This window comes from Ricinus communis, chromosome 7 (genome assembly GCF_019578655.1).
Source record: "Ricinus communis isolate WT05 ecotype wild-type chromosome 7, ASM1957865v1, whole genome shotgun sequence".
Lineage (NCBI taxonomy): Eukaryota > Viridiplantae > Streptophyta > Magnoliopsida > Malpighiales > Euphorbiaceae > Ricinus > Ricinus communis.
The window spans coordinates 5281856-5353944 of NC_063262.1; the positions used below are offsets into that span (position 1 = coordinate 5281856).

General features: G+C 30.3%; 3 protein-coding genes and 1 long non-coding RNA gene across 18 annotated transcripts in view; 2 read left to right on the forward strand and 2 right to left on the reverse strand.

Moving 5' to 3' along the window:
- Nucleotides 1–19387: 19387 nt before the first annotated feature.
- Nucleotides 19388–26813, forward strand: LOC107261900. 8 transcript variants are annotated; one of them, XR_007216702.1, is made up of 7 exons: nt 19388–19657; nt 22384–22482; nt 22631–22682; nt 22941–23128; nt 24096–24223; nt 24325–26374; nt 26599–26813. It is a non-coding gene; the product is annotated as an uncharacterized LOC107261900 (long non-coding RNA). The 8 variants fall into 8 exon arrangements; XR_007216701.1 differs by lacking the exon at nt 19388–19657 and adding an exon at nt 20636–20765; XR_007216699.1 differs by having other exon boundaries at nt 20609–22682.
- Nucleotides 20681–36149, reverse strand: LOC8270251 (MADS-box transcription factor 23). 7 transcript variants are annotated; one of them, XM_048377042.1, is made up of 11 exons: nt 35855–36149; nt 35660–35753; nt 35528–35585; nt 24508–24586; nt 24136–24197; nt 23518–23617; nt 23386–23427; nt 23216–23299; nt 22922–23079; nt 22783–22838; nt 20681–20814 (listed from the first exon to the last, which is right to left on the reverse strand). In XM_048377042.1, exons 3-9 carry the CDS (start codon nt 35572–35574, stop codon nt 22924–22926), a joined length of 570 nt encoding a protein of 189 aa, XP_048232999.1. In that variant the 5' UTR covers nt 35575–35585; nt 35660–35753; nt 35855–36149; the 3' UTR covers nt 20681–20814; nt 22783–22838; nt 22922–22923. The 7 variants fall into 7 exon arrangements, with proteins under 7 accessions (XP_048232999.1, XP_025014554.1, XP_025014549.1 ...); XM_025158786.2 differs by having other exon boundaries at nt 22783–22835; nt 35528–35753; nt 35855–36142; XM_025158781.2 differs by having other exon boundaries at nt 35528–35753; nt 35855–36138.
- A 23162-nt stretch (nt 36150–59311) lies between these two features.
- Nucleotides 59312–66568, reverse strand: LOC8270252 (rhamnogalacturonate lyase). 2 transcript variants are annotated; one of them, XM_015724205.2, is made up of 17 exons: nt 66336–66568; nt 65991–66092; nt 65416–65494; nt 64933–65054; nt 64779–64829; nt 64482–64601; nt 64282–64401; nt 63936–64071; nt 63621–63791; nt 63380–63535; nt 63118–63224; nt 62930–63020; nt 60872–61013; nt 60626–60782; nt 60351–60467; nt 60133–60259; nt 59312–60013 (listed from the first exon to the last, which is right to left on the reverse strand). In XM_015724205.2, exons 2-17 carry the CDS (start codon nt 66071–66073, stop codon nt 59759–59761), a joined length of 2034 nt encoding a protein of 677 aa, XP_015579691.1. In that variant the 5' UTR covers nt 66074–66092; nt 66336–66568; the 3' UTR covers nt 59312–59758. The 2 variants fall into 2 exon arrangements, with proteins under 2 accessions (XP_015579691.1, XP_048232283.1); XM_048376326.1 differs by lacking the exon at nt 66336–66568 and having other exon boundaries at nt 65416–65561.
- LOC8270253 (L-type lectin-domain containing receptor kinase IX.1) overlaps nt 66134–72089 on the forward strand; it is an 8151-nt gene continuing 2195 nt past the window's right edge. Inside the window, exons 1-2 of the mRNA XM_002527184.3 lie at nt 66134–66174; nt 71976–72089. The exon at nt 71976–72089 is cut by the window's right edge and continues 2195 nt beyond it. Of these exons, the coding sequence (XP_002527230.3) occupies nt 66134–66174; nt 71976–72089 (155 nt within the window). The remainder of the gene's footprint in view (nt 66175–71975) is intronic.

Sequence of the window (72089 nt, forward strand, 5' to 3'; positions counted from 1 at the left end):
CATTAATTAAATCTAGGGGGCATTTCTGAATCCAATTTGTTGGACATCAATTTGGGTTGTACATAATGATAATTGAGCAACTTTTTTTCTTTTTCTCTTTTTCGTTTTTTCTTAGGGAGATCTTTAATTTGGGTATAGTCTATAGAATATAATTAGTGAATCAAAATAAAGCAGCAGAAAAGGCTGTTTTATTCTGGCCATGTGAAGTCACCAACTTCGACCTAAGCACATATAATATTTAGGATCTCTATTCTATGAAAACTCACTGCCTTACCAAACATATGCTTCGGTTTGTCCATGACACACACACACACACAAACCCACATGGGTCACTACCAAATAATTAAAAAGTCCAATTACTAATAATTTTAACTTGTACATCAGAATGGTAAGAACATAAGCTGAATGAGGGACCATAGGTTATTATGTCTATTTGTTCTCTTTTGCTTTTTTTTTTTTTTTTTTTGGTTAACACATTTATTTTCACTCATTTGTATTGTAATGGGACCATCTATGTGACATAGTCATACCAAAAGAAGTTAGTTTATCCATATATGGGAGCTAATTTTCAAATTTAGTACTTAGTTCATGCAAGTAGTAGGCACATTAATGTTTGTATAATACCGATTTTGTAATTTAAATTCAGAAGTTTTAATTTAAAAGTTAAATAATTTAGTAGGACATGTGAAAGAATGCTAATTCTATTATTATTATTATTATTACTATTATTAAATATAAATATCATCAATCAATTAAGTAATGAATATTATTAGGTACAAGTATTTGCTTTAGAAAATAAATAATTTAAGTTTAAGTTTTTTGATATACTCTGAATAAGTTATCATGTTTTTTACGATAAGTATAAAATAATAATTAATATAATTTTAAATTATTTAATATTAAAATATTATATATATATATACACACAAAAAGTTGTTAATTAATTTGCATGTGAATTGGTGATAGTAGAAAATTGTAGGTAAGATTAGATAATTGATGCAAAGGAAGGAATCCAAAGAAGTTAGGAGATAAAGAAAGAGATGATAGAGAATCGGATGGAGATGAGAGCACCGAATCTTTGAGAGAATTGGAAATGTTATTTGGATTTTCAGAATGGAGAGAGAGTGTCTGTGTGTGTTTGTACTCTTTTGCTCTTATCTCTTCACACATACTTAGACATACACGACAAATTTGCCCCTAGTCCCCACCCACCTCTTGTTTTTGCTCGGCATCGGCATGGCTCTTCCTGGGTTTGCTTGTACCTAATATCACCCTTTTTCTTTTCCATCAATTTATTTGTCAGAATATATCCATTTCAGTGTATATACTGTAATAAATAATTTATTATTTATTTAATAAGTAATAAAACATACATCTTCAATGTAAAGAAAATAAAGAAAAGATAATATTTTCAGTGTATTTATCAATTATCTTCTCTCCTCATAATTTCTATTTTTACTTAATAATAGTTAAATAATGTAAAATAAAATATAATTTTAATGAATTTTTTTAACTAATTTAAAGATATATTTCTATTTATATACTAAATTAATCGATGATTAACATATTTACATTCATTTTAAGTAATTGAATATAGATCAATTATTAAATATTTGAGTGTAAAATATTTATTCAAACATGTGATTCTTTTACTCATTATAGTTTATATTTACTGTAAATAAAAAAAAATCATCTCAAATCTATAATATAATTGATTCTCATAATTAATATTCATATTCGTTACTCAATAGCGTATAAATGAGATGTCAAAGATTTCTCCTAACATAGCTAAGCTATTGAATTTAAACTTTGAGTATTAAAACTTTTCATATAATATTTTACCACCCACACAAAATTTATTAAACACGTTCTAAATTAGTTAAATTAAATTTAAATACTAAATTAAACAAAAAATATTCACATTCATTTAAAATCTAAATTTATAATTTAAATTTTTAAGATCCATATACAAAGTAGCAGGATCATTCATTACATCCAAGAAAAAGAAAATTCATTATAATTTCAAAAGGTCCTAAGAATTAGTTATTTAATTTCTCGAGGAACTTAACAAATAATTGGTTTTGGTATCCATGGTTATATATTTTTACTTTCAACTGAAAATTCATACTGTAAATATCATGAATGTATGTGAAATTACTCAGTCAAACTTTGCAATTATATTGTGTTGTGTTATGTCATTTTCTCAATGAAACGCCAAATATTATTCCATCACATGAAATTTCCTTATTTTTATCATTCTTTCTCCATGGTGCCACAACTTTATGCCCAATAATCATTTTCTGTAAAATTTGCTCTTTTCATGAAATAATTAATGTCGTTTAACTAAGATTTATAATTGGTTGCTTTCTTTTATTCATACATACACATTGGTAAAAGCTATAATTTATTATTATTTTTAAATGAGATGAGCAACATAATAAGAATATTTATAAGATTTAATTATAAAAAAATAGTTAAAATAGACTAAATTATTATTTTACAAATATTATAAAATTTTTATTACATTTATTTTAACATAATAATACAATAAAAAGGAAATCAATAATATTATATTAAATATAAAAAAAAATAGATAATATTGTTATCACAAAAATATCAATTTTTCAAAACAACTATCATTAATCGGCATAGTAGCAAAACTGCCCGCAATGTATGCCCAGTTATCAATCAATCAAAATGATAGTGATTTTTTTGCAACTTTATTGTCACGAGTCAGGTTATTACGATATGATGTTAGCAATCAGACATTAATTTAAACTCGAAAGTACGGAAAAGGATAAAAAAAAAACTCAGTTTAAAGAGAAAAAAGAATGACAGATTTAAAAAATTTGATCTAATGGGAAATTAAATATCATCTAAATTATTGATTAAGAGCTTATTTGTGGTCATACCAGGAGAAACTCTTTTTGCCTTAAAAAGGAATAGCTCTTCTTTGATGGAATTAGAGAGTAGGAAATTGGAAGTAATTATAAGTTAATAGCAGATGCAAACCCCACTTGCTCAACTAACAAAGTGGTTATATTGATGGTAACACAAGCAACAAAAGATATGAGACCATTTGGTGATTAATTACTTAAGAGAGAAATAAATAAATAAATCAACTGCAGAAGGTCTTTCATTATCAGCCAACTTAATTATTTGTTATTGACCATACATCACAACCAATTTTACTCATCTCATGTCTTCTATTCTTTTTTCCTTCCTTCCTTCCTTCTTCTTCTTCTTCTTCTAATTTTTTCTTTTTTCGCTTTTAACCGTCACTCTTGTATTCTATTGAAGACTAAGAAAAACAACTGCTAATTCTTTTAGGATTCCTAGTTTTGAACAAGAAAAGAGAGAAAATTAGGATTTTAAATGTTAATTTGTCATGACCGTAGTTTATGAAATTTCAAAAGAAAAAGAAAAAAGAAAGGAGGAAGAAGAATATAGAAGAAGAAGAATAAAAAGAAAGAATATTTGTCCATTCATAATTATAATAGAAATACAACCCTATTTATATACTATAGAATATAAAATTTCTAATACAAAGATGACAAGTGTAATATACAACTGTCCTCTCTTTCTTGCCGTTATTTCTGAATTTGTTGCTCCAAACTTTATGTTGATTCCTCTCAATTTTATTGCATAGCTATCCCATCCTATTGCACTTTTGTCAACTCATCGTTCTTATAATTTTATGCTAATTGAGCTACATTAATCAACATTAGGTTGTAGTTTTGATCTTCTGTATGGGCCACAATTTTAACGTTACCCTATTGTTGAAGATCTTCCTTGTCCTCAAAGAAGAATTCTGGAAATTGATTGGAAATGAATGACAAGTCTTCCTATGTAGCGTCTCATAGATCTAAGCTAGTCCATTGCACTAAAACTTGACGAACTGGTTGTCCTTTGCATTGAATGGTGCGATACTGCAATATAGTTGAAGGAAAAATCTTCCCTTGCCTTTGCTAGTCACATAAAGGAAGGTGTGGAGATATTGACGCATTGGGTTTGACAACTAACTTGAGCAGCGAAACATGGAAGACGGGGTGAATATGTGAGTCATTCAGAAGCTCCAATTTATAAGCTACTGTGCCCACCTTTCTCCAAGATTGGATATGGACCATAATACTTGGCAGTTAACTTTAATGATTTGCGAATAGTAACTGATGACTGTATGTACGGTTGCAGCTTGAGATAAACTAAATCACCCGGTGAAAATTCCTGCTCAGTTCGATATTTATCTACCTTTGCTTCATGTGATTCTATGCGAGTACTAGCTGGTCACGAAGGAGGCTGACCATATGTTGATGTTGAAATATAAATTCCTCCACAATTGGAACCACAATATATAAGTCCAAAATTTTTGAAAAATTGGGAGGAGGAAACCCATACAAAGCCTGAAATGGAGTAACACCTAAAGAAAAGTGAAAATTGGTGTTGTACCACCATTCAGCCAGCTTAGCCATTTATGCCAATTTCCAGGTTTATGAAAACACATGCAGCGTAAATATGTCTCCAGGCAGAGGTTGACATGCTCGGTTTGGCCGTTAGTTTGAGGGTGGTATGATGTGCTCCTATGCAGCTTGGTTCCTAAAAATCTGAATAATTCCTGCCAAAACACACTGATAAAAACTTTATCTTTATCAGAGACAATGTTGGTGGGCATTCCATGCAATCTGAAAATGTTATCAAGGAAGATTTTGGTTATTTTTAGTGCAGCGTAGGGGTGAGTAAGACCTATAACATGAGCTGTCTTGGTGAAGCGATCCACCACCACCACCAGTATTGCATCTTTATTTTATGATCGTTGTAATTGATAAATAAAATCCATGGTTATGTGAGTCCATGCTTGGTGCGGCACCAGAAGAGGCTGTAGTAACCTTGAATATGCAATTGATTCATTTTTGCACCTTTGAAAAGTATCACACTGTTTAACCCAATCTTCTACACTTTGTTTCATACCACTCTAATAAAAGTGAGCCTTTAGGCGTTGATAAGTGGCATGTATACCTGAATGCCCCCTGATAGATGAGTCATGCATCACTTGAAGGATTTTGATACGAAGTTCATGCCCTTGCCCAATCATAATCTTGCCCTTATATAGAATAACTCCCCCATGTAGAGAAAATGGTGGCTTAACATTGGAATTGACTGTAAGAATAGTGATAAGCTCTTGAGTCTTAGAATCACCTTTATAAGAATTTGCAATGTCCTGCAACCAATCTGGTACCACTACAGAAGTAATGCTATATGAAGAACATAAGGAATTCTCTCTTAGAAATAAAGCATCAGCAGCCTTATTATCCATTCCTTTTTTTTATAGCTGATCACATAATCCAAACCGAGCAATTTAACTATGCCTTTGTGCTGCACATAGGTGTGAATTTTCTGCTAGAAAAGGTGTTTTATTCTTTCATGATCAATCTTAATGATAAACTGAGCATATTCAAGGTAATGTCACCATTTAGTTACAACAAAAACAATGGTCGTTAGCTCCTTCTCATATATAGATTGGGCTTGGTTTCTTTGGCTGAGAGGTTTGCGTATATAGGCAATGGGTCGTCGTTACTGCATGAGGACTGCCTCAATACCTTATCACTTGCATCTGTCTCCAATTCAAATGGCAATGAAAAATTAGGCATAGCCAACACCAGAGTTGTGGCATGGCTAGCTTAAGGGCTTGAAAAGCTTATTGGGATTTTTTGAACCAAATGAAATGACCCTCACGTAACAGCTCTGTTAACGGCTTGCTCATGAGACCATAGTTTCGAATAAATTTTCTATAGTAGCCTGTAAGGCCTAAGAAACCTATCAAGGCCTTCAAAGTAGTTGGAGCTTGCCAATGGAGCGTGGCTTCTATTTTGGTTGGGTCAGTTTGTACCCCCTCCCAAAATAATATGGCCCAAATACTTTACTTGAGCCTACCTAAAAACACACTTTGACATATTTGTATAGAGCTATTGCTCCCTTAGCACTTAAAACACAACAGATAATTAATGTAGGTGATCTAAAGCTGTTTTGCTATAAACCAATATATCATCGAAAAACACCAAGATAAAATCTCGCAAATAAGGAGCGAAAATTCGGTTCATGAGAGCTTGAAAGGTAGCAGGAGTATTTATGAGGTCAAACGACATCACTTTTGAATTCGTAATACCTATGATATGTCCTGAAAGCTGTTTTAAAAGCATCATCCTTCCGCATTCGGATTTGATGATAGCCTGATTGTAAATCAATCTTCGAAAAATAATAAGCTCTATGAAGTTCATTAAGCAAATCTTCTATAATACGAATTGGGAACTTGTCCTTTATGGTTTTGGAATTTAGTTCCCTATAGTCAACATAAAAACGCCATAACCCATCTTTCTTTTTGACTAAAAGGACAGAAGAAGCAAATATATTATTGTTGTGGTTAATAATTCCCATTTTAAGCATTTCATTAACTTATTTTTCAATTTTGATTTTCTAGAAATATGGGTATTGATAGGGTCTCAGGTTGATTAGTTCTATGTTTGGTTTGAGGGGAATAGAATGGTCTTATGGTCTTGCGAGTGGTAGTTGGGTGGGCGTTTGGAATATATTAATATATTGGTTGAGAAGATTGTGCAATCAAATTTTGAACCTAGGCACTCTATAAGATTACGAGCACTATAAATCACCTATTTCAACAATAACAGAGAATAAATGGCATGTTAGTTCATTAAAATGCTTAAGGAATTTAGTAAATCTCTTACAGCTCATTAACTTGAGTGAAGCTTCTTTGGTCACTCATGTCAATTCCACTTATTTCCCTTCTTTTTTGGAAGGATAACTTAGGATGCTAAAAATAAAAGAGTACTAGGTTGTACTGTTGCATCCAGTCGACCCCTAAAACCATATCATGGCCACCTAGCTTGAGAACCCTTATATATATACAAAAATTGTTTCCTTGCATCTCTCACTTTAATTGAAGGCATTTGCCACAACTCCACATATGATGTCCATTGGCAACCGTTATAATCAAAGGGTGAGGCCTTCACAATTCTAGCCTTTATATCCTTAGCCACACTATCATCAATGAAACTATGCGTGCTACCGCTATCAATAAGAATCACTAGTTATTTTATGCCAATGGTACCTTAAATTTTGATTGCATTAGCTCATGCACTTCCATCAATTGTGTGCATAGAGAGCTCCACATCCATGGTTTCTCTATTTCATCAATGCCTCAATACTCTTCACATTCCTCCACGTCATCATCTTTTATCATTAACAAAGGTTTATTTTTGCATTGATGACCATGAAAGAATCATTCTCCATAATGATAACAGGGATTGTTGTACCTTTGAGGTTTTGGTGTATTTGGCCCTTTAGAGACTCCATTTGCTATTGTGGTAATTTTGCCTCCTTTGTTGATTGAATCAGGTTGGGTGGAAATGCTCGATGAAGGAACAAAATTTCATTGACTTTAAAAAGGAGCACGATTGCTAGCATAATTTAAAGAAATTGGAGAATTTTTATAAGAGTACCTGACATTGTTGGTTCCTTGTTTCTTAAAGAGTCTTCAATAGATTGCTCTTGCAACCTAGGCTACTCAAAGGCTTAGTTGAGTGTGAGAAATCTCAGCATTTTAACCACAAGCTAGAGTTCTTCATTAAGGCCATTTATAAAATTTGAAATAAAATAGACTTAGTAAGGTTGTTCATCTTCAACATGAGTGATTTTAATTCTTCAATTTTTTCTTAATACTCTGTCACTTATTAATCCTATTGCAACTTGTTGAATTGCTCAACCATATCATTAGAGTTCAGCTCACCAAATCGCCTGCAAATAGCTTCCATGAATTCTTCCCAAGTGGCTTGATGATGGTTAGGTATCCACCCTTGGAACCAATTATCAGCCTTTTCTCCTAAAACCAAAGTAGCAAACTAATTTTCATCTCTTTAGCTACTCGATAGATTTGAAAATATTTAGAGCATTTTCTGACGAGTTCTTTGCATTACCACCATCAAAATACGGTAATTCCAATCGAAGGTTCGTCCTTGGTTCTAGGGCTGGTTTGGTGTTTGATGAAGCAGGACTATTAGAGTGTATGTATTCTCTATTTTTTGTAAAGAAGAGTAGTATACTAGAATGAGGGGATAGAAGTAAAGGTAGGATGCCTTTACCATCAATGGTAATGGGTATTTCAGTAAAAGAAGTGGTTACTTTTGGTGGGTCTGATGGAAGGTTACATCCTTCTTTAGAAAAGGTAGAGCTGTGAATCGAGTTTAATACTGGTTCTTTAGGTCAGTTCGTAGAAAGAATAAGGTCCTTCATTTCAGCTAGTTATTTTTCCATTAATAGAGTTTGCTTCTTTAATGGAGAAACTATTACTCATTGGTTATCCACTCTTAACTTCTTCATTCTTTTTTAAGTGATTTTCATGTGGGATTGCACTTCTAGAGAGACAACATTCAATCTTTTTTTCAAGCAATCTAACATATTTAACAACTGGATTGGAATATGGATCAAGCTCGATTTCCCTCTCAGTGGGTATCTCGCCTTTATTCATAGGAACTTGGGATGTATTTCCCTACATAGGTGCTTTGTTTTTCTTAGAGTGTCATGCCATGGAAGCCAAACTTTGGCTCAAATCTTTGGGCTCTGATACTAGACTGTTATGATCGCGGTTCATGGAATTTCAAAAAAAAGAAAGAAGGAAAGAGGAAGAAGAATATAGAAGAATAAGAAGAATAATAACAGTGAGAACAATAAGAAAGAATAGAGGATATTTGCTCATTCATAATCATAACAGAAATACAACCAACTATTTATGCACTGTAGAATATAAAATGTCTAATACAAATATGACAAATGTAATGTGTGGATGTCATCTCTTTCTAGCCGTTATTCCTGAATTTCTTGCTTCAAACTTTGTGTTGATTTCTCTTTATTCTGTTGCATAACCACCCCATTTTGTTGCACTTTTGTCACCTCATCGTTCTTATCATTTTCTGCTAATTAAGCTATATTAATCAATATTGGAGTGTAGTTTTGATCTTTTGTATAGGCCACAATCATAACATAATTTTAAAATTGGTACAATATATCTAGTGTCTTAGTATAATGCTAAACCATTTTACAGTGAGGAAATGCGGATTTTAAATGCTAATTTTAAAACTGATATAATGTATATAGTGTTTTAATATAGTGCTAAACTATTTTATAGTGAGGAAATTTCTTGCTTAAACTGATAGATGATTGTCATATATTCATTAGTTTTAAATGATAAAGTATGTATCAATCATCCAAGACCAAAACATAAAACAATCATACATATGTGTCACTTTTTTATTAGTTGTGGTGTATACACCAACTATAGTTAAAAATCTTCCTTAGAGTGAATATTGGAATTCAATTTTTATAAATTCCAAAAAACTTATCTAAAAGTAAACAATAAGATTCAAATCGAAATAAACTAAAAGAAAAATTGGCACAGTATCCTTTTGAAATTTTAATTATTTGAGCATAAAAATTATAATTGAATTTAGAAATTTTATGCATCAAGTTAGCAGACCAACAGAATAAAAAGAATTACATAAAAAATTAAGAAATTAATATATGTGTATCTATTTTTCTCGATCCATATTTATATCATTCTTTTAATGATAAATGAAAAAAAAAATTACTCAAACTTAAAATCCTATTTAATAAATATACGTAAAAAATCAGAAAACCAACATACATTTAATTTTTTTTTCCTAATCCACATTTGATCTCTAATCTTAAATAGACGACAAAAGCTATGAGTTGTGACGATATGTATGTACATAAGACCCACAAAAATGAATGAATTTACATAGATGCTCTGTTACCTATAAAAGGACAACACAACTTGCAAAATAACAAAAATACATAGTGTGTTTTTTCTCACTCATATCATTGTTGTTTGAGAAGACAATATATAAGCAACTTTAGCAGCATTTGATCAATCTTCAAATAATCTTTTTTTTTTTTTTACTTTTCCTTTCAAGAAATAATGGAGAGAGATCATCTTCCTCGATCTTCCTGTCTTTCAGGTTGCATGATTTCATCTCCTTCATGCTTTCCTGTGCATGACGAAATGGAATACTCTCGCATCCATAGCAGCAGCGGCAACAGCAGCAACAAGAGAAGCACTAGGAGATGGAGACATTTCATAAGAAGGCTAGTTAGAGATGGGAAAAGTAGCTTATATGGATCGTCATCATCACCAAAACCTTTGTCTTTCCATTATGATGCTGTTAGTTATTCACAGAACTTCGATGAAGGTTGCCATCATGAAGATTCTCGCCCTTACTGTCCTAAAATTTTGAGAGATGTTAGAATATGGGATTTACAAGAGTAATTAGTATAGGGTTTTCTTTTCCAAATTTTTGGTTATATAATGTAATGTTCTTGCTGTGTTAACTATTAGATCTATTGGCTTTTCTTTTTTTTTTTTTGGATTATATTGCTTGTTAGAGATGCTGGATCTGGTTATATATAAATGCATATGTGTGCTCTTAGGGATGGATTTTCTCTGACTGCAATGTAAATGTACAGTTCCAAAATTTCAAGATGAGGAAAAGCTAAAGAGGGTTTATCTTTTAATTGGTCAGGATCTTGAAGAATGTCATCATTCATTTTGCTCTTGATCTGTTTCCCAATCTTTGCTTGATTACCAGGAAATCTCATCAAGGAAGCAGCTGTACAAATTAAGTGTCTGTACCATGGCACCTGCATCAGCCAACAAAACTTTTTGTTCTGTTCTGTACAGAGTGTGAGGCACTGGCCCATCCAAGTCAGCATATTTACTATTAAGCCCACCTTTTGTTCTTAATTTTTGACTCAGGTATAATAAATAAGAGTTGTGCAGACGAAGTTAATAGTTGCAATTAACAGTAATCACATTCAGAAGCTAATTTTCCTGATAGCGTGTAATATCGAGAATTTTTTTTTAATAAAGATAATATTAATAATAATTAATAAATAAATTTTTATCTAAATTAATTTAATTTTATTTTTATTTAGTTTAATTTGAAATAATTTAATAAAATTTTTAATATTAGTCAATTAAATGAATTATTTTTCTATATTAAATTAGTTTGAAATTTTAAGAAATTATTCAAGTAAATTATTTGAGGAATAAATTATATTTTTAGTTATTCAAATTTTTTCCAAATGTATATATATAAAATTATATATTGAAGAATTATGAAAGAATTTGTAAAGGGTATTTTATAAAAGAATTTTGTAGAAATTGATATTTTAATTAACTAGTGGTATTAAAATTTAAGTTGGAAAAATAATTAGTAAATTGATTATTTAATTTAATTGTGTGTAGGACTTAATTGAAAAATTATTTTTAGATGAGGATTAAGAGTATAATTTCATTAATATGGGGATTTAATGGAAATTTGTGAGTTTGGTATTTTTTGTAAATAATATATCGGTCAGGGGTATTTTTGTAATTATATATTTTCAATAATTCTAATTTAGCCCAAATTGAATAGTTAGGGGCTAAATTGAAAAGCTAAAAGCAGTTTAGGGGTTAAATTGGAATTCTTAAATTGTAAGTAATTAAGAACGTTTAGGGACCAAATTGTAATAAGAAAAAGTTCAGGGGCCTGATGTGGATATGGAAGGATAAAGAAAGAAGAAAAAGAAGAAGAGGAAGAGAGAGAAGTCGAGCGCCGGGAGGGAGAAAGTGAGTGAGAGTCCGGCCGGCGACGTTAGAAGCTAGAGAAAAAAAGAGAGGGGCAGCGGCTTTCGAAGGCCGTTTCCGGCCGATCTTGGTGGCAATCGGCTCCCCTCGAAGAGAGCTTCCTTTTGGCGGTGGCGGCGTCGGTTTTGGTGGCCGGAGGAGGGAGTTCCGGCGAAGTGATGGCAGCTGCGTTTTCCAGCTTTTCCGGCGAGATCCGGCGGAGGATGGACGATCGGAGGACGTATTCCAACTCTCCTCAGCTTAAGCTTCGCAATGGCACCGGTTTCGTGGCGATCGGGCTCCGTTTGCGAATCGACGGCCGAGATCGTCCGCAAATCTCTCTGGATGATCGGGCGTCGGATCAGAAAATCGAAAGCAGGGATCGTCATCAGCGCGTCGTTGTGTTCGGATCGTCGATCGGACTCCGGCGGCTGGAGGCGAGTCGATCGAGCGATCGAGCGTCTCGGTAATTTTTTCTGGCCCGTAATTTTGGAATTCTTTGATTTAATTTGTGTCTATTGGTTTATGTTGAGTATTGGATGATATTTGTGAGTCAAAATATGTTTGTCTATCGGTTTACCTGCCTCGTGTTTTGTGCTGTGTGGCGGAGTCGGGAAAATAGTGAAGTCTAGGGACCCGACTCCCGTTGTTTGAATTCTTAGATATTTGAAGTATTTTTTTGGCAGGTCCTGGACCCGTTTTTATGGGGGGTAAATGTCCGTATTATAGGGGAGGTTCTGTCGGAATTTCGGTAGAATTCTCCCGAGTCGAGATTTTTAGACAGTCAGACCTAGGAGTCTAGACCTAGGGTCAATTGTAATTGTTCAGCGTAATTAATAAATTGTTTTCCGTGATTAGATGATCTGTCTGTTCGGCTCGCTCCAACCGAGGCACCGGAGCAGAGTTAGGAGGTCGCCAAACCTGTGAGTTAAAGTCATTTAATCATTGCACTATTGCTAAGTCTGATTTTAATATTCTATTTTAGAATTTATGCTTAATATGATTATTAGTATCGCAATATAAATTATTTCACTTGATTATTAATTATTGAAAATAATATAAATATTATTATTAGTAATGTTATAATAATACAAAAGTTATTATTTTTCCTCACGAATTGCACGTTGCTTTGCCCTAAATTTTTAATCTTTATTTTGATAATGTGTTGGATGATTTAATTAGACAATGATATTTATTAAATGTGATGTTTGCGATTTGGGAAATGTGGCCTTGTAGAACATGCCGCCTGATGGGTTACATCAGGACCGCGTGCGCACCGGTAATGATCATGGACAGGTAATAAGATTTTTATGAGTTCGCCTTGTTCGAGCATGGCTCTCTGGGCTGATTCGAGTAAATTGCGGTAATAAGATTATTATGAGTTTTGCCCTGGTCGAGCATTGCTCTCTGGGCGCTGGCATATTTGGATACTTAAGTGATCAGACTAGAGGTAAAGTCCATGGTCGAGCATTGCTTTCTGGGCGCCAGTCTTATTGGATTAAGAGAGCCAAAAAGCTACTAGAATTTGAGGTTAGGGTTTTACTGAGCCACTCGTCCCGTAAAAATAAAAATATATGTTTATTTATTTATTTATTTATTTATTTATTATGGTATGATTATAATATGATTTGTATATATGTGCATGGTTTAATATTACTGATTCAAATGTTTAATATTTTCTGTGAAGAAAGCAATAGTCTCTAGATTATTTGATTTTAACTCACTCTCGAGACTGACAGTCTCCATTTACTGTTTTTCATATTCGTAACTGTTAGTCTTCCTGCGACTCTTACTCAATAACCCGACTCCTTCATCATCGGGTGATGTATTTGATTTGGTATGTAAATTGGTAAATCTTAGATTCTCCGCAGTAGTAATAGTAGATGTATCAGTTGTAAATTTTCTGAGTTTCGGATCTCGTCTAGTTCTTCTGGCAGACCGATTTAATTGTGTAAAATTTAATGTTACTGTAAATTGTGGCATTAATAAAGGTAAAAGTTGAGATGAGATTTGTTTGAGTTGTGAGTGTCATGCTTACTACGGGATTCAATAGCTTTACACCTACCCATTCTCTAGTGCCGGTCACGGGCCTACGGACGGAGTCGTGACATAGTGATACTTCTGTTCCACATTCACATTCTTTATACATCTTCTCACACTCACATTATCATATCTCCGAATTATAATCTTCTGTTGATCCTCGTTCTTCACATTACTACTACTATTACCAATTACCAATTGCCATTAGCAAGCATCTGCTACTACAGTACCTGCATTTGATTCTCATAATGCATCTTCCATTTCTCAGTCCCTTCCCATTACAAAGATTATGGGTGCACAATGACAGAAAATTGATTCACGTTCAGTTTCACAAGGTCATTCTACAGCAAACAAAAGTCTATTTGATTAAATTTTTCTTTTTCTGCAAGAAAATTCCACAGCAGCCCGTGAAACTTTGGTAATTTTGATTTTTCTTTTCTTCAACCGGGAATTTATTTATTATAAAATGGACCCCAAAAAATAGTCGAGCAAACCTTGGAGTTTGGCCAAGTTTTCACTAAACACGCATCAATATAGTAACTTCTCTTGTTGGAATATTCTTGCCTATGTGCCACTTATGCATCAAATAAAATCTTTAATATATTGATTAATTTTAGATAATAAAATATATATTAATTATTTAATATTAAAGTATAAAATTAATATAAATACATATCGTTTTTCTATATATTATAATATATTTACAATAACATCTTTTTTCTTTTAATATTTGCTTCCTAAATAAATCCTATGTTGTATTCTTGCAGTTTAAAGGATGATCTTTTCCTGACTATCTGATTAAATTATTATTAGATTAGTACCCGCCTATAAGGCAAGTTATTTTAATAATAATGAAATTATATTAATAAAAAAATTTTAAAAAATAATAATAATAAATTAAAATATTATTATCAATTCTAAAGGATATATTGATATAGTAATCAAAGTAGAAAATATGTGAGATACAAATAAGAAATAAATAGTGAATAAGAATAGATATATGATCATTAAAAGAATTTTACTATTTAATTAATTCCTATAAGAATAGAAACAATTTAAAATAAAATTATAATTAAGAGTTTAAAAATGAAAAAAAAATAAAAAGTTGTGCCTTCAAATAATAACAAATAGACTATTAAGTGTCGGTTAATTCTCGTAAGAATAAAAGACATTCTGAAAAGATTATAATTAAGAATTTGAAAAGCAAAATGAATATAAAACTATGCCCTTAAACGACACAAGATGATATTTGATTTAGAAATTATATCTAGCTGATAGTTATTTCACACTCAATATCTACATCAATAACCATTTGGTAAGACTTAAAAATCAGCAGTTGATAATTGATTTAGTCCCAATCAGCTGCTGATTCTATCAACTCTAACTTAAAATTTTTCCATTATTGATAGTTAATTTGATTTTTATTTATTTATTTGGATAATATTATCCTTATTAAAATTTACTATTAATAATCTACTTCAAGTTAATCTCATATAATTAATTCTTTATAATTCTAATTTATTTTAAATCATATTTAATAATTTAATAATTATAATATTTATAATTATGATGTTTAAAATCAGAAATTTTTTTATTACATGAATTCAAATTTTAATCCTTATTTTTAAATTAACTTTTATAAATATTTTTATTAATAAATGCAATTAAGTTAAATAAAATTAATTACAACAATTTTAATTATTTATTAATTTACATCATTGAAAATAATATTATAAAATAAAATACATTTAATGAACATTTAATATATAAACAAAACAACTAATAAAATTTTACTAAACAGTTTGATTTATCAGCTACCGGCTATAACTACTAGTTACTAGTTGCATTGACTAGCTGAACCAAATAGATCCTACATAGGCTATTAAATTTCAATTATTCTTATGTGATAATTAAATGTCACAATTAAAATGTTAGTAAGTTATTACACAATAGTTTTTAAAATTTAAGAAAAATATATTAAGATAATTAGATTTATAAATCTATACATTAAGATAATTATACTAAATCTATATTACATTTATATGCTAGATTAATGCCTGCATAATACGCGATTAATTAGATATTCTAATTGTAGTTTTTTTGCTATGAATAATTATAAATTATATAATTAAATATTTAAAAATATAGAAAAATTTATAATCATAAACAATATAAACATATAATACTAAACAAATGTAAATAAATTTTAATCATTTTAATTTTTCTAACTACTTATTAATTTTAATAACGTTATAACCATTCACTAAAATGGTTTATTCTATCTTTGTACATAATATTTAATATTGTTTTATAGTTTGCACTTTTTAATTTTGTTTCTTCATAACATTTACATAAACTTATATAATTAAGATTATCACACAAACTAAGTATTTTATAAATACAAACCAAGTTAAATTAGTTCTTTAAAAATTAAGAAAATAAGTTTAGGAGTCATATAATATACATAGAAAAAGAAAAAACATTACTTTATATATATATATATATATATATATATATATATATATATATATATATATATATATATTTACTTCTAAAAAAATTATTAGTTGAATAATTAATGACTAAAAATAGCTTCATTTATTCATATAAATATCCAAAATTATTTTCAACTTTCCTATTTTAAAATTATAAAATTTTATATTATTATTATTTTTTAAAATTTCAATGTAATATTGGATAATTTTATTTCAATCTTAAAATTTCAAAGTAATATTAGATCTTTTATTCCAATATTAATAGCTTTAAATTATATAGCGATGATGGGTGAGTTCACAAGTTTAATAAAATTAATATGAATAGATCATATTTAAAATGTCTAACAAGAATATTTGAATAAAAAAATACTACAAATTAATGATATCAACAGTAAAAAGAAAGTAATTTTTGAATTTATATATAAATTGAAAATGGATTATGTTTTTGGAATGATTGAGTTTAAAATTCTCACAGTGCTCACATTTTTTTTATACGTCTTAATTATAGGCTACTTTCTTTTTCTTAAGGCATAGTTAATTTATTAATTTATATTATATTCTTATTCAATATATTTCACCACTAATGCACCATTTTCCATGGGCATATTAGTTAACTTTGTCATTTTATTAGTTTAAGACTTATACTTAACCAAATTAAAACAGAAATTAGTCGTTTATCTGTTGCACGACCGTTATTATTATTTCAATTATAAAATTTTATAAATATAATATAATAAAATTTTAAGTATTTGATATTAATTTATAATATTAAAAAAATAGCAAACTAACTACTTTTAAATGTCATTAATTTTTAAAACTTTATTGAAGCAATAATATAAAAATTATTTCAAAGATATTTATTTATTAATTCTAAAACTATATAAATTAATACTATCAATATAATTGATATTACTATTTTTAGTTAAAAATTATTATATAATTAAAAAGTAATTTATTAGTGAATATAATATTTAAAATATTATCTTCTATAATTAGAATTATTATCTAATTAAAAATTAATTTATTAATTAATATAATATTAAATTATAATTAATATGCTATTTTTTAGGATAATTATATTATATAATTATAAGTTAATTCATTAGTGAATATAATATTTTAAAATATTATTTTGTATAATTAGAATTATTATCTAATTAGAAAAATAATTATTCTAATTTATTATTAATATGTTGTATCTTAGTATTAGAATGAGTATTTAATTATAAGCTTATTAATCAATGAATTAATAAAAAAATTGTAAAATTTATATATAGTAATTTCTAAGACCTATATTTTTTTGATATCTGTGCTTAATTTTTGACACATAAAATTTTTATTTTGTCATGTGTATTTATTTTTGACACATGAAATTCAAGCTGATGCGTGATTTTATAATTTTTTCTATTAATTTATTAATTAATAAGTTACATTCACAATTATATACTGACTCTAATCCTAAGAAATAAGATATTAATTATATTTTATATCATATTAACTAATAAATAATTTTCTAATCAAATAATGATACTAATTCTATCTTAAGAAATAACATAATTATATTTTAATATTATATTAACTAATAAATTAGTTTTCTAATTGGATTATAATTCTGATTCTAGAAACTAATATCTAAAATTATATTTTTAATATTATATTCAATAATAAATTTTTAATCCACAACATATATATCAATTATATTAATAGTATTAATTTATATAATACTATAATTAATTAATAAGTATTTTTAGAATATTTTTATATTATTATACTAGTAAAATCTTAAAATTTTTAAGAAAATTAAAAAAGACATTTAAAAATATTAGTTTACTATTATTTTTAAAATATTATTAATTAATAAATAATAAATTTTTTATTAAATTGTATCTATCAACTTGATTTTATAATTAAAATAATAATGACGGTCGTGTAATGCATGGGTAAGCGACTAGTTACATATAAGCTTGAATTCTATGTGTCAAAAGTAAGTACACATGTCAAGACAATAAATTTATATATAAAAAATTAAGCAAATATATCAAAAAAAATTAGGTCTTATAAATTATTATTATATATTTTATATATGTATATATTGTTACTAAGAATTCTTTTAAAGGGAATTAAGATGAATTATTTAGTAATATAAATAGAGGGATGTTTATAAAAATATTAAAATTAAAAATGTCATTTTAATGAAACTAACTATTTTTTTAATTTATATGAATATAAAAATTTGTTTATCTTTTTGAATGTACGGACCAATACATTATATTTTATTAATAATAAAAATAAAATATTTTTACTATTAATTATTTATTTGATAATTAAAATATGAAATAATTACTATTTACTTCTTGCCTTTTTAGCTTAAAATACCCGTTGCACTTATGAAGTTTTTCTTATATTAGTACCCCTTATATTTTATAAAAACTAACTATGATTTTATTCCGTTTAAAATCAATATAGCTAAACGAATAAATTGATAAATAAAAATACAATATGATTTTTAAATTTCTTATCAAGTTTATTTAAAATTCATTTTTATAAAACTAAAATAAATTCTTTTATTTCTAATATAGTTAATTTTAATGTCTAAAAAAATAATAACAAAAATAAACATTTCTAAATATGAGTATATATTTTATTTTAATAAATTATTTATATAATAATTTAATAATATTATTATATATAAGTATTCAAAATTTTTTAAAATTAAGTTGTGCTCAAAATTAAAATAGATAAAATTAAAAATTAATTATTTTCATAAAATACTAAAATTAAATATTTATGGACTAATTATTACTACTACTAGAATTAATAATTTTATTCTAACATGATAAAAAATTTAAATAGATTTTATATTTGATAAAAATATAAAAATTAAATTATATATATATTATTTATTTATTATTTAATTACTTTTGATTTTAATAATATAACATTAATAATTAGTTTTATAAAAATATAAAAAAATTTTAATATAATAAAATTGATAAAAGAATAATTCGTATATAGAGTAAAAAGTCAAGAAATAAATAGTAATTATTTTAATAAAAATTTAATATTATCTTATAGATAAAGTACGTGTTAATAATTTAATATTAGAATAAAAATATTTATGTGTATATATATTATTGTTTTTTTATTGATAAGGTGTGGTGTATATATCAGTATATTTTTCACCTCCGGCCAAATAAACCCGGTGTATCGGGGCTGCGTTTTGGTGAGGCTATTTTTGTATTCTACAGAGAGAATTTGAAGCGGGTCGAATAAAACCGGCAAGGAAGTGCGGGTGGGTGCATGGATGGACCTAGTTGTTGAACACAATCCCCAATAAATTCCAAAAGATATTTTGAGAGGCAACATTTACTATCTTAAACCTCCTCGGATATTTTCCCTTCCCTTGCCACTTCCACTTCGACTGAGTCACCAGGTGATCCCTTTATTCTACTTTCTCTTTCAGTTACACCATTAGTCACTTCTTTTCTTTACTAATTGCTGCTCTAACTTCACTGCTTCTGTTAGTTATTTTTTTTTTCTTCTTTTTGATAATTGTTTATGGTGGCATTTAGCTGATTCTTTTGGTGTAGCCTTTTCCCTTCATAAATATATGCCAGTTTTTTTTTTTTCATGGTTTTGAGCCATAAATTGGCACTTTAGGCAATTTTCAGTTTAAATTTTCGAAATTCCTCGTTTGGTATTAAATCAAACTCAAGAATTCAGTTCTTGTAAAAATAATGTCACCTGTAGAGTGCTGGAGTGATTTCATTTCAATTTATTTTTTTTTCCAAAATGCCTATGCCTATAGCCTTTCCAGACATACATGGCAATGCCTATACTAGTATGTTTCTTTCTAGATTAGCTGGTTTGTTCTTTACTCTTGCATTTGCTTCTTGGATAGTTGAGGTTCTTATAGGACTGTTTATTCATTTATTTGTTCTTTTTTATTTGGAAATGGAATAATATATTCATTTATCCATAAAACTCAAGCATTGATTAAAAGAGCCTTCTTTGCAGTAGTTGATATGTAGGTTGCTGTTAATTGTAAACGCTTGTGATTCAAGTTCTGCTCCTTTTAACATTAACATTAACCGTGAGAAACAATGCACATTTACTAGTTAGTTCCTGCTTTATAAATGTGAAGTTTACTTGGATATACTACTTTAGTACGTGCATTCACATAATTTACATGCTTATCACTATCCACTAATGCATTCAATTTCTTGAAGGGAGAAATTTTACTCTGCTAATCCAATGCCAAATTATAAACATTTGCAGCATCTGTTATTTTCTTGAAATTAATGATAAGGACATTCTGTTTTGCTCATTTCATTCTAAAAAAATGTCTGCCCATTATGATGCACATTTTCTCATGTTCCTGTAGGGTACCGATTGTTTCATCTTGTGGCTCGCGGATTTTTATGTATTGGTAGGAGTTCTGTGCTCCTAATATAATGTACCATGTAAACCTTTAAACCTACCTCAACTGACATGTCTCTCCACATTCCTTTTGTGTATTACCCTGTGTCCTTCACCTCATAGTAAGTTTGAGAAGCACAACATGATGGTGATTATGTTTATACTTTTGATCTGCAAATACCAATGTAATTCAATATCAGAATAAAATAACCAAGAACCAGAAGAAATATGCGTAGGCTGTTACTCTAGTACATTGCAAGTCAAAAATTTGTCGTAGAATGTAATTAATTTGTAGGTCTTGCAGATTTAGCACTAGATAGTTAATTTGGTAAGTTATGCTCATTTGGATTGAAAATAATAGTGCCAATTAATGTGATTGTAGTGGTCTCTTTTTAGTTTGGATTTTGGTAAGCAGGTGCAAAATTCTTGAACTCGATAGTTCTATGTTCTCATTTATTATTTATATTTGCTTCTATTCCATATTTTGACGTTGGGTTAAGGATGAGAGATGAATAGCACATAGGCAAGCATTGTTATGTAGTTTATTTGACTACCATAGTGTTTAATCTTTATACACATGTATTTATGGTATCTGCTTAATCTGGATTGCTTAGAAAAAACTCTACAAGCAATGGTTTGTACGTGGTATGGTGTTTCATAGAATAAGATCTTCTCCATCGTTAGAATTGTAAAATTTTGCATTAGTGCGTATAAATATCTATAATACATGCATAGCTTGAACAGTAGTCCTGAATGGATGAGAGAAAAGAAAATTATGGTCAATACTAAATTATTTGCACTTCTGAGGAGTTTGGAGATAGGAGAGCTGTTGTTTTGTATGAGTGGAATCTGTAAAGATTTTTGTGCGACTGTTATGGATTAGATTGGTGTTCCAAATGATGATTTATTTATTATCATGAGCACTGCAAGAGTTAAGAGGAAGACCTAATGGTCTATAGATCATGCTGTTGGAAAAATATAAGCTGGATTCAACTAATTATCTGGCTTGTAGTTGAGCGAAATTGTGAAAGTGAATCTCTTAATAGGTCTTACTTATCTAGGATTTGCATACTCCTATAAACAGAAAAATTTAAATAACAAAAAGAGAAATTAGCTGGATATTATGTCAGGATATTAAGTTGATGTCTAGTGAGTCTACAAAGCACTTGAAGTTTGTCTCTTGACACCCTTCAAGCTTGTTGCAGACATATTCATGTTTGAGTTAGTCCAAGGTTGTACTTTTTGGAATATTTCAGTACCTAGATCATATATATAGTTACAGTTCAGATTTCCTTGAGCATAATCAAGCTGTGGAGATAGAGCTGCTTGATAGAGAATCTAGATCGTCTAGCTCCATAAAACTTATCTTGTAAGCTACGGTGGCCTTGTTAGATCTTTATTAAGGAGCCCTTAAGCCTATTATTTTATGCATGGTGCTTCACAGAAGCTCTATAGTTGAAAGAAAATCCTATCTCTTTTACGTATAAAATTGTGTGCCTTATTGTATGCGTTCAGTTGTTGATGTCCTTTCTGTCAAAAAAGGACAATTTTGTTAGCATAATTGCAGAGATACTTGTCTTTTACAATGAACCTATTGCATCCATGTAATTCTTGGGTGTCATAAATGAATTGGAGGAATAATGCAGCAAAGGTTCCTATCCTACTTCAAATGTTTACCTTCTGCAATTTATTCCGCCATAGTTTGCAATTGGGGGTTAGATGTCTTTGTTTCTGTTGCAGGTTTTGGAGGAACTTTGCTAAAGATCAGTTTTGATGGAGACTGTTATTTCTGTATATAATAGTGTTACTGATTCTCTATTTGGTTCTACTAGACTGCTAGTGAGTCTCTGATTGATTTCTTTCCAAACATACTAGAAAAGCGATATCAGATACCATTGTTTATGATTTATATTCCGTTTAGATAGTTAAGAATAATTATAAGCACACAAATATCTTATCTTATTTTTCTTAATATGCAACTTTACAGTATATGTTGGGCTTCACTTATGACTCCGGATGATCTAGATACCACATACAAGGTCAGATTTAATATGCTGATGTTTTCTAATTATCTTTTTATTTTTCATCCAGATCAACCCATTCTGACAAGAATATTATACTATCATTTAGGCATTTTACCTAAGGAAGATTAACATTTGCTTCAATCTCTGATGCTTCGATTCAATTGTAGTCTGCTGCAGTTCCATAAAAATTAATTTCATATGAAAGTTGAAATGTATGGATTAATGGGGCTGAGTGCTGATCATTTTCTTCTTACCATTACTTGGTTGCCCTAGGTGCTGCCTCGTAGTTTGGCTGTTCAGGCTGGCTTAATCGGAGATGGGTGGGGATGTTGGAGTTTTCTTCACAGTTGAAACCACCATACAGGATGAAGGAATTTCCAGTTATTGTATTTTCATCCCTTATGCCATAAACCTGAAAGAAGATAACCGAGGTTGAGCTGAACAAAGACTTTTGGTTCATGGTAGGTATATATGTTCTGAAGATTTTAATGGTGCTTGATTTGCTTCCTAGGGATGTCTGAAGTGTCCGGGTGATCAAACCACGGTACCTTCTTATATAGCTCGATGTTTTCTTGATGTATGGTGTTTACCTTCTTATACAATTCTACGTTTTCCTGATGAATAAGGTTACCCTGCAATAAAAATAACAAAAGATTTGGTAAATGGAAACAATGCATAATAAAAACTTTTGAGAAAATGACACAATTTTTTCACAAACCTTTCTGCTAAGTTCTTGTATCTCATCAGTTAAGATTTGTTCCTGAATAAATTGAAAAATTATGCATGTGCATTCAGAGGGGATGCTAAGAGATTATAAACCACACATGTTATAATTGACAAATTTTCTAACCTTTTTTGTACGTATACCCCTTAAGCTCATTTCCAATTGATTCTCTAAACTCTGTAGGTCTTTGACACTTAAACCATAGAGTTGTTCTCCCATAAATTGCCTGTGATATCAGAATGTATATGTAGCTTCATCAATAAGTAATCATCGTTCCTTTTGTTTTTCCAGTATCATATCTATCAGGTTTTATCTTGCTTAAATAGATGTAGCCATCTTTTACATTCAATTGCAATAATTTGTAAGATAGATGGTTTCTAAAAATTGTATCGAGTGTTTTAGAAAATGCATGTCTAACTCTATGACTTGTTTTTTCTTTAGGAATATCAGCAAAAAATAGCCTTTAGATACATTGTTTTAGAAAATGCATGTCTAACTGTATGGCTTCTTTTTTCTTTAGGAATATCAGGCAAAAATAGCCTTTAGATACGTTATTTTCTACTACTACCGGACTTTCTTTTTCTCTCAATTTTGTGAGTTTTGACAGCCTTGTCTGAAACCGAGTTACATGGCAAGAATGATGTTACCCAATATAACTCCTTCAGAGTATCAATTTCTATAATCCCTTATTTCATCTTTGATAGTTCTTACATGCTATGTAAATTCAAAAGAGAAGGATCATACCGATGAGACTCTTGCAAGTTGTGCAGTTGCTGCCTTAAGACTGCTGCCTCCCTTTGCCAAAACTATGACGTCCATCATCCATTATAAGGTTTGAGCAAATGAATAAATTGTATATATGTTGTTTTGTGTTTTGCATGTTTATAACAGTATAAGTATACTGATTATGTAATCTTTTTACTGACATGCTAGATCCAACATATGCTTCCATATCTTCTGAAGAAACTTGAATTATTACTAGATGATGTGAATTTTCTGAACAAGAAAACCTACCTGCCTAACTTATTTCTGGGCCTCGCAAATTAAAAGAACCAGAGAGAATTGCCAAAATGGGTGCATTGTGAGAGGGAATGAGGAGTTACTGATATAGTATACCTTAACTTCTGAAGTTGGATTCAACAATTGTTGATGCTCTTCTTTTGTCTTGTTGTATCGCTCAATAATCGATTTCATGCTGCCAAAAATAAATATATACATTAGGTTTTTGTACAGACATATCTAGCATAATTAAAGAATTAAGCAAAAGATGGTGGCTTAACTAATAAAGACGCAGTGAATAGAAAAGCATAATTTATTGCATTTTACTCATCATTCTCGTAAGGTTTCTATGTGGATCAAGTTAAGTTCTTTGTGATTAAAAATTTCATATCAATAGGTCAGGAGAAAGAGTATGTTATATAAGTCTTTTCATACGTCAATTATGAGAAACCGAAAAAATTTTGTTGTACGGTCTGTAGCCGATTAACATCCTGTGTCCTGGTAAAATCTCAAAATGAACAACTAACACTTGTTATAACTAATGATGAGCCCTTGGACACTAAAAGTGATAAACTGATCTATTGAACAGGCTGTTTAATTGAATACGGCTGCATGCTAGTGTTAAAAATCTTACGAACAATAAAAAATGAACCAACTGATTACTTATTTCTACATTTACGGGCTGAATTTCGTGGATGAAAACAATCTTTACAGAAAAAGAAGGAAAGGCTGCATCTGATAGACTAGTCTTTAATGCTTTCTGCAAAGTAGAAACTGTTGATTTTTTCATGGAAGATTTCCATGTTGATTATTGTTCTTTTGAAACTTTTTAATATCTATACGCAAATATGCTAATTTTGTCCATGTTTTTAATGTCTGATGTCTGCCACTTATTTCTCTGCTGGCTTCTCAGGCTTCTCTCTTGTTCCTAGCTTATCATATGGACTATATAATAAGTTGTAATTAATTTCATTTCTTCCTCTGGTCTGACCACAAGAATGCTGTACTTGTATGAACTTGTGAATCTATATGTTCTTGAAATTATACGAGGTGAAAGTATACAATATGATATGAATTTTCTCTAGTTCGGGTGGTACCTTTTCACAACAAATCACTTTTGAGCTTTTCCTCCATTCTACTTGTAAACTGCAAAATTTCTATATTCAAAACTCAATCAAAATTTTAGGAACCCGAGCTGACGTAAAAATTTTACCATTGACTAGTCTTGGCCGGGTATGAATGATGAGATGGGGCTGGTTAGGTATTCGGCTTGATTCTTGCCTGAGAAAGAGGGTATAAGATGAAATTAGTCCTGCTTCAGATTTCTTTTCCCTCATGCTATGTTTGAGAAGTTGCATAGGGAGGAAAGAAACATTTTGTTTGGATGAGTGGAAAATCAAAAGGGTGGAGCCCCATCTTTCATTTCCCTCTCATTTTTTCTTCTTTTGTTTTAAAACATAAAAGTTTTTCCTTCAAAATAGAGAGGACATATAGTGGAAAAATATAATATATCTTCTTTCCTTTCTTACTTTTAAACGTAAGAAAATCATTTCCACCCTTTATTTTCCTCCCCTCCTTATTTTCTACCATTGTCAGTTCCCTGTTTTCATCACACTGGTAGGCTGCAAAATGTTCATTCTATCTTTTCTTGCCTTCAGAACTGATGCTGATGTTTGTCCGCGCGCATATCTATGTGTTTGTGCATGTGGGGTGCGTGTGTCATGTGTAAGTGTAACCTGTGTATAAAAGCATATCATTTATCATCTTTGCTAAGTTGTGCGTGTAGTGTAACATGTGTATAAAAGCACATCATTTATCATCTTTGCTAAGTTGAGGAGTCTTGCATGAAATCGTGCGTTCTCCTAACTGGTACAAGATAGTAGTGGTTTGCAGAAGGGATGGAAAAGGGAGGTCAATTTGAGTGGATTCTGAACGACAGATCTTAGACCAGTACGATCTCTGTTGATCATAATTCTAATGCCAGGTAAATCTCTCAGCGCCTTGGTTGATGCTAAGCAAATTGCTGTTCTGCCTGACATTCTTTAAATTCTCCAACTTTCCATACATTTTATTAATTTTTTTTTTTCAACTTAATAACTTTTGTGTTCACTCTGACGAGTGATTTTCAATTTTTTGTTCATGTGACAAACTGAAGAAACATGAGTTTTTCTTTAATTCTAGTTTGAACTTTTCTGTTTATTGTAACAGGAAACATGGATTTGAAGGTTCGTTTTATATATATTTTTTTCTCTGTCATACTATGTCATTAATTACTTTGATTTAGAAGGATTTTTGTTAGTTTTGTGTTGATTAGCAACAGAGTAATGCTATATATTTTCTGTAAAAATTAATTTCTTTTACTTGGTATAATCATGTATTTACGATTATGATGGTTAATGTATATTTCAAGCTTGGAATGTTTACGTAGGATGAACTATGGGTTGTGCTTCTAAGGGTAATTAAACTAGCAGTCACAGAACCTTATAGATTTTAATTTAATCACTAAAATTACAATTTATTTCATTTTAATTATTCAACTTCATTTTTAGTTATTTCCACTAATAAGATTAAAACATTATAAAAATGATTAGTATGCAAATAGAGATTAAAAAAGGAAAAAAATGGCACATGTTAATCTGCCATTGATACAGATGTATGTAGTTTTATTTTTATTTTTATTGAAATCCATTGGTAGATATAGTTGATTCATAAAGAAATTGAGAAATAAATTGATATGTAATAACTAATTTAAAACTGAGTGCAAATCAAATGATGATGGAGATGTATAATTACACATGCAACTAAACTTCTGTCGCTCAATAACCTAAGGTCAGTCTCATTAACAATCTCTAGTTTACAAAAGCATTATGAAGTTATTCAATAATAAAAAGAAAAGGGTAATTTAGATATTAACTGAGAATTTCTGAAATTAAGTATTGTCTGAATAATTTTGGCTAACCTGACATTTGTCTTGCTGTAATTTGATAATGAATGTGAAACTATTTCAGGGTGGGAGTCAAAGTTGTAATTTTTTACTAAACTGTGCATGTGGAATGCACACACACTAGTATTTTGATTGATGCCCATTTTTATTTGAAGTTGGAGCATGTGATGTTGTCATATTTTTCTTGTTTGTTAGGGCTCTTATATATATATATATATATTTCTCATATTCAAAAAGTTTTTGGAATAAACTCTTCAATCAATAAAAATATTGGTTTTTTTTTTTTAATTTATTAATTGAGGTAAGTTTCTGTGATGAAACTTGTTCATTTTTTTAAAGGGGTGGTCATGTGCTAGCTTTTATTTTTATGCTACAAGTTGCATTAGGTAATTGATATTATATATATATATATTTTGTAAAGAGGTGCTATTGGTGCAAAGGTAGGCAAAACTATAAGTTGCATTAGGTAAAATGTAGTTTAACAAAATTCTAAAAAAGAGAAAATACTTTTATTTTTCTATATATTTTTAAATAAATTTAGTCTATAGCAAATACAATTAATTGCACATCGAACGTACAACATTATTTATTTGATGAAAATATTTATATTAATTAATTTTTAATCATAAATTGTCCATAGATATACAAATAACTTTATAAGAATTTCTTAATCTTTCAATACCAGTGAAGAAGAACGGAAAACATAAGGGAAATCAAATGAAACTTTAAATGAGGATAATGAAATAGTAGGTTAATCTAGAATAAGATAAGACGACTCTAAATATGAACTCTACAGTTGAATTCTTACCCATTTTAAACTTAATGCTATATGAGAAAGAAAAAAAATAAATAAAGAAAACTAAAGCTGGATGTCATTAAGCATGAGAACTAAAGCTGAGCATGCCTTCAATTTATGGGCCATATTGCTCACTAGATAATTTAAAGTTTGCATTTGGATAAGTATTCATCTGAAATGAAATTATTTAAATTAGATATGTAAGCTTTTGGTATTTAAAAACATATGATTTTTTATTTGAAAAAATGAACTCATTGAATATGGACCCAAGAATCACTTAAAGATTTGGCTGAAGCATTATTATTATTATTTTTTTCTTATGTTTTTTTTTTTTTTTTTTTTTAATTTTTTTTATTTTTATGCTTAGGATATTTGTATTTTTATGAAGTGAGACAAACTTTCTCATTATCATTTAACAATACAATTGATCATTACTCTTATCTTTATAAAAAAAGTAAATGCATATACTATTTTTAGTATTTTGTTGGCTTTTCTTTTAAATTGTGTTTTTATATATAGAGAAATATATTTAAATTAATATTTCATTTTCTTTCCAAGTCATGTTTATTATTCTATTAGAGTTCGTGCGTTCTTGATGGACACTGGGACTTTGACTGATAAGGGAGTTGAGAGCTTTTAGTACAAAAATGGATAAAATGAAATGTGATGAAGAAGTTTGAATGGAGTTAGACGAATGTAAAATCCTATAGTGTTCCATCTCACAGAATTCTCTACATTTCAAATAATTGCTACACTGTTTATATATGTTCAATCAACATAGTTTAATATTTCTTAACTAAATTAATCCTTTAGCTTTTTATTTGTCGATTTTCATCATATTTATCCTTGTATTTGTAGTATTTAACTAAAGTTTAGTTTTTTCATTTAAAATATCTTAAGTAATATATCATTTTGATCCTCAATTTAAAACCTTTCACTATGAATAATTTATATTTAAAATAAGAAAAGTCTTTAAGTTAAAGTAGTGATAGCCCGGTTTCTAAAAGCAGTAATAAAAGTAGAGAGTAGATGTCGAGACAAGAATAAAATACTTAAACAACCAGCAACTCATGACAGGTTTTAGGATGATAGTATTCTAGAGTACAAAAGTGTATGAATAAATTTTACATAAAAATGAGACAGAAAATGATTGACAATATGTATGTAAAGAATTAGAATCTATCATATAAGGTGTTTTTTTGTTGTTTGGTTGTACAGTTTGAGGAACTCTAAAATTAGATGTTGGATTTAGGAAAATTTTAGAATAAGTGACTTGTTGGAGAGTTTTTAAATTCACTAAGAGCACAAAATCATAAAGCCATGGATAATATCTCATGCACTTTGGTTTCAAATTATTATAAATGGTAGAGCAGGATCTCCTTTAGTAAATGTGTAGTTCAATGACAAATATGGTTGAAGATGGTGGGAATGTGATAGCTTGACCAAGATCGATCTAACGAGGGTAGGAATTAATCGTTGGGACAAGGACAAGGACAAACACTTGAATAAAAAGTGGCTCTTAGCAGACTTTTAGAATGACAACCCTATAAAGTGTATGAATAAATTGAATCTCACATTGAAATAAGATAAAGAATGGTTGATAACATATATGTAAAGAGTTAAAATCTATCACATAAGACATCTTTAAATTGTTTGTTATAGAGGTGGAAAAACTATAAAATCAAACATACTAAGAAAATTTCAAAATAGATAATAGTCTAAAATATCCTTAATATACTATATTGGACCAAAATAAGTAATATCTCATTACAAAAGCACCGCCTATATCGTGTAATTTATCATAAATGAAGTTATGGTAATAGGCTTAGTTTGGGTTTCGCCTCATCACACGTATCAAATGTGCCTTATTGCGAAATATTATTATAAAACTTCTAAAAATCTTTAAATCATTAAATTCTATAAAATTAAAGAGGTAACTATGAGATGATAAATGTTTCTTCTAGCTTAATTAAAGTCTCGAGTTTAAACTTTGGATATGCAGTTGCGTTAAAACTTTTGAGGTAGTGCTTTGCCATAAGGATCATATGTTCGAAATACTCATAAAAAAAAATTAAAAAGATAACTATTTTAGTATTATGCTCGTTGCATGTTTGGTGCCAATAATAGTAAAGACGAGACAATTAATTTGCTTTATACATATTTAAAAAAGTTCTTGTTAATATTTTAACTATACTTTAGTTGTTATAGCATGTGGATCAGAGAGTTAATTCAACAAAGGTAGAAAATAGACACTAGAGCATAAACAAGATACTGAATAAGAATTGACTCTTGGTAGACATTTAGAATGATAAATATTCAAAGTACGAGGTTATATGAATGAATTAAATTTCGATTGAAATGAAAAAGAAAATATTTAGTATATATTTTATGTGATATGGATTCAGCTTCTTCAATGAATATGTAGTTTGAGAATAAACTAGGCGAAAGATGATGGTCATATGACAATTTGATCTGAAAAAGTGATCCGACAAAAACAAAAAGTGGACATTAGGAGACAAAAGTAAAATGTCTAGATAAAGAGTTGCTTTTGACAGATTTCTAAGATGCCTAGTGGACACGTGATAGTCTAACTTCCGTTAAGGACGAATGATAATGTCGAGATAAGGGTAAAACTCCTAAATAAGAAGTTGTTTCTCACATACTTTTAAGATGTCAAACCTTTAGAATATAGAAATGCATGAATTAACCAAATCTTACACTGAAACAAGAGAAACAATAACTAATAACATATATTTATATTTAAAGAATCAAAATCAATCACATAAAATATCTTTTAGTAGTTTGATTTAAGAGTTGAAAAAATTTTAAAATTAAATATAATAAATTTTAAAATAATTAAAATAAATAACCTCTTGAAAAATGCTCAGAATTGAAAGAACTTCAAAACTAAATATAATGAGTTTAAAAAAATCAAAATAAAAAACTTCTTGAAAAATTTTCAAATCTACCAATTTGACCGGCAAACTTAAAAAACAACATAGATAAATTTTGATATGATATGTATTTGAGCCATTAAATTAACAATGATAAACGATTTTTTCTATCTCAAAGGAATCTATAAACTTTTCCACAATAACTTATATATTACTATTATCATGTATTCTAAAATCTTTCACAAAATTTATTATTTTTATTAAAAATGTAGTAAAATTATTTTGACAAAAATATATGTAAATATATGAGGATTATTAATTCTATGCCAGTTAAGATAATTTTTTGTTTTTCTATCAATACCATCATTATACGATTATTATATATGAATTATATTTATGAAAATTATTTCAATTTTTTGTTCACATTATTATTTTCTCATGTTAATTGACATGTCAATTTGAGAATCATAAAACAAATAAGAAATATTTTTTTTTGGATACAACGTTTCTCAAAATTATTAGATACAATTTAAATATAATAAAATATAATAATGTAAACTCAATTTTATATATTTATTTTAATTAAAGATGTCTAGTTAATTGGCAAGTGAAACATTATAAGAAAAGATTATTTATATTGTGGTCACATGACGTATCAATAGAACAAAACTAAAAGAAGTTTACCTTCTTGTTTTGGTTGAACTTAAAATGGTAAATAGTTTTATCTTTAATCTTGGATCTTTTCAAGAATTTATATTAAACTATTTAGACATATATATATATAGAAAAGATAATATGATGATTTATCAATTGTATTTATAAAATTAGAGATGCATTATATTAAGTTAATTACTTCCTAATTAGGATAAACTTTTCTTATAAGAGCGGATGCTCTTATACATGTGTGAAGTATCCATTTTACGTGTCCTTATACTTCTTTATCTTCATTTTATGTTTTTGTTATTGCAGACATTTATCTCTACTTAGATTGTGGGAAACTAAAATGAGACCCTAAGTCCTAAATTTTATTCTGACATCACTTGTAAAGGGAAATCTTGCTGGAACCCAAATCTCATATAAATCTGGTTTACTGTACTCTGTAGATGTAATAGGGTTGCATTGATACAAGATTTTGAAGCTTTTTGCCTACTTTTTCTTGCTGTTCTTTGTTAAACTTCGCCTAATGAAATTAAAAATTAAACATTTGTCTCTTTTATAAATTTCAGCCAATTTTTTTTAAATTTTTATTTAAATAGTCTGATTTGACTAATTAATTATAATTATAGTCAAATTAAAATTTCGATCAAAGTTAGAGGCTATCCTTTTAATTTCACATACTAATATCTTTTTGCTTTACCAATATCGTTTGCCTCCCTTCATTTTTTTTTCTCAATTCATGATTTTCATTTGTTATTCACTTTCTTGTTCGTATGTACCTTGATTTTGGTAACTTGTGTGTAATGTGTAAATATATATGGCAGTGATGTATAGATTGTTGATATTGACAAGTCATTCTATTTGATCGAGATTTTAATTTAATTATAATTACAATCAATTAGCCAAATCGGACTATATAAGTAAAAATTAAAAGAATGGACCGAATTTATAATTTGATGTAAATTTTTTGATTTTTTGTATCATTACACCTTTAAACTTTAAAAGAAGAGTAGCATTTTAATTTGTAGGTTGCCAACATATTAATTTCCTTTTCTCCCTAAAATATCCAATCAAACTTGACAAATCTAATCTTTTTCCTCCCTTAAGATTTTACATTTCTTCTTTTTTCTTTTTTCTTTTTAAAAGTTTTTCTAAAACTACAAATTTTAATAAAGCTGTATCTTCAGTAAAAGCTATAGCCCATTGGAAAATGTCAATGGAATTTGAACTCAAGTCTATTACAGGATGATGCTAATTATAAGGTTTGCATTATTAGATGGGACAGCTCATTAATTTTTATTACTCTAAACCAAGTTGTTGTGGATTATTCTATACAAAGTTAAGGAAGTTGCCATAAAAAAGCCAAGCGTGCATTGCATCCATAATATTGTACTAATAACATGCCAAGATTTTTAAGGACACTAAGGTATCAAAGAAAGCTTGCTTATTTGATTAGGATTAAGTTATTTAATATTTATTAGGTTATGATTTAGTATGTGGGGAACATCATTTCTAGTACTAATACATTTTGGACAACATGAGTGGTACTGGGAAAGTTTATTAAGAAAAAAGAGACTAGGATAACAAAAGTACTAAACCTAAATGGATATTAAATATCAACTTGATGAAGGAATGGTTTTGGTATGTTACCTAACATTTAGTTGTGGTGCTTTAATAATTCAATAAAGTATGCAACCAAACATATGCTTGCTTCAACATGTGAAAGCAAATATAAAAATGAATGGATCAAATTATAAGCATATAACCAGAAAAGGGAAATACTATGATTAATATGATCATCTTTCTATAATTGGAAAAAGAGAAAACATTGTTCCAGCATATATACACAGCATTATCCTTGTGTCCAAACATGGCATTATTAACAGTGAGACAAAGTTTAGAAGTGAGACTTCTAGCTGCTCCCTACTTCAACCTTTGAAGCATTGGGAAAATTATTGAAAAGAAAAGGGTTTAACTAATTACATTTTTGAACTATGGTCAGCTGGAATAAGTTAACAAGATTGACAACAGGAAAAAAAAAGGAGATATAGAACTAGGACAAGCTAATTCTGTGATCTTCATGTGCAAAGGACTTAAAAAAAACAGTTGGTGTTGTTATCAGAAGGAGTGAATTGACATAAGCTATTCTTTTATGTGATATTGAACTTGATTATTTTTGGAACTCATAGATTTGAACTTTTAAATTGAATGGTTTGTTTTGATGTGATATTAAAACTATTCAAAGTTTGAATCTTCTTTCTTTGTTTCACAATGTATGGAAATTTCACCAAGTAGGAACCCTTGGGGGATTTTCCCTATACTGGCCCATTCAACATATGCAAGTTTTGAATGAAACAGAAACTAGATAGTGAGTTATGTATGCAAAGCTATGTTCACCTAAACATCCTTTTTGGCATCAAATGCACAAGTCTTCCTATAAATGCATCTTCATCCCATCCATAATCTTTAACTTTCCACCTTAATATCCCTTTTGTATATGATCACAGAAGCTTTCACTGCTTAAATCAAGGTTCAAAAGTGATGGAAGTATAAAGCGTAGTTGGCCATGCAATTTGCTTATAATAAAACTTCAAATCATTTTCATCTTTTTATGTAAAAGTAATGGATAGTTTTGATCTCCTAATGGGATCACACTCAATTATCCTTATCCATCTCACTCTATTCATACGAGAACCTACTCACTTTTTCGACCTCTTTTTAATTTCCTTGAGAGTAATCATTTCACAAAAAACACACACAAAAAAGAAGAAGTCTTTGCCTTTTGGAATCATTAATCACTCTTTCCTCTCTAGTAGTCTTGAGTTTCCTAGATGCATCTTTCTGTGCTTTCTATTTATTCCATGCTTAACATAGTGTCTCTTAGACATACCAAATTCTTCAGTTATGGTTTGAATTTATACTTTCAAGAATCTCTACACAGAAACCTAAAAAAAACAAGCTAGACACTCTAGAATAGGAACCCATTAACTCAAAGTAGAAACCTGGCAGATTTTAGTCTCATCAAAATATGGTCTTATCACAAATATGGGATAAGCAATAACCAAGCATTTCTCAAAATCTCTCTCTTTTTTTCTTTGGTAGTACAAATCTCTCTTTTTGCATTCGTGTGTGATCTCCTAAATCCTTGCCGAATCATCAGCTTTTGGCAACAGTATATATATGCTCAAAGATCATTTAAACCACTGCAAAACCTATTTAGTCTCTAGCTATTTATGTTCCTTGTTTCTGCTTGGGTTATCTATGATCCTAATTAAGCGCATATATTTTTCTTTTGGTACACTAATAAACTTTCTAAAGGGTAGGAGACATGAGGTGTCAAGATAACATTTAAATGTTGAGCTACTGGCTTAATGAATCATTGCTTGTGGTTTATGCTTATATATATATATTACAAGTCTGATTTCCTTTTTGATAGATTATGAATGTTACAAGCCTAACTCATTAAGGACAACAAAAAGATTCTTGTCAAATTAATTGTAACATGTAATATATGAGTTAAGAACATCAAATTAATTAGAGACAAATCAAGAAGCCTTGTTTTTCTCCATTAGATGCATGCAAGATTGTTTTATCCTGCCCAAACCCTATAACTAATTATCCGATATACAAAACTTTATAAATAAAAAGAAGGTAAATAAACATTTGGCAGGATATGCACATGTTTATTGCTAGACAGCCAAGTCACATGAAGTGGAAGTATAGAAAAACATATTAAGTTCACACAAACTTGCCAATTTTCTAAGGATTAGCTAGAGAAAAGATCATATAATTTCTGTAAGTAAGCAACAAACTATATATTTCTAATAAAGAAAAATAATGACAAACCTGGTATTTGCAAACTCATAGAGCTTTCCAGTGCTAGAAAAGATCATAAGTCCAACTTCTGCATCACAAAGAATTGCTAACTCTTTTGCTTTCTTAATTAATCCCTTTCTACGTTTGGAGAAAGTCACTTGCCTGCTTGTTGAATTATCAATTCTTCGAATCACAATCTTCCCTCTCCCCATATCTCTTCACCTCTCTTTAACTAATATTGATTATTTTAGGGTTTCTGCAACAAAAGAAAATCCTAACAAAGTAAATCTTAATGAATAACTAACAAGAGATTGTTTAGTTTAAGACAAAACAAGATTTCAAGAAAGAAAAGCTTACTGGTTTAAGCCAAAGAAAGACTTTAAGCTAATTGTAATCAGAAAGTGGTTCTGGATGCTATCCAAGACCTTTATAAGCAGTAAAGCTTTCTTTTTTCTTTTTATTTTTTTCTGGATGTGAAAGCTATACTGCTAGCTTATGTATTATAGGAATATAACACTATACATTAATTTAATAATTAATATTATACATTAATTAAATAATTTAATAAATTGTACTTTACTACAGTAATGTACTTGAGGTTGAATTTTATATAGCATGGATGTATATATTTTGTATTTTTCATTATTTTTATGGTTGCCATCGGCCGTATAATTTAATGACACGTGGGAAAGTGATTATATAAACATTACTGTTAATGGGCATTTAGTAACATTTTTATATAGGCACCGTACCCAGGTTGAGTTAATCTAATTATGGTTTATGTATCAGGGCTAACCTTATATATGCATCTGCTTAAGGTGCAGAGCTGTTGACACTTCTTACCATGCATTTATGGGGAAAATGTTAATATTATAAGGTCTCTGTAATTTAGGTGAGAAACTATTACATTAACATTACATCAATGGTTTTATTTCTAATTTCTCAGGCACCTCTGATTAGCATTACAATGATATCTTTTTCTTAATTATGGCCTAATAACACAAAACAAAAATCTAAAATTTTTGTAAATTGGTACAATTTTAATATATATATATATATACATATATAGTTAATGAAGGTAAGAAGATTTTTTCTTACTATTTGTTTGAAGGGGGGGGAAAGCCCTCTTGGAACAAGAAAATGGGTAGTAATACGAGATCATCTTGCATTTCCTATGTATTGTATTTTGAGTTGGCCGTAAACCCTAGACTCATCCAAAAAGAAAAAAACAATGTACAAAATCTAGATTAAGGTGTATTTTTGCAGCTAAGGAATGTGGGAGTACGACCCTTGTGGGTTGTGTCAGACAAAGTCTTATACTTTTAACTAAATAAGGAATGAAAGAGAATGCCACTGTTTTTCATTAACTTTTCCAAATCTGGTAAATATAACGTTTCCATTTTTATTTTATTTTAATTTCGACTTATATTATGTTGTTGTAATCTTACACAGCTCCATTCCCTTTTAACTTAAAGCTCATTAGAAAAAGTTTCCTTTGTTAAAAATCTTCTTTCTTAATGCAATTCATTATCAGATTTTACTTAACATCCTGCTCCTGCTTTTTTAAATAATTATCAGTAGTCTCATTTTATCACTAAACTTAAACACTAATATTAAAGTATAATGAGTTATGTTATTTTCTAAGTGCATTAATCACTAAATTAAAATGTTCATATTAGTTTTTCTCCCATTTATAAGTTGTTTAGGTTGCATTAGAAAAAAACGATTATGAGTATTATTTTTAAAGAATCATTCTATTTATTATTGACTGTAGTAAAATTATCAATAATAATAAAAAAATATTTAACTGAAATATACGAATTAAAAAAATTAATCCAACTAATTGATATTCTAACATCTAAAAGCTAAACCATCGTTGGAATTTTTAAAAGTAGTTGATTACATGCCCTAACTTATAATAATAATAATAATAATAATAATAATAATAAGTTTCTGCTAATATATAAATAGTATTGGAAAAGGAATATTTTCTTTTTTCTTTCTTTGGTAGTATCCCTAAAGAGTAAATATACCCACTAAATTTGTGCTATTTGTGAATAATAACCTTAATGACTTAATTAGTGCAAGATGAATCCGCTAGGCATTAAAAAATAAAATAAAATAAAATAAAATAAATTTAGCTACAGACAACCAAATTGACTGACACACATGTGGAAGACTACACAAATGGGTATCCTCCAATCGAGGGAATGCTTAGCACGCTTATACGAATCTTGCCCTATAGCAAACCATCCGTACACCTTCTGCCCAAAAGAGTAATGCAACTTGCCAACACAAACATTTTGCTCTAAATAGCCATCACTTCTTTTCATATATCATAAACTCCTTCAGGACTGACCATTACTACTCGACTGTCTCTACTTCACTCTCCTTCATGTTCTTGGAGTTTACTCAGTAGAAGTGATTTTCTTCTTTTTATAATGTGAATTCATTAAGGAACAATTCTATTGTGAGAGTTGGTTAAAATATTATAAAATCCTATTGTATAATCTCCTAGTTATCAAATAATAAGTAGACCTGTTTATTGAGCAAACCTAAAATTGTTCGTCAAAAAAGAAAGTATCATAAACATATAATATTATTGTTTGGAAGAAAGTATATAATACTCAAAAGTGTATAGATGAAATAATATGATTTCTTGTAGTTTAACTAAAGTTTTATCTTTTAGCCTATCGCTGATCAGTTTTAGATCGGGTGGTGGTCCTTTTTTCTTTTTCTTTTTATTTATTATTAATTAGTTTTATAAATAAATATTAGTATTTCTTTTAAGAGTTTTATAGTTCTCCATTATAAGAGTTTTGAATTCTCATTTTATAGGAGTTTTATAGTTCTCAATTACGGAAGTGTTGAATTCTTCCTTTACAGGAGTAGTAAAGAAAAAAAAAGGTAGATTAAATGTGACATAACAATCAAACTCGTTAAAAGATATTTATAAAGTTGATATGTGGTTTAATGCCACCGAGTGGAGTATTTTTCTCGTGAAATTGCAATCTACTGCTCCATCTATCCAATTAATGATTGATAAAAGTAAATTTCTTTATATGTGTTTCTTGATGTTTGATGTTTATTTTTATCTTTTATATCAAAACTTATTTGTCAATTTTCATTAATGGAATATTTATATTTTTTCTAAAAAAAATAAAATAAAATAAAGTCTCGAGTTAGAGTTTTAGATATGCAGCCACCTCAACACTTTTGAAGTAGTGCTTTATCATTTGCAAAAATTTTATCCGATACATTCTAAATTACTCTAAATAAATAGATAAAAGGAGAAAAAATATATATATATTATTTCAAAGCAATTTAGTTCGATTATGTCTTGAGATGGATACATGATGTGTGGAAGGTTTCTCTCTAATCTGAAAAGATAATTAATTTTCAATTTATATGCAAATTAAAAAAAGGGAAGACTGTTTTATATTAATGTTATCAATCTTTATCATTATGTGTCTAAAATAGTGGTATTAAATTTTCTATAGAAGCTACAATTTAAAGTATAAAATATTTGAAAACTACTTACTAAAATAACAATTAAAGAAAAAAGTAAAATAGTGGACTAAAAGAAAGAAAAGAATTGTCTTTCAGAAACGAAGAGTTATTACAATGGGATATAATTTTATAAAAAAAGAAACTAAATAAATACATTTTTATTTTATAAAAAGAGAAAATCTGACTAATAAAAAATTAAAAAGAAAACAAAAACAGAGCTAAAAAAGAAATTGATTTAGTCTAAACAACGCCCTATGTATCACTCATCAATATAGGAAATATCTTAATGGAATATGATAGAGATCTCTATTATATGTGAGCATGGCCAACAATCCTCATATGAGTGAGGCGTTGCCGGGTGTCACATAGATACTCATTATCGGCTGCAATAAGAAGATGAATTATCATCTCATCTTTTGGCATACACATATAATAAATTGATGTTTAAAGTCCTCATATTACATTTTTAGAAAATATATCTTTTCTTTGGAAGAGGCGTTAACCATAAATTAGAAAGAATTCAGGGACTGAATTTTAATTTTATAAATAGTTACATCAAATACAAAAAAATATGATCTTTTATTGGAGATGTACAAAATATTTACACGATGAGGTGAAGTAAATACGTAAAATGAATAAAAGAAAATATGAGGAAACCACCTCTAGCCTAGTCAGTTTAGAATTTTAGGATGGTCACACATTCTCTCATTCACATGTGAAAGAATTTGCTTTCTTATAACAAATATAGCACTAAATTTATGATACTTTATATTACAAATATAGAACATATTTTTGAGTCGAATTTTTAGTCTATAGGTAGCGATCAACTTCAATACCTATTTCGATTGAAAATATAGTTCCTTGTCATGCCGCAGATTGGCCTCTCCATGCTGCAACATGGGGGTTGTACCGGCATGGAGGTTGGCTTATGTAGAATTAGCCTTTCACTTGGCACATAGGCTCTGTCGCTTTTGGATATTTGGTTTTGAGTTATTTAGGTCTCCGTTTGTATATTTGACTCTTTCAAAATGTTTTAGGATATGAAATTCAAGCGTTCACATATGTATTTAAAAAAAGTATACAAAAAGGAGGAAAAACTATGAAAAAAACACTAAAACAAAGTTAACAGAATAGATAAAATTAAAAGAAACAGAAAAATTGGAAAATTTTAATTTGTGCTTGTGCTAGTTAATTAAGATAAACACTACTTTCATAATTTAAATTATTACGGTCATAATTTTCACACGTTTAAATATTTTTAGATAAAAAATAAAAATTATACCCTGGAAATTTAGATTTTGAAAAAAAAAGAAAAAGAAAAGCTCAAGCCTTGTTTAATTATAATATTGAGGACTTTAGAGTGGGAGGTGAAGACTCCGTTAAGGTAATCATATAAAGATATGGTGGTGGTTTGTAATCACAGCGTCCTATTGGCTAAAGACCATGTGAAGGTGACCAATGAGATTCGATCTTAGCAGAAGCTTGTGTGGAAAAAAGTCCTTGGATTAAGGAACCCTAATTTCAAGATTAGATTATATTTTTAATTAATTACTCAATCTTAATTGTTAAATAATGTAATTTAACCACTTCTTATGCCTCCTGCTTCGAGCCTGGCCAGGTGTCAATGATCAACAAATCATATATCTACTTATACCAAGAAAAGAAAGCTGTTGTAATCCATTTTTCCCATTAAATTATCATCCCAACAATGAAAAAGTGACTTTAATGACTCATCCCACCATTGATAATCACTTCTTTTTAGTTGTGATGTCAATACGAGAATACTTTAATGGAAGAAGCACATGAACTTTATCATGACTTTTTTTAATATACATGTTATTTTGTTCTCCAACCAAGAAAAGAAGATGTGGTCAATTAATTTCCTCTCATTTTATATTATATTTTTCATTTTTCTTTTCGGATTGAGGGAGAGGTATGTCTCTTTTGATGCGTAAAGCCCACCTGATCATGTTTTGAACAGAGATATGCACTTCCTTTTACGTTATATATTTTTCTTTTTCTGCAAAATCTTCTTCTAACAGATCATTTTGGTGACTGCATATTAACATTTCGTATGCATAATATATATAGTTGTTAGGGTTTTGTCTCCCTTCACTTTCCTTTGTTTCGAAGATATACATACTATTGCCCCATTGAGTGTAACATCATCTGGTAGTTTGGTACTTAATTAATTGAATGCTCAAGTTCAAATATTTATATATACAGACTTCTAAATAAATCATTAGATTTCCATATATTCATGCCATGGTTACACATTAGTATGTGTTTTTGTTTTATTCTTTTTTAATTAGCACGACTTCAGTCTCTTCCAGATTTTATTAAAAGGGTCTTTGTTAATCCTAAAGTATCAGCCACATCAAATTTTAAGGGAAAGAGACATGCTTCGTGATGGTTGCCAGGTTGCTAGTTACTTCCAAAAACACACCATCTATTTTATTTATTTAAAAATAATTTTTAAATGAGATAATAAGAATGTCTCATAATTTAATTAAAATTTTAAATATGAATTTTAAATATAGTTATATCATGTTCGATAAATTTTAAATTAATTAAATTAATATTAAATATCAAATAAATAAAAAATAATCATTTTTCAAAATTTAGGATATATATTTAGTTATATATATATATATATACCAACTATAAGACTAGCCTAACGAGTTTCTGGTGTGCAGGATTCTCAGACGAGAGAAGCACAGAGCATATGCTTGTTAAATCTTAAACAAGAATGGAAGATAAGATGATAAATTTTATTAATAGATAAACAAATATACAAACTTTGGAATAAGAGCTTTAAAATGAAAGCTTTAAACAAAAGAAATATAACTTACAAGAGTAAGAATATACAAGAGGAATGTGGTTTTCTCACTATCACTCTCACACTCTCTCTTTTCTCACTATATTTCTAATGGTATGACTTGAAGAATACAAGAGTCTCTTGTTATTTTTCAGTCTGCCCTCTTCTTTGGAAAACTCCTCTATTTATAGAGGTCTTCAGCCTTGAAGCTTTGGATGCTCTTCTTTGAATGCTTTTCATAGTGGAATGAAGGGCTCCACGTCTTTTGTATGCTTTTGATAATGGAGTAAGAGGCTCCAGGACTTTTGCAGAAGTTGTCTGCCACGCTTTAGTGAAGAATTTTTTGCTTTTTTAAAGAGTCTTTTAGCTTCTTTCTTTTATTTTTAAATAACTCTTTTTTTTTATTATTATTATTGGGCATTTGGCCCATTACATAAATATTTTGGGCTGTCATTTCTGGTTTTCAACCCAAGGGCTTTACAAAGGTGTCATTTGATGGGCTTGAATATCCCAAAACAATCATCTTCGTTCGAGTCAACATCTAGGTCTATTGCTGCTGAGCTGGTACTAGAAGAGGAAGATGAAGCTTTAGATTTTCCTTTGGAAGAGGCAAGAACTAGGTAGTTTTTGCAACCAGTTTAAATATAATCCCATAGAGCCTTCCCTACTTGCAAAGGAAAATGCAAAAAGATTTTTTCAAATCTTTAAAGAAAAAATGATTTTTCAAAAATAGGAGAATTCCAAAAAACAAAGAGAATTTCTACAAAAAGCCATCATCTTCTAAATTTCCAAAACAAAATTCCAAAAAAGATTTTAGCAAAATCACTTGCTATAAATGTGGCAAAAAGGGTCATACTTCAAAGTATTGCAAGTTTTCTAAAAAACTTCATGAGCTCCAAATAGAAGATGAAATTTTGAGCAAAATTTCAGCTCTTCTTGTTGATTCCTCTGAATCAGATTTTTCGAATAGTGAGGAAGAGTTTCAAATTGATGAAATCAAAACCTCATCCGATTATTCTTCTGGTCATGTGCAGCTTTCTATGTCAACAAAAATAGTGAGATAAAAAGAGGAACACCTAGATTAATGATTAATTACAAACCATTGCATAAAGCTCTAAAGTGGATTAGATACCCAATTCCAAACAAAAAAGATCTTCTTCAAAAGCTTCATTCTGCTTTTGTTTTTTCAAAGTTTGATATGAAATCAGTATTTTGGCAAATCCAGATTCATCCTAAAGACAGGTACAAAATTGCTTTTACAGTTCCATTTGGCCAGCATGAATGGAACGTAATGCCTTTCGGATTAAAAAAATGCTCCTTCTGAATTTCAAAAAAAATCATGAATGACATTTTCAATCCTTATTCAAAGTTTTGCATTGTCTATATCGACGATGTGTTGATATTTTTAAATTCTGTAGAGCAACATTTCAAACACTTGGAGATATTTTTCTATATTGTTAAGAAAAATGGTTTTGTAGTTTCAAAGTTCAAGATATCTTTGTTCCAAACAAAAATTAGATTTCTTGGCCACTACATCTCTCGGGGAACTATCACCCCAATCGAAAGGTCTTTAGCCTTCACTTCAAAATTTCCAGACAAAATTTTGGAAAAAACTCAATTGCAAAGATTCATTGGCAGTTTAAATTATGTGATGGATTATTATCCTAATTTGAACTGTTTAGCAAAGCCCATCCATGATAGGTTAAAGAAGAACCCCCCTGCATGGACTGATGAGCATATAAAGATTGTCCAAAGCATTAAAAAGTAAGTTTCTGAAATACCATGCTTACACCCAGCTGATCCATCTGCATTCAAAATTGTTGAAACTGATGCATCAAATCTAGGATATGGTGGAATTCTTAAGCAAGTTCAAAACAACAAAGAATGTATTGTCCAGTTTACTTCTGCACACTGGAATGATACACAAAAAAATTACTCAACTATCAAAAATGAAATTCTTTCGATAGTTTTGTGCATTTCAAAATTTCAAAGCGATCTTTTGAACCAAAAATTCCTTTTAAGGATTGATTGTAAATCCGCCAAAGAAGTTTTACAAAAAGATGTTCAAAACATAGCTTCAAAATAGATTTTTGCCAGATGGCAAGCCATTCTTTCTGTTTTTGATTTTGAAATCGAATACATAAGAGGAGATTCAAATTCAATTCCAGACTTTCTAACCAGAGAGTTCCGTCAAAAACAGGATTGAAAATGCCAAGAAAATCGAAAGCAAAAGACAAAGAAGAAAAGTCGACAGCAAATTCAAAGCCTGTTCAAATTCCAAAAAAGGAGATTTTACCCTCCTCTTCAAAGCCTATCAGAACCTGAACCGAAATCATCTAGGAAGAAATTGACAAAAGCAAGAAAGATAAGGCCCAACAGCAATTACAAATTCAGGAGTGGCTTGCTCAGCAAGATCCTGAATGTCTAAAAAGGGTTGAAGAATATTCAAAGCAAATGATACAACTTCACCCCGAAGTCTCTCCAAAGACATCCTCCTCTTCCAACAAAGGTAAATGTATACTTTCTATCCCTTTTTCAAAACCTGATATAAATTTTTTCCTCAAAACCTATCTCAGAGCTCTCGAAGTATTTCAAAGCCCAACTCTCAAGAAATAGTTTTGTCACAAACAAAACTTTTCAAAACCAATGAGTATATAGAAAAGCAAAATTTTCAAAGCATTTTAACTATTGAGGAAGGATTCTGTACAGAAAGCCCCTCAAAACTGATTTCAAAAATTTTCCCTCTAGGATGGTACTCCAAGCCCTGGAATATATCAAAACCTCAATCTTACTGCCAGTCTATCCTTGAAGCAACTGGTTCTGCAAAGTTTAAACACTTCAAAAAATACAAAGACCATAAAGACCCTGCATATTCCACATGTACCATACAAAGAATTCTCCACCCTTCAGATTGGGGAATAGATTTACATTCATTAAGATCTTTTCTGACTTCCCTCCAAAGAACCTACCCATCAAGCCTAAACACTTCTTTCAACTATTGGGATTACCAACAAGCTTGGTTTAATACCTTTCTTCTTCAAAACGAAGGACAAAGCCATTCTTGACTTTTCTACTTCGACACAAGCTCAATCCAAACTTCAAAGATCCCATATTAGTTTAAACAATGGTGGAATTTTTATGGTAATGTTCTTGAGACCATAGTTCCAGAAGTTCTACCTCTGTTTAATCTATTCAAAGCCCACTATAAACCAAACAAAATAGAAAGACATTTTCCCCCTTTATTTCTATTTTGTTCAAACTTTTTTCTCCCCTGGGTATTGTATGGTATTTCCATTTCAACCAAGCAGTAGATGGAGAAATCATCTTTGCCCGAAGATTCAAAGTCCAATGGTGGGATAAATTTAACCACCAAGAAAAATTATCTCTAAAGATGGTATAAAGTTTTCTTTCAAAGAATAGCTTCTTGCCACCTCCGAAAGAACATACCACTTTCCTGGCACATAAGTCCTTCATTATTCCAAAGCTAGCGGCGGCCCAAATAGAAGAGGATTTCTTACAATTGATCAAACAATTATCGGAAACCGCCTCTTCCAAAGGAAAATCTAAAGCTTCATCTTCCTCTTCTAGCACCAACTCAGCAGCAATAGACCTAGATGGTGACTCGAATGAAGATGACTGTTTTGGGATATTCAAGCCCATCAAATGACACCTCTGTAAAGTCCTCGGGTTGAAAACCAGAAATGGCAGCCCAAAATATTTATGTAATGGGCCAAATACCCAATAATAATAATAAAAAAAAAGAGTCATTTAAAAAAAAAAGAAAGAAGACAAATGGCTCTTTAAAAAGTAAAAGATTCTTCACTAAAGTGTGGCAGACAACTTCTGCAAAAGTCATGGAGTCTCTTACTCTATTATGAAAAGCATACAAAAGACGTGGAGCCCCTCATTCCACTATGAAGAGCATCCAAAGAAGAGCATCCAAAACTTCAAGGCTGAAGACCTCTATCAATAGAGGAGTTTTCTAAAGAAGAGGGCAAATTGAAAAATAACAATAGACTCTTGTATTCTTCAAGTCATAACATTAGAAATATAGTGAGAAAAGAGAGAGTGTGAGAGTGATAGTGAGAAAACCACATTCCTCTTGTATATTCTTACTCTTGTAAGTTATATTTCTTTTGTTTAAAGCTTTCATTTTAAAGCTCTTATTCCAAAGTTTGTATATTTGTTCATCTATTAATAAAATTTATCATCTAATCTTCCATTATTGTTTAAGATTTAACAAGCGTATGCTCTGTGCTTGCCTCGTCTGAGGATCCTGCACACCAGAAACTTGTTAGTCTAGTCTCATAGTTGCACACCAGAAACTTGTTAGTCTAGTCTCGTAGTTGGTATCAGAGCCAATTGGGTTCCAAAAAAGAAACATCATCTGCATATAAAAGATTTTAAAATCATTTTTTAATCTGCATTATATCACTAATAAATAAACTTGTTCATTTATGCACAGTAGTAAGTCCCGTTTGGCGTAAGGGCAGCAAATATGGTGGCTTGGTTCATGTTTGTTTAGAAAGTTATCGTGATTTATTTTAAAAAATGAATTTAGAACTTTTTTCTGCAGATTTTCTTCTTTCTCAAACTCTTCTACTTCTGAGTCTTCAAGGTATAAAGGTTTAGTAAATAGTGATGAAATCACTATTGAAGATTTTTCAAAGCATATTGATGATTGGAAAATATCCAAGGTTCAAAAGAAACAAATTTATGAGTTTTCAAAGTTTTCTCTCTTCAAAACTGATTTTACTATCAAAACTGAAGAAAGAGATATTCAAATTTCAAAGCCTTTTGAAGAAATTTATCTTTTGAATCCAAAGACCCTCTATAAGCATAAGGAAAAAGACTATTAGTATATCCATATAGGCCTTGTCCAAGTAGGAATAAAGCCCCTTATCGGAGAAGGTTTTGATACTTCCATTTTAGAAGTCCTTAGAGATGCTAGGTTTACAAATTTCTATGATTTTTTATTAGGTACTGTTGAGTCAAGCCTCAATAAAGGACCAATTTCTTTCAATTGTTTTCCAAATATTACAATTTCATTAAATGATAAAAATGTGTTAAAGAGCATAGTTCTTCAAATAAAGACACATAATTAAAAAATGCTTGAAGGATCTATTCCGATAGCATTGATTTTCCAAATACATTACAAAGCCATGATTTCTACTTTTGGTTCAAAACACAAACTACATTCACCAAAAGGAGAAACCTTATTCCTACAAACGGATCTTTCCAAATCCAATGCAACTATTCCAAAAACCATTCAATGGAAAGATATCACTCTTCCAGAAGAATGGATCCTTGAAGGTGCAACCCAACCTGAATCACCAAAGCAAACAGAGCCAAATACAAATCTCAAAAATATAACCCAGTTTTGCAGATGGAAAAGTAAAGCTTACATTCAACAGGAAATCAACCTCTTCTAGATTTTCTGATGATGATTCTTCAACATCGACTATAGATATTGAAAGGGTATAAAAAATACCTTCTGTTATTTATGCTCCTTACAAAGAACCAACTCCATCTCAAACACAATCAAGATTTTCAACATCTAATATACCAAGCTCAAACACTATATTACAAAATGTTGATTACCAAAGCAATATCCCCAGACCCGTCTACAATGAACCAAATAAAGATGATGATGATATAGAGACCGTCTCTACCCCCTCTTCACCATCACCATCTGCAATAACACAAAATCTAGAAGCAGAAATCAACATGATTTCAAAAGATTTTCAAATCAATAAAAAGCTTTTACATGAAGATTTCTATTAAAAGAAAAGCCATTCTAAAATACTTTGGTTTTTTAAGCATTTTTTTTACAAGAAAAAGACAGTATTCAAGAGAGATACTATCAATTTTGCATAAAAAACAAGATCCAAATTAAATTTTTTGATTGGTTCTAGATTTATTGCAAAGAAAATAGCATTCTTTATCCTTTCAAAGAAAAACTTATTAGTCATGTTACTGTAAGAAACAAGACTCTAGAGTGGAAGGTCGAAAAAAATCAAACCATCCAGTCTGAACATCCTCCCTTTAGGAAAATAACCATTCTTTATGGAGAGAATGAAATAGAGGCTACACCTTACAAATTAATAGGAGAAGATCTTGAGAAAAATGTCAAGAATATTATTCAGTAGGACAATTTCTCGAATACCTATCTTAACACAATAGGGAAGCAGCTTGTTAGGATAGAAAGCCAGATCCAAAAACCTCATGTAGTCTTCACCTCTCCAATCCCTAACACTAGTCATCCAAAAGAGATAAGCCAATCAGAAAAGCTCAAAAATCCAGTCTTCAGACCCTACCAAATCTCAAAGCCTAGCCAAGATCAATTTCAGAAGTAAACTGAGTTTGCTAGAGCAGTCAGGGAACAACTTAGCAAATTAGCCACTTTTGAGTCCTCCAAAAATCTAGTGCCAGATACTCCTCAAAGCAGTAGGAATATCAGTGCTATAGACCAAGCCCAATATGATGAATCCAATGATTCAGAGCTTGAAAGTGTCACTGAAAAATCCTCCAACATCAACATATTGGGATGGCATACTTCTAGGAATACTGCACTAGATCTAGGAATAGAAAATAGAAATAATATCCTAACCCAATCTAGATTCAATGCCTCTTCCGTCTATGAATGGAATATAGATGGAATGTCAGAATACAACATTCTTGGTCTCTTACAACAGATGACCATGCAGCCAATGCTTACAAAACCCAAAGTGGTACATCTGATAGAGCTATTGTTGAACTCCTTATAGCTGGATTTTCTGGCCAGCTTAAAGGATGGTGGGATTACCATCTCACACAAGCACAACAGCTCCAAATCCTAGGTGCTATCCAAACCACAATAGAAGGGACCCCCATCTTAGATGAGCTAGGAAATCTTATTGAGGATGCTGTGTCAACCTTAATCTTGACGATTTCCCTCCACTTCATAGGAGACCCTTCTCTTCTAAAAGATAAAAATGTGAGCTTCTTAGTAACCTAACCTGTAAAAAGCTTAGCAATTTCCAAGCTTATAAAGATACCTTCCTGACTAGAGTCATGCTTAGGGAAGATTCAAACCAACCTTTCTGGAAAGAAAAATTCTTAGCTGGTTTACCTAAGATACTAGGTGAAAGAGTTAGAAATACCATAAGAGAAGTCCATAATGGCCAGATCCCTTATGATTTCTACACTTATGGTGAATTAGTTAGCCTTACCTAGAAAGAAGGATTGAAGATTTGCCATGACCTTAAACTCCAAAGACAATTCAAATGGGAAATGAAGAAGACTAGGCAAGGACTAGGTAGTTTTTGCAACCAGTTTGAGTATAATCCCATAGAGCCTTCCCCTACCTGCAAAGGAAAATGCAAAGAAGTTTTTTCCAAATCTTTCAAAATTTTTTTTTTTAAAATAGGAGAACTCCCAAAAACAAAGAGAATTTCTACAAAAAGCCATCATCTTCTAAATTTTCAAAACAAAATTTCAAAAAAGATTTTAGCAAAATTACTTGCTATAAATGTGGCAAAAAGGGTCATACTTCAAAGTATTACAAGTTTTCTAAAAAACTTCATGAGCTCCAAATAGAAGATGAAATTTTGAGCAAAATTTCAGCTCTTCTTGTTGATTCCTTTGAATCAGATTTTTCGAATATTGAGGAAGAGTTTCAAATTAATGAAATCAAAACCTCATCCGATTATTCTGAATCAGATTCTCATGATATTCCAAAGAATATTAATATGCTCACTAGGCAACAAGAAGCTCTTCTTGAAGCCGTCAAGCATATTAATGACCCCCTAAGATACTAGGTGAAAGAGTTAGAAATACCATAAGAGAAGTCCATAATGGCCAGATCCCTTATGATTTCTACACTTATGGTGAATTAGTTAGCCTTACCTAGAAAGAAGGATTGAAGATTTGCCATGACCTTAAACTCCAAAGACAATTCAAATGGGAAATGAAGAAGACTAGGCAAGGACTAGGTAGTTTTTGCAACCAGTTTGAGTATAATCCCATAGAGCCTTCCCCTACCTGCAAAGGAAAATGCAAAGAAGTTTTTTCCAAATCTTTCAAAATTTTTTTTTTAAAAATAGGAGAACTCCCAAAAACAAAGAGAATTTCTACAAAAAGCCATCATCTTCTAAATTTTCAAAACAAAATTTCAAAAAAGATTTTAGCAAAATTACTTGCTATAAATGTGGCAAAAAGGGTCATACTTCAAAGTATTACAAGTTTTCTAAAAAACTTCATGAGCTCCAAATAGAAGATGAAATTTTGAGCAAAATTTCAGCTCTTCTTGTTGATTCCTTTGAATCAGATTTTTCGAATATTGAGGAAGAGTTTCAAATTAATGAAATCAAAACCTCATCCGATTATTCTGAATCAGATTCTCATGATATTCCAAAGAATATTAATATGCTCACTAGGCAACAAGAAGCTCTTCTTGAAGCCGTCAAGCATATTAATGACCCCCAAATCCAAAAATAAGTTTTGAAAGAAATCTTAAAAACTGAAACCCTTGTCCCCCCTTCTAGTAAGAATACTTTTGATCTTACTATGATCTTGGATAAAAGGAAAAAGTTAAAAAAACCCTCTTCCTACCGTCCAAGAACTTCAGAAAGAAATCAAAGCCATCAAAACAGAGCTCAAAGATTTGAAAGAAAAACAACAAAATGATTCTGTTTTACTCCAAAGCTTGATTCTCAAACAAAATAGTGATTCTGATTCTGAAGAAGAAAATGATTTTCAAAATCTTGAGGTTTCTGAAAATGTTCTAGAAAACTTCATTAACGTTTTAAAAGAAATTACCTCAAGAAAATATTTGATCCAAATAAAACTCATTTTCCTAAGTGATTTCCAAATAGAAACTATCACTTTATTTGATACAGGAGCAGACCTCAACTGTATCAATTATGAGCTGGTTCCTAAAAGCTATCATCAAGAAACAAAAGAAAGGCTTACCTCAGCCAATAGTTCAAAGATTAGAATTGCGGTAAAACTAAAGCTGCAATTCTAAATAACAATATTGCTTTAAAAAATATTTTCATTCTTACAAAGGATTTACAGCAAAAAGTTATTTTGGGAACTCCTTTTATCAATTTAATTACTCCTTTCAAAGTAACTACTGCTGGTATCATTTTTAAAGCTAAAGATTCAAAGATTATTTTCCATTTGATAGAAAAACCCAAGAAGAGAAATCTCAATCTTATAAAAGCCCACTCAATTTATAATTTTGAGATAAATGCTTTGATTAAAGGAAAACAAACCCAGCTTTTCCACTTGAAACAAGATATGAATTTGAAAAGAATCCAAAGTCAAATGCAAAACGATTTTGTCCAAAGAAAAATCTCTGATTTGCAAAAGAAGATTGAAAATTAAGTTTGTTCTGATCATCCTAATGCTTTTTGGAGAAGAGAACAACATATGGTAGATTTACCATATGAAAAAGATTTTTGTGATAAACAAATTTCCACCAAAGCAAGATCCATCCAAATGAATGAAACCCTAGAAAGCCATTGTGGAATAGAAATAAAAGATTTAGAGCAAAAGAGTTTGATTACCAAATCCAGATCCCCCTGGTCGTGTGCAACTTTCTATGTCAACAAAAATAGTGAGATAGAAAGAGGAACACCTAGGTTAATGATTAATTACAAACCATTGAATAAAGCTCTAAAGTGGATTAGATACCCAATTCCAAACAAAAAATATCTTCTTCAAAAGCTTCATTCTGCTTTTTATTTTTTTAAAGTTTGATATGAAATCAAGATTTTGGCAAATCCAGATTCATCCTAAAGACAGGTACAAAACTGCTTTTACAGTTCTATTTGGCTAGTACGAATGGAACGTAATGCCTTTCAGATTAAAAAATGCTCCTTCTGAATTTAAAAAAATCATGAATGACATTTTCAATCCCTATTTAAAGTTTTGCATTGTCTATATCGACGATGTGTTGATATTTTCAAATTTTCTAGAGCAACATTTCAAACACTTGGAGACATTTTTCTATGTTGTTAAGAAAAATGGTCTTGTAGTTTCAAAGTCCAAGATATCTTTGTTCCAAACAAAAATTAGATTTCTTGGCCACTACATCTCCCGGGAAACTATCACTCCAATTGAAAGGTCTCTAGCCTTCACTTCAAAATTTCCACACAAAACTTTGGAAAAAACTCAATTGCAAAGATTCCTTGGCAGCTTAAATTATGTGATGGATTTTTATCCGAATTTGAACTGTCTAGCAAAGCCCCTCCATGATAGGTTAAAGAAAAACCCCCCTGCATGGACTGATGAGCATACAAAGATTGTCCAAAACATTAAAAAGCAAGTTTCTAAAATACCATGCTTACACCTAAAAAAGCTGATCCATCTGCATTCAAAATTGTTGAAATTGATGCATCAAATCTAGGATATGGTGGGATTCTTAAGCAAGTTCAAAACAACAAAGAATGTATTGTCCAGTTTACTTCTGCACACTGGAATGATACACACAAAAATTATTCAACTATAAAAAAAGAAATTCTTTCGATAGTTTTGTGCATTTCAAAATTTTAAAGCGATCTTTTGAACCAAAAATTCCTTTTAAGGATTGATTGTAAATCCGCCAAAGAAGTTTTACAAAAATATGTTAAAAAACATAGCTTCAAAATAGATTTTTGCCAGATGGCAAGCCATTCTTTCTGTTTTTGATTTTGAAATCGAATACATAAGAGGAGATTCGAATTCAAATCCAGACTTTCTAATTATAGAGTTCCTTCAAAAACAGGAGTGAAAATGCCAAGAACATCGAAAGCAAAAGACAAATAAGAAAAGTCGACAGCAAATTCAAAGCCTGTTCAAAGTCCAAAAAAGGAGATTTTACCCTCCTCTTCAAAGCCTATCAGAACCTGGACCGAAATCATCCAGGAAGAAATTGACAAAAGCAAGGAAGATAAGGCCCAACAGCAATTACAAATTCAGGAGTGGCTTGCTCAGCAAGATCCTGAATTTCTAAAAAGGGTCGAAGAATATTCAAAGCAAATGATACAACTTCACCCCGAAGTCTCTCCAAAGACATCCTCCTCTTCCAACGAAGGTAAAGGTATACTTTCTATCCCTTTTTCAAAATTTGAGATAGAAATTTTCCCTCAAAACCTATCTCAGAGCTCTCGAAGTATTTCAAAGCCCAACTCTCAAGAAATAGTTTTGTCACAAACAAAACTTTTCAAAACCAATGAGTATATAGAAAAGCAATTTTTTCAAAGCATTTTAACTATTGAGGAAGGATTCTGTACAGAAAGCCCCTCAAAACTGATTTCAAAAAATTTCCTCCAAGATGGTACTTCAAGCCCTGGAATATATCAAAACCTCAATCTTATTGCGAGTCTATCCTTGAGGTAACTGGTTCTGCAAAGTTTAAACACTTCAAAAAATACAAAGACCATAAAGACCCTGCATATTCCACATGCACCATACAAAGAATCCTCCACCCTTCAGATTGGGGAATGGATTTACATTCTTTAAGATCTTTTCTAACTTCCCTCCAAAGAACCTACCCATCAAGCCTAAACACTTCTTCAACTATTGGGATTACCAACAAGCTTGGTTTAATACCTTTCTTCTTCAAAACGAAGGACAAAGCCATTCTTGGCTTTTCTACTTCGACACAAGCTTAATCCAAACTTCAAAGATCCCATATTGGTTTAAACAATGGTGGAATTTTTATGGCAATGTTCCTGAGACCATAGTTCCAGAAGTTCTACCTCTGTTTAATCTATTCAAAGCCCACTATAAACCAAACAAAATAAAAAGAAGTTTTCCCCCTTTACTTCTATTTTGTTCAAACTTTTTTCTTTATTGCGTATGTGTATGTTATTTCCATTTCAATCAAGCAGTAGATGAAGAAATCATCATTGCCCGAAGATTCAAAGTCAAATGATGGGATAAATTTAACCACCAAGAAAAATTATCTCTAAAGATGGTACAAAGTTTTCATTCAAAGAATAGCTTCTTGCCACCTCCGAAAGAACAGATCACTTTCCTGGCACAAAAGTCCTTCATTATTCCAAAGCTAGCGGCGGCCCAAACAGAAGAGGATTTCTCACAATTGATCAAATAGTTGTCGGAAACCTCCTCTTCCAAAGGAAAATCTACAGCTTCATCTTCCTCTTCTAGCACCAGCTCAGCAGCAATAGACCTAGATGGTGACTCGAACAAAGATGACTGTTTTGGGATATTCAAGCCCATCAAATGACACCTCTGTAAAGTCCTCGGGTTGAAAACCAGAAATGGCAGCCCAAAATATTTATGTAATGGGCCAAATGCCCAATAATAATAATAAAAAAGAGTCATTTAGAAAGAAAAGAAAGAAGACAAAAAACTCTTTAAAAAAGCAAAAGATTCTTCACTAAAGCCTGGCAGATAACTTCTGCAAAAGTCATAAAGCCTCTTACTCCATTATCAAAAGCATACAAAAGACGTGGAGCCCCTCATTCCACTATGAAGGGCATCCAAAGCTTCAAGGCTGAATACCTCTATAAATAGAGAAGTTTTCCAAAGAAGAGGGCAGACAGAAAAATAACAACAGACTCTTAGACTGGAAAATAACAAGAGACTCTTGTATTCTTCAAGTCATACCATTAGAAATGTAGTGAGAAAAGAGAGTGTGAGAGTGATAGTGAGAAAACCACCTTCCTTTTGTATATTCTTACTCTTGTAAGTTATATTTCTTTTGTTTAAGGCTTTCATTTTAAAACTCTTATTCCAAAGTTTGTATATTTGTTCATCTATTAATAAAATTTATCATCTTATCTTCCATTCTAGTTTAAGATTTAACAAGCGTATGCTCTGTGCTTGCCTCGTCTGAGGATCCTGCAAACTAGAAACTTGTTAGTCTAGTCTCATAGTTGGTATGAAGTGGAGGGAAATCGTCAAGATTAAGGTTGACACAGCATCCTCAATAGGATTTCCTAGCTCATCTAAGATGGAGGTCCCTTCTATTATGGTTTGGATAGCCCCTAGGATTTGGAGCTGTTGTGCTTGTGTGAGATGGTAATCCTACCATCAACTATGAGACTAGACTAATAAGTTTCTAGTGTGCAGGATCCTCAGACGAGGGATTTAGATTGTAGTCATTCCAATTACCAGACTCAAAGAACCCGATATTGTTATTTATTGTCACTACCTCCCCATGTCAGGATTGGGTAATTTGCGCGCCTGCTGCCTTCCTTAGATGTGGTAGCTGTTTCTCAGGCTCCCTCTCTGGAATCAAACCCGAATTCTCCGTCGTGAGACAGGTTAGTTTTACCCTACTGATGATTGTGTCGCAATGGTAATTCAACCTAGTACATGAGGAACCATTGATTCGCACAATTGGTCATCGCGCTTGGTTGAAAAGCCAGTGGCACGAAGCTACCGTGTGTTGGATTATGACTGAATGCCTCTAAGTCAGAATCCGGGCCAGAAGCGACGCGTTGTCCGCTGCTCGTTTGCCGACCAGCAGTAGGGGCCCTCCGAGCCCCAAAGGCACGTGTCGTTGGCTAAGCCCTCGCGACAGATGAGCCGTGCGGGCCGCCTTGAATTACAATTTCCACCGGGCGGCGGACTGAATCCTTTGCAGACGATTAAATACGCGACGGGGTATTGTAAGTGGCAGAGTGGCCTTGCTGCCACGATCCACTGAGATTCAGCCCTTCGTCACTCCGATTCGTTTATATTTTAAGAGATTTTAAAATCATTTTTTTAATCTGCATCAAGATAATTTTCTAAACAAACATGAACCAAGCCACTAGATTTGTTGCCTTTATGCCAAACGGGACTTACTACTGTGCATAAACTTTTCAAATTGATGAAATCAAAACCTCATCCGATTATTCTGAATCAGATTCTGATGATATTCTAAAGAATATTAATATGCTCACTAGACAACAAGAAGCTCTTCTTGAAGCCGTCAATTACCAAATCCAGATCCCCCTGGTCGTGTGCAGCTTTCTATGTCAACAAAAATAGTGAGATAGAAAGAGGAACACTTGACTTTGGATTCTTTTCAAACCCATATCTTGTTTCAAGTGGAAAAGCTGGGTTTGTCCTGAATTTCTAAAAAGGGTCGAAGAATATTTAAAGCAAATGATATAACTTCACCTCAAAGTCTCTCCAAAAACATGCTCTCCAAAGACATTCTCCTCTTCCAACAAAGGTAAAGGTATACTTTCTATCCCTTTTTCAAAACCTGAGATAGAAATTTTTTCTCAAAACTTGAGCATACAAAGATTGTCTAAAGCATTAAAAAATAAGTTTCTGAAATACCATGCTTACACCTAGCCGATCCATCTGCATTCAAATTTGTTGAAACTGATGCATCGAATCTAGGATGTGGTGGGATTCTTAAGCTAAAAAATCCAGTCTGAACATGCTCCCCTTAGAAAAATAACCATTCCTTATGGAGAGAATGAAATAGAGGCTACACCTTACAAATTAATAGGAGAAGATCTAGAGAAAAATGTCAAGAATATTGTTCAGCAAAACCCAAAGTGGTACCTCTGATAGAGCCATTGCTGAATTTCTTATAACTGGATTTTCTAGCCAGCTTAAAGGATGGTGGGATTACCATCTCACAGAAGCACAACAGCTCCAAATCCTAGGCATAAGTGTAGAAATCATAAGGGATCTAGCCATTATGGGCTTCTCTTATGGTATTTCTAACTCTTTCACCTAGTATCTTAGGTAAACCACCTAAGAATTTTTCTTTCCAGAAAGGTTGGTTTGAAGAGAAGGGTCTCCTATGAAGTGGAGGGAAATCGTCAAGTTTAAGGTTGACACAACATCCTCAATAGGATTTCCTAGCTCATTTAAGATGGGGGTCCCTTCTATTGTGGTTTGGATAGCACCTAGGATTTGGAGCTAAAGTAGAAATCATGGCTTTGTAATGTATTTTGAAAATCAATACTATCGGACTAGATCCTTCAAGTATTTTATAATTATGTGTCTTTATTTGAAGAACAATGCTCTTTAAAATATTTTTATCATTTATGCTTCTTACAAAGAACCAACTCCATCTCAAACACAACCAAGACTTTCTTTTCTTTTTAAATGACTCTATTTTTTATTATTATTCTTACTTATAATCTTACTATGATCTTGGATAAAGGAAAAAAGTTAAAAAAACCCTCTTCCTACCGTCCAAGAACTTCAGAAAGAAATCAAAGCCATCAAAATAGAGCTCAAAGATTTGAAAGAAAAATAACAAAATGATTCTGTTTTACTCCAAAGTTTGATTCTCAAATAAAATAGTAATTCTGATTCTGAAGAAGAAAATGATTTTCAAAATCTTAAGGTTTCTGAAAATGTTCCAGAAAACTTCATTAACATTTTAAAAGAAATTACCTCAAGAAAATATTTGATCCAAATAAAACTCATTTTCCCTGGTGATTTCCAAATAGAAACTATCGCTTTATTTGATACAGGAGCAGACCTCAACTGTATCAATTATGAGCTGGTTCCTAAAAGGTATCATGTAAAAGTAGTTTTTGTACCTGTCTTTAGGATGAATCTGGATTTGCCAAAATCCTGATTTCATATCAAACTTTGAAAAAATAAAAGCAGAATGAAGCTTTTGAAGAAGATCCAAATAGTGAGGATGAGTTTCAAATTGATGAAATCAAAACCTCATCCGATTATTCTGAATCAGATTCTGATGATATTCCAAAGAGTATTAATATGCTCACTAGGCAACAAGAAGCTTTATACCTTGAAGACTCAGAAGTAGAAGAGTTTGAGAAAGAAGAAGATCTGCAGAAAAAAGGTTTTAAATTCATTTTTTAAAATAAATCAAGATAACTTTCTAAACAAACATGAACCAAGCCACCAGATTTGCTGCCCTTACGCCAAACGGGACTTACTACTGTGCATAAATGAACAAGTTACACTATATTACAAAATGTTGATTACCAAAGCAATATCCCTAGACCCGTCTACAATGAACCAAAGAAAGATGATGATGATATAGAGACCGTCTCTACCCCCTCTTCACCATCACCATCTGCAATAACATAAAATCTAGAAGCAGAAATCAACATGATTTCAAAATATTTTCAAATCAATAAAAAGCTTTTACATGAAGATTTCTATTCAAAGAAAAACCATTCTAAAAAACTTTGGTTTTTTAAGCATTTTTTACAAGAAAAAGACAGTATTCAAGAGAGATACTATCAATTTTGCATAAAAAAATAAGATCCAAATCAAATTTTTTGATTGGTTCCAGATTTATTGTAAAGAAAATAGCATTCTTTATCCTTTCAAAGAAAAGCTTATTAGTCCTGTTACTGTAAGAAATAAGACTCCAGAGTGAAAGGTCAGGGAAAACTAAACCATCCAGTCTGAATATCCTCCCCTTAGGAAAATAACCATTGTTCCCTGAATGCTCTAGCAAACTCAGTTTGCTTCTGAAATTGATCTTGGCTAGGCTTTAAGATTTGGTAGGGTTTAAAGACTGGATTTTTTAGCTTTTCTGATTAGCTTATCTCTTTTGGATGACCAGTGTTGAGGCTTACCTCAGCCAATAGTTCAAAGATTAGAATTGCGGGTAAAACTGAAGCTGCAATTCTAAATAACAATATTGCTTTAAAAAATGCTTTCATTCTTACAAAGGATTTACAGCAAACAGTTATTTTGGGAACTCCTTTTATCAATTTAATTACTCCTTTCAAAGTAAATCTTTTATTTCTATTCTACAATGGCTTTCTAGGGTTTCATTCATTTGGATGGGTCTTGCTTTGGTGGGAATTTGTTTATCACAAAAATCTTTTTCATATGGTATTCAAAGCAAATGATACAACTTCACCCCGAAGTCTCTCCAAAGACATCCTCTCCAAAGACATAGTATTGCAAGTTTTCTAAAAAATTTCATGAGCTCCAAATAGAAGATGAAATTTTGAGCAAAATTTCAGCTCTTCTTGTTGATTCCTCTGAATCAGATTTTTCGAATAGTGAAGAAGAGTTTCAAATTGATGAAAGCCTATCAGAACCTGGACCGAAATCATCCAGGAAGAAACTGCATGTGAATCATTCCTTAATAGTTAAAATGCTTTGAAAATTTTACTTTTATATATATATATATATATATATATATATAGGGGTAGGAGGAGGTAACCCATCTGTTTAATCCAGCTAAACTAAAAGAATTGAAAACTAAAATTTCAAAAATAAAAACAACTATTAACCGAATAAAAATAGAAAATATTTTAAAAATTACTTTTCCTTTCAATTGGTTTTTGAATTTATTATAAATCAAATTTAATTTTTGAATTTCTTAGGTTCAGTTTATTTTTTTTTCAAATTAGTGCTCGCCCGTTTATAGAATGAAATTCTATGTTCGTTAGTAAAATAATATATATATATATATATATATATATATATATATATATATATATATATATATATATATATATATATAGTTCTTCAATCTGTCAACAATTAACAAGGGGAGATTATTCATATTTATAGAACTGAAAGACTCTTAAGAGACATTTTACTCAAAGTCATGTCTTTATCATAGACGTGACACAATTATTGCCTGCCATTTATATATAGGTCTGCTACTATATATACCTGATAATATTAGAAAGAACGAAATAAATAAATAAAAAGAAATATAAAGAAAAAAGAGCCCCAATAACATTTCTAGACATCAGAACAAAATATGCCAGTCCTGGGGTCATCGACAAGCGGTGTTCCAGTTATTTTAGCAGCTACCACATAATTAACTTCCAAATCCAAACATTAAACAATTTCATTACAATATCTCCCATATTAAGCCAAACCCTTCTAATATATCTGTTAGACTGCCCCTCATAAAGCCTAAACCATAATAACACAACAAAAATATCTGTTACAATATCTCCCATATTAATGTGCCAGTCTGCTTTTAGATTTTCTTGTTTTCTACTTTAAATCTAGAAGCAATTTCATCTCCTTCAGTAGCTAGCTAACCAAGTATGCTCTGAAGGTGCTTCCAACCGAATATAATCATACATAACTCCGCGAAAAGGGCCTGAACCTCTTGATTGTGTTAGATATATGGTGTTGTTTTGCCTAAGTAGAGAGCCTGGCACATTAATGCTATATAACCAGTATAATCCATGTATCCCATGCCTTGCAATGGCATTGTCTCTACCTATAAGTTTAGTTGTAAAATGTGGTCGTTTCTTGCTTGGATCATTGAACCGGACCTTTGAACACATGATTAGTTCAGATTATTAGCTACAGATTGTCCAAAATGTTTCTGTTAAAGATAAATTTGACTGTTTGCAAGGCATAGCAGATATGAAAAATAGACCATTTCTTTTACCTGTAATTCTGATGCAGTGGCTGATGCCAGGGCCATTTGGAGTGTATAGGTTCCATCTCTTTTGACATTTTCGAGTGCAAACTTAATCTGCCATGTGGTGGCTTCATATGTGTTATTTTCTGTCTTCCTGCTCAATGCGAACAATTTTAATTGGAGCTGGCAGGTTTTACCGAGTTAATGAGATGCTAGAAAGCATTAAAAGAAGATTTAAAAAGTACCTGGAAAAATGAGCAAAGAACCAATCTTGACTATAATTGCTAATTCCAACAGTGTAAATAAGATCATGTTCAGGATACAAGTCAGTGTATCTGTCCCATAGTCCATACTGTCTAAACCTGCCCATAGAATCAAAACAAGTTTTAAAAACTATTTCGCTGCGAAAGTGTGCATACTCTTACCAGTATTGGATGAAAATAAAAATCCCATTGTGTTCAAGCTTGCATCTTCCGCATAAATTTGTATAGAAACTGTGATGATTAGAGTTAATAATTACTTGTCTGGGTGATTGCTGTATAATTTGTTCTCAAGTGTTGGGCATGTGTCTGGCACAAAGAACTCAGCAGCAGTGCGATCAGGAATGCCTATTTCCCAAAGGGTTGGACCATTTCTTGGTGGCTTGTACACAAGGACACCCAATTCTATTTCACTTCCTGTATTTCAAGATGTGAACAAAATTGACTAAATCATAAAAAAATAAAAAGGGACAGTTTAATTTTTAATATTGCACTTAACACATTACCTGGTTTGACAAGGACATCAACATCATATTTCCAATCACCAATAATACCGGGAACCCAGGCATATAAGTTATAGTTACCAGCTCGAACATTTTCGATAAAGAAAAAACCCTCCCTGTTAGCTTTTGTCCAGAATTGATAACCCTGAAAAAACAAATACCAGAAATCAGCATTGCCAAATCTTCTCTTTTTCCCCTTTTCATATATATTAAAAATTTCTACCCAAGTTTCAAATTTCTTTAGAATGGCCGAATTTTTCTTTTTCTTATCAAGAAAATGTTTAGCTCCCCTTTCTTTTGTTTTGTTTTGTTTTTTTGTTTTCCTGATCCGATGCTTTACGTAAGAAATTTTGAGTAGCTGTTATTTGGAAGTATTTACAGACTGAATCGGATTTGATTAGATTTAGAGTCTATTTAATTCGGCTGATCAATAGAGCTAGCAGCTGTTGGCTGATAGCAAATAGCTGATGGTTGATAAATTAAGTTATTTAGTAGAATTTTAACGGCGGTTGTTGTTAGTATGTTAAATAACCATTAAAAGTATATTTTATTATTAAATATATTTTATTTTGTTATATTATATTCCATAGTATAAATTAATAAAAATAATTTATAATAATTAAGAATATTATATTTATTTTTTAGTTCAATTGTATTTATTATTAAAAATATTTACAAAAATTATTTTAAAAATTAAAATTAAAATTAAAATTTAAATTCTACTAATAAAAATTTCTAATTTTTAATTTCAAACACCGTAACTATAGATATTGTAATTATTTACTTATTAAGAATAATTTTAAAATAATAATTATTTATTTATTATAAAATATAAAAATTTAATTATATGAAATCAATTTAAAATAAGTTATTATTAATAAGTTTTAATAAGAATTAAGTGTCCAAAAAATTAAATAAAAAATTAAATAAGTTATTGGCTCAAAAAAAAGCTCTAAGATAAAATATGATATAATCAATAACTGTTTGTGACTAAATTAGCTATCAATTGTTGTTTCTTAAGTCTTTACCAAACGCTTTAATATAACTGTTCAGTATAAAACAACTATCAATTTAATTATATGATATCAACTTAAAATAAGTTACTATTAATAAGTTTTAATAAGGATAAAATGTCCAAAAAATTAAATAAAAAATTAAATAAGTTATCGGCTCAAGAAAAAGCTCTAAGATAAAAGATAATATAATCAATAACTGTTTGTGACTAAATTAACTATCAATTGTTGTTTCTTAAGTTTTTACCAATCGCTTTAATATAACTGTTCAGTGTAAAACAACTATCAACTACATCAAACTTCTGAATCAAATACCCACTTAAATTTTTTAAACTAAAATTCAAAATAAGCTCAGTTTGATTATTTGAACTTAAAAAATTTGATCAAATTAAGCTCATAGCTAAAATTATATAATATCTTATACGTAATTTTTGGAGGTGTTGAACTAATTAGATAAATCTCAAAAGAATAATAATCCCAATTTTATCTAAAAATAATTAAGTTTTCTTTAAATATTTTTAATTAAGTCTATAAAAGCATCCATAATGGTGCTTTTTATTTTAAAAATATAATTTATATAATAAAAAATAGTTTAAAAATATTTAAATATAAGAAATAAAATATTTTATTTAAATACAATAGAATTTTATATATTATTTTTTATCTTACTTATTTTCCATAAACATTAATAATTTTAATTTTTTCTTTTTAACTTTTACTAATAAAAATAATAAGAATTATAAATATCAATTAAATTTAATATATAAAATTTATATTGCATTTATCAAATATAGAGTAAAAAATAAAATTTAGTTCTTCATATTTAGAAAACCAAATTAACTCTCTATTTTATATTTAAATAATAAAGAATGTATTAAATTATTATTTTATAATATAATTTTAAAGGTAAAAAGATTGATGTATATAAGAGTATATTAAATGTTCTAAGAGCTTAAAGATCGGCCTTATATGGGATGCCGGCTGCTTAGATTAAAATGAAAAAAGAAAAAGAAAAAGAGAAATACAAAATAAGGAGGACAGAAGATACCTGGGTTTCTCTTTGCCAAGAGCCCACCTCTCCTGGTGGTGCCAAACCCACATAAGCAGACGCAGCCCACATTAACCTTTGATTGATGTACCTAAATTACAATTATTATACTGAATTACTGCACGTATTCCTTTTCGATAATGTCTGATTAGAGAGGGGGAAATTGCAAAAATGGTATCACCCATTACCTGTCACTTACTAACAATTGACCGGAAACAGTTCCTCGTTCATCTGAAGTAGGTAAATCCTCCGACTCAGGAAAATTGTACGGCCAGCTTTCAAATTCTATCAACATCTATTGTTCGATCTCAACAGTGTTAACTAGTTAGCATTAGTGAAGAATTACATAATAATGTACTATTGGAGTATGGCACAATTGAATTTGAATTTACAGAGTTGTGCCATAATTTGGAATTTAATATACATATATATATATATATATGGATGCACCTGTTCCTTGGCATCTTCCCAAAGTAGCAGGGGATCCTCATCATCTAAAATTGAGTTGAGATAGACACAAACTGGACCAAAAACCTTTTTCCATGGCTTTCCGTCTCTGTATTTTGTATTCAAGTCCTTCCCGGTGTAATGGGTACTAGTAAACATCTGCATATATATATACAATTAGAGCTTATTATTCTTAATTATGATAAAGATTTGATAGGATTCAAAATGTGTTGGTGACACTTACATTGAGAACAGTGGGGCCAACATGGGCAGTGAGATCTTGTTTTAAAGGACCACCTGCACGAAACTCATCACTTGGTGTGATCATCCAAAATCCCACAGGTGGATCCTCCGATATCCAACCATGCACCCTGTCCTCTCTATTCTCACTTGAGTATTGGTATTTGTCCTCCACCTGCACGTTATTAACCTTGATTGACTATTAATAAAAAATCAAAACACTCTTCTGATAGATATTGCTGTAATAACTTGACAAGAAGGTATTTAGTAAATAATATGAATTTCCCTTCTGCTTTTCTTCTTAAGGGTGCATATGTACCTCTCCTCTAAGTTTGGGATTAGCTGGATTGGTCAAGAGTACAGCTTCTTTATAGGCAAGACGCTGCCCATTGTGGCAATCTTTAGGCGTTGGCATGATCCTGTGTCTATCATCTGATACTACCATCCAGTGAAACCTGACCATTCACTATACTTTCTATTAGCATATGACATCTTGATTTAATATAACTTTCATTTATATAGAAGGTTCGTTCAACTCAATCTGAGCATCCTTTTTCCTTCTTTTCTTTTTCCCTCGTATTTCTTCACTATACTTCCAGTGTTTACTTTCTAGCAATTAAGCGATAATTTGGACATGCATATTCAATAATGTTTTGTTTCATTACTTGTCATTTTGGAGCTTGAAAACAATCCTGATCTGATCCATGTCAATGTCAGGCCACCCTTCTAATCGTTCCAATATGGTATACATGTAGATTCTTGAGCTCCCACGTCTCACTATATACCTACAGAGTATATTAAACTAGTGTTAATATAATTATACCGCAATTCATATCTGTCAGTTAAGAAAGTAATGAATTCTTACCTCTTGTCTACGTTTAGAGGTGCTGTCCAATTACCAACTGAAGCATTCCATGTTCTAGTGAATGATACCTCCACTTGGTTTTCATCTTCCATTACAACACTAAAATTGGTTCCTTTTAACCTGCATTTATGCGTTTTGGAAGCATATATAAGAAATCCAAGGAGTTATTCTTCTGAGAAAAAAATTCTATTTTGTCTCATTAGATAAATTAAGCTTCAGGAATTCAGACCCTCTTTCCTTTCTAATATTTATCTAACTAAAACAAAAAAGAAAAAGAAAAGAATCACTTGGAGCTACCTGTCATAGGATACGTGAGTTCCGGGTATGTTCCAGACAACATCCCAATACCTGATTCCATTTTGATAAAAAATTTTGTAATTAGTAAAGGACAGTAAAATATATCATTGATGTACAGTAGTTGATTTATATAAATGACCAGATGCATACATACCCTCGATTACCTTCTCCATTTTGGGTTCCAAGTACGTTATCAATTCCGTTGTACTTTATTCCGATAACATCTCCAGTTGGGTTCAACAAAGTAATTTGCAGAATGCCATTATCTATTACCATCTGAAACATAGTTTTATTAACAATATATATCATTTGCGTAATGTTTGTGTGTGTATATATAAATATTCATTGGAATGCATTCATATTATTTTTATAATAGTAACTTTAACATATTCTGAACAATTTCTTTTATTCACTATCAAATTTGAATAAAATAACAAATATAATTACTCTTTACAAAAAATTGAAAACTTAAGCAAACTTTAAAATGGAGCTATAAGTAAAATGTTTGAGACCATATAACAGAAAAAGAAAATTATGACTGTACGAAATAATATTTAATTTAACCAAATGAAACTACATATAATTAATTTACCAAATTGGATTATAGAAGAAAATGTGATAATATGCAATAACGTACTCTCCGTTGATTGTGACGATTCTTCCAGTATAGCTTAACCCCAGGAGATGAACAGTAATCAATGGGCGAAATTTCCCTGCTGTCAAATGAATTGCAAGTGTTATCTTATGGAGATAAACCCGGAGGACTGGTCATTTCTTTCGTTCCTGATAATAAAGCTACCTAGCCTTAGACATGCAAATGCTTGTAAATATAAAAAATCAAAAAATTGTTATTATAGGAGAAGCTTGATAAGAAATAATTTCATGGCAAAGGAAATGACTGATACTATCAATTCAGAGCTGAATTAATATCGAGCTATTTTTCCATATTTAAGGCTCAAAGTCAGCTCTATGTAATTGTGACAATTTTTTCTTTTCGTTCTAAAATAAAGTTTATAGGTAATGCAGGTCTGTAGACCAACCAAACAAAATGAAATTAACAATAACAGAAGGATACTATATATTCTATCATAGAAAAGTAAAATAACTGCAAATAGTTTTATTATGTTAATTTAATATATAAGGATAATATTATAATTTGCAGGCATTTGATGAAATAATGATGAACTTAGTATATGTTTATATACAACTTACCCAGAAGTAGCAGTAAATAAGCAAAACATCAACCAAGCAACCATTGCCTGGAGGCACCCAGCAAGAATACCCACCTTGCCCATTTCTTTTTACATAAGATTCCTATAAATAATCAAGAAAGAAACAAAAGAAATTCTGTTAATATGAGAGTCTTTATAATAAACAACAATTTAACCTTCGTAATGTTCTAATATTACAAAAAAGAATTAAACAGAGTCTATAGAAGATTAAGTAGAAGTGATTGAATTAAGAACAATATTCAAAATGTTCCACTATCCAACTTGCCTCTTATATTCAAATATATATCAATAGAATCGATATGGTATCTGGTTAAATATGCATCACCTCTATATACAAGGAGACAAGCAATCCTGAAGAAAAACCTTAGCCCTCTTGAGAAACTTTCAGAATATTTCCAAGGAATGAACTTCACCTATCATGGATAATATGATTTCTCTGCTTAAATTGGCAGGTGATTATAATGTTGAAAGTTTCCTTATAGCTATATATTAATGAAGTGATTAAGTTCCTTGTGCCAGATATTGACATTTCTGAAACATATGGTTTCATGCAGCGAATTTTGAAAATGAAATTTTAATTGTAGCTCCATTAATTAAACTTGATGTATATATTGGGTCGAGTTTAAATTCTTCAATTCTGAATGTTACATCTAGAGGGTAGTACTTGCTATATATAGGTGGGGTTCCTAAATCTAGATAGTGGTGTGTGCTCTGCCTTAGGTGCCATTGTTATTACAAGGATTGAACCCAGATAATCGAGGAGAGGTGCAAATTCTGATAACCACTTGGACTAAGTCTTGAGGTTGACATTTCTCAAATTTTTAATTATTCTTATAACACATATCTATTCTCTTGGACAAGGATTATGTGTTTTTTCACTGATACCACTACATCATTTACAAGTATTGAAGGAAAAAAAGTGCATTTTTGCCCCTAATGTTTAATGTAAGGAATGAATTAGCTATTTTAATTATTTTTAAATGTAAATAAGCTCTTAGAGTTTTGAAAATCTGAAATTTAAGCCCTTCCCTTCGTGTGTAGTTTATATTAATAGTTTTTGATATGTATCATGAATGTATTCTATTAATTGAATAAAATAAATTTCAATAATTTATTTTATTATTTAAAAAATCTTATTCTTAAAGTATTAATTAGAAAAGAGAAAACCTTTGGTCTCTTCTTCCTTATCACTACCACTCTTTCTATCTCTTTCTATTACCGCAACGGGCTCAAATTACTCTCACAATGCCATTTGTTTCTCATTGATTTAGTGATTTATATTGCCTTCTTCTCTTTATTTATTGAATTGCCATAACAATTAAGAAGAAATCTCACAGGGTATTCTTTTTAAAATTATTTTAGGATGAAATTTTTTTTAATAATTTTTTAAAAGATAATTTATTTATATAGTTTTTCTTTTTAAATTTTGTCAGAAAAAGATAATAAAATTATATTTAATTGTAATGATCTAGAACTAAATCACATAAGATATTGTCCACTTTGGCCTCTATTGGCCTCACGGTTTTGTCCCATTGGCGGATTCCAGAATTTTCCAAGAGGTAAGCGCGTTTAACTTTGGAATTCTTACAACTTCACAGCCAAACAATCAAAAGGCGCCTGATGTGATTAATTCAAACTCTTTATATGTATGCTATCAACCACTCTCTGCCTCGTTTCACTATGCAATTCGATTTATTCATTACCCTCGTACCTTAAAGTATTGCCATCTTAGAAGCCTACCAGAAGCCGCTCCTTGTCCAAGCATCCTATCCTTGCCTCGACATCTATTTTTCGCCCTTATCGGACCGCTTCTCTAGGCCAGGTTGTCGCTTGTGACAAGGGAAGTCTATTGGAAAACTAATTATTGGAACTTGTCGGTGAAATACGAATGTGGCTAACTTGTGCCAAACCCATATTCAATGTTGATGTCTTCACTAAGGATCGTTCACCTAATCAAGTAAAGAAACTCAACTCTAACACAGCCTTAAGAACCTTAATTATAGAGAGTTAAAAGCTATTTAATATAAATAAAAGTTTAGATTAAACTAAGTTTATAAAATACCAAGCCTTCACTTGATAAATTCACCAAGTTCATAAGAACAAAAGAAGAGAATTAACTCCAAAATAATCAATAGTCTCTTCTTTTGGAGTTAATTCTCTTCTGTTGTTCTTTACGAACTTGATGAATTTATCAAGTGAAGGCTTGGTATTTTACAAACTTAGTTTAATCTAAACTTTTATTTATGTTAAACAGCTTTTAACTCTTTATAATTAAGGTTCTTAAGTACAAGTTATTTAAGGGTCTTGTTGGGAGTTAGAGTTTTTTTGCTTGATTAAGTGAACGATCCTTGGTGAAGACATTAATATTGAATACGGATTTGACACAAGTTAGCCACGTTCGTATCAAGTAATCTCCTAGGAAGTTCTTGAATTTGTCAAGGGGACAAAACCATGAGGCCATTGGGGGCTAAAGTAAAAAATATCTCATGTGATCTAGTTCTGAGTTGTTACAAATGGTATCAGAGCAGGACCCCTCTAGTAGATGTGTAGTTCAAGGATGAACCAAGTGGAAGCTGGTGGGCATGTGACAGTCTGGCCTAGAGAAGCTCTCTGATAAGGGCGGAAAGTGGACGCGGGGCAAGCATAGAATTCTTGGACTAGGAGCGGCTTCTAGGATGACAGCACTTTAAGATACATGGATATATGAATGAATCGAATTGCACATCAAAATGAGCAGGGAATGGTTGATAACATATATGTAAAAAGTTGGAACTAATCACATGAGGTGTTTTTTGGTTGTTTGGCTGTAGTGTTATAGGAACTAAAAGTTAAACGTACTTAGTTTGGAAAAGTTTCAGGAGTAATTCTTGTATTCGCTAAAGGAAAATACCGTGAGGCTAGTGGATGTCAAAACAGATAATATCTCATATTATGTAGTTTCAGGTTTTTACACTTAAAAGATATCTAAAATTTTAACTTATATTATTATAGATTTTCTTTTTAGAATTTTATCCAAAAAAAATATTAAAAATATACCTATAAGATATCGAAATGATATTATTTTAACTTGTATTATTGTGAAATTAGCCAAACGAGATAGTTTTATCGTTTTTATTTTATATATTTATGTTTGGTATTTCTGAATTGAATAATATTATATATTCTTTTATAGCAACTAATGTCTTTTGATGATAAGAAAATGCGTGTCTAAAAAAAATAGCATAATGTACTAAAAATATACTAAAAGTGGTTTGAAGTATATGAAAATATAATTAAAATAAAATTAAAAAAGTCATTTGATGGTAATAAAAATATACTAAAAAATAAAAATAAAATTTCAAACTAATATTATAATACAGTTTAAAAAAATCATATAAATAAAATATTTTGAAAATCATGACCGTACTTTTGTAAAAAAACCCAATAATTAATGGCTAAGCGGGTATGATTGAATTTAGTAAAAAGGGTATTATGATACATGGGCTGATCAACTGAATCAACGGGTGAGGAGGATCCTCGCCATCTCCATTGTGAAAGTGAATCAACGGCTGTGGAATTTTATGGTTGATTTTGAAATGAGGTTGCATTTGAGTTTTTTTTTTTTTTTATTTTGATCAGAAGAAAAAAGAAGAAGAAGCCCGTGAAAAATTTTGAGTGGTTGGAGATCTTAGATTTTGGTATGGTGAATGAGATTCATGGTTTTTTCATATAATTTAGTGTGTTTGCATAGGTGTATTTAAACGAGTCTATTCGTTTGGATAAGTTATATTATAATATTATATTTTTATTTTTATTCCAGTAAAAATCATATTAATAAAAAAAAAATTTATGACAAAAACCGGTGATAATAACTTAGATATTGTGTGTATATTCATTAAAATTTCTTTATAATAATAATTTATATAGAAATAATTTTTATATAATTATAAAATATTTTGATTTTAATTTAAACTAATAATAAATAAAAAATAAATTATTTATTGTGATAAATTATAAATTAAATTCGAAATGACTATTAAATTAAATTAAAAATTAAAAATAATTATTATTAGATTAAACTACTGAAGTCATTAAATGACCCAAATTTAGACATCCAATGTATCATGCTAAACATGAAAGAAATAGATAGGGATAATATAATGAATTAATTAGAATGCAGTAATTTACAAATTTCGTCTTTTTTTTTAACGTTACCAATTTTGATTCTTATTATTAGATTTAAACATATAGACAAAAGTAAGTTACATATGATTAAAAACTAAACTGTAGATGATGTATTTAATATCAAAGGTGCAATATTCAGTAATTTAATTATATGAAAGCTGACTATTAAATTTGTATTTTCTCATTTTCTTTTTGGTTGAAAAAATGAAAATATAATACAAAACATAGAATAAATAAAATAATATGGATTATTTAATTCTTTATTCCAACACTATCATCCCTTCTTAAATAAATGAAAAATATGTTTATATTCCTTATTAGAGAAATATTGTTCAATTGAACATGATTTTTCATGGCAACTCATTCCAAAGATGCAAAAGAATAAAACTATATTATCTTAGAAAAACTAAAAATTAATTGGTAGTTTATCTTCTTTTTCTTTTGGATACAAAAGCCTCATATTGAATAACTTTATTTGACCAAATTGCATTTAAAAATAGTAGCATAAAATCAATGGTACTTACTTTCTAAATTATCAAGCACATGGAGAGCAACCATAAAGAATGAATGAAAAATGATGTAATATATAGTTCTTGGATGGATGTACATTTTAAGATCATTATATTGATATTTAAATAGATAAAATATTGAGATTTAGAAATAACAAAGTTGCCCTTTTAGACTTTACTGCACCATCACATTAGTAAGGATTAATTGAGAGCAAATGATAATAGAAATTGCAGTGAATAAACTAAATTATTGGAAAATTTGAGAAATAGAAAAATATAAAACCTCTACATTCAATCTCAACAAGTAGAGCACAATTAAAAAATTATTTATTTTAATCTACATTAGTTATTATTTGGATTGTTATAAATATAATAAATTAGATTAGATTATACAACATTATTAATTGATACACATTTCATTTTTACTGAATGTGTCTGTCAATTATGTAATAGAATTAATCTACTAATCTTCTTCTTTTTTTTTTTTTTTTTTGGAAATGAGAAATATTAAATCCATCAATTTGAGCTTTGATTCCAATTGCAGATGTGCAAAGTCAATTTCTCATCAGATTCAAGATCAAATGCCTTCTTTCCAATAATATACAGTACTGAAGGTAGCATTCTAAGCCATACTTCATTCAGCTACATATGGATATTAACTTCTAATTTACTATACATGAAGATGGCAAACTAAATCTAAGAAAAGGAAAACCTCAGTAGTTACGGACATTGAGGTCAATCCCATGTAGTGCATGTGCATGCCTAGGCATTGAACTTGGAGTTGGCTTAAGGAATTAATTAATGGAGACCCCTTTTAAGAATGACATACAGTTAAGGCTGTTTTAATATGGTTTCAATTGCAGAAACTTAATGAGTAAAAAGAAAAGAAAAGAAAAAAAGCAAATTGGAATATGATAACACATTTTGAAACATATCCTAACGTTTAAGTACTGTCCATGCATTTAATTAAACCCATGTTTGATCTTATCTTAATAACTAATAAATTCTTCAGATTAATATTAACCTACAATGATTTAGGTTCATCCTTGCTTATGCCTATTTTCTATATCATTTCAAACGTTGACACTGTAGTGGTGGAACCTTGGCAAACAAAATTTTATAGCTGGTATCTGACACTTGGGCATCAAGGTATATCCCGAAAGGCTAGCACAAGTACATATATCAATTAAGTTTATGCAAGAACTCTGCGATAGTTCAGCTAGCTGCATGTGCTTGGATTTTTTCTCTCTTGCAATGACTATCTTCTTCTGTCATTCTCTTTTGTTCCTTAGCTTTCTTCTTCTTTTTTCTCCGCCTGCTAATTCTGTTAACTTCACAATACCTCGCTTCAATAATGAGGCATCTAATATACAGTATCAGGGTGATGCAGCGCCTTCTGTTGGTGC

Coding starts and splice junctions, on each gene's coding strand:
- LOC8270251 (XM_025158786.2), bottom strand. CDS start 35,709: ATGGGGAGAGGGAAGATTGTGATTCGAAGAATTGATAATTCAACAAGC. Junction 24,587..35,527: donor TATGAGTTTGCAAATACCAG/GTTTGTCATTAT, acceptor TATTTTTGGCAG/CATGAAATCGATTATTGAGC. Junction 23,618..24,135: donor AACTTGCAAGAGTCTCATCG/GTATGATCCTTC, acceptor CTGATATCACAG/GCAATTTATGGGAGAACAAC.
- LOC8270252 (XM_015724205.2), bottom strand. CDS start 66,073: ATGGGCAAGGTGGGTATTCTTGCTGGGTGCCTCCAGGCAATGGTTGCT. Junction 64,602..64,778: donor ACTCACGTATCCTATGACAG/GTAGCTCCAAGT, acceptor GCATAAATGCAG/GTTAAAAGGAACCAATTTTA. Junction 63,792..63,935: donor ATCCCAAACTTAGAGGAGAG/GTACATATGCAC, acceptor AATAACGTGCAG/GTGGAGGACAAATACCAATA.